The sequence below is a fragment of the Peromyscus eremicus genome, chromosome 4, assembly GCF_949786415.1.
Source record: "Peromyscus eremicus chromosome 4, PerEre_H2_v1, whole genome shotgun sequence".
Lineage (NCBI taxonomy): Eukaryota > Metazoa > Chordata > Mammalia > Rodentia > Cricetidae > Peromyscus > Peromyscus eremicus.
Window position 1 is genome coordinate 26510997 of NC_081419.1, and position 72089 is coordinate 26583085.

A 72089-nucleotide genomic window follows, 5' to 3' on the forward strand; every position below is an offset into this window, starting at 1 on the left:
ACAATATCACCACACTCAATGTTATATATGTGTGTGTGTGTGTGTGTGTGTGTGTGTATGTATTGTTTTCTCATATAGAACTAATTACTTTAATCACCACAAAATGCCCCATTCTCTTCTAACTGCTTTTGATCACAGTATCTCTCATCTATTAATAATTTTACTGTTTACTATAGTTACTTTATGTCATAGTTACTTTCCCACTGCTGTAAAAACAAAAACAAAACAGAACGAAAACCTCTAATCAAGTCAACTTAACGGTGAAAGGGATTACTTGATCTTATGGTACAATCCATTGTGGTGGAGGAGGATGCAGCGTGAGCAGGGAAGGCATGGTGACAGGCACAAGACGCTGGCTGGAAAAAGAGCTCTGACCACACTGACCTGCTTTATCTAGCCAGATTACACTTCCTCGAGGTTCCACAGCCTTTGCAATCAGTACTACCGTCCTAGAACCAAGTGTTCACACATGTGAGCCTACAGAACAAATTTTACATTCAAACCCCACCCCCTGCTTTTGTATTCATTTGTATCTTCCTTTGCTTTAGAAGTTTCCTGATAAAATATTTTTTAAAAAAGTTTTCTAATGTTTTTGGCATTCTCTAATCTTCCTGAATCTCAGAAATACAAATATTTTTTTTTTCAAATCATGTCCCCAGCTTTCCAGTTCATCTTCAAACTGCACTTTTTGGTTTTGTTCTTCGGCTATGTATTTTCAGATGGTACTGGACCTGGTTGTTTCTGTTTAATGTGGCCTGTTTTTGGTGCTCTTATTACACTCTACCCCTTCATTGAGTATCTTCTTTGGGTCAAGATTTCTGTTTGAATTTTTTAAATTGTTCTAACTTTGTTTAATTTCTGCATTAGAGTATTCAATGCTAAACTCTCTGTTGACTTCAAATCATCAAATTCCATACAATAGTTGTCTGAAAGTCTTCCCACACTGATTACTGCTTGGTCATTCTTGGCACATAGTTTTGACTACTACATGAAGTCATAGTTTCCTGAAGGGTCTTAATACTTTTTGGCAGACTGCAATATAATGTGAAGAATGAAATATTTATTCCAGTCTTCCTAATGTGGCTTTTCTATTGCTACCTTTACACGTGTTCTCACCAGTTTGCCCAAATTCTCTGCAACTGTAGTCATCTTCACTGTTTCAGCACTAGATGGCACCCAGGTCCAGTTATATCAGGAATCTGGTGTGACTATATTATCCCTGTTTCAGTATTAGAGGGCAGTATAAACCAAGTTTATTTCAAATCATCTGTTAATGTGTTCCTCAGAATAAACTGAAAACTGTGTAGAGACAAAGAGTAGTCTTTCTATACAGCCTTTCTCTGAGACTTATTTAAGCCCCGAGGCCCATCTACAGTTAATTACTGGCATATGGTAAGATTCTGCTTTGCTATGGTACAAAAGACACCAAGAAGAGACCAGACCCAGGCTTTTTGTTTGTTTGTTTATTTTGGTTTTGGTTTTGGTTTTTCAAGACAGGGTTTCTCCATATAGTTTTAGTACCTGTCCTGGAACTCACTCTGTAGACCAGGCTGGCCTCAAACTCACAGAGATCCACCTGGCTCTGCCTCCCGAGTGCTGGGATTAAAGGTGTGCACCACCTCCGCCAGGCTTCAGCCCCAGACTTTTTGTTTTGTTTTGTTTTTCAAGACAGAGTTTCTCTGTGTAGCTTTGCACCTTTCCTGGAAATCACTCTGTAGCCCAGGCTGGCCTTGAACTCACAGAGATCCACCTACCTCTGCCTCCTGAGCACTGGGATTAAAGGTGTGTGCCATCACTCCCCAGCCAGCCCCCAGGCTTTTATGTCACATCAAATTCTGTTAAGGTTTGACACATTTTGAGTCCATATCCTCTCAAGATCAGCATAACACTGAAATATGGCCAATGCCTACATTTGTGTTGAAAGCCTGGTCCTGAGGTGAACTCATAAACCAGGACTACTGAAAGCAAACTACAAGTAATGCTAGTTCAGTCAGGAGTCCAGGAGGTAGGGCTGTGTCTTTTTCTAGAACTGGAGCTCTTCCAGAGATCATGCCTGTAGGCAGGACAAGGAAGAGGCCCTTTAGATCTGCATAGTATTGTGGTTCACAACCCCACCATTGTTACATGGCAGAGTCTTTCCTTGCTGTAATGTTCTAGCCTAAAAAAAAAAAAAAATGGGTTCATATACCATTCTTTACAACCCAAGATTGTGTGTTGATGAAGATAGATTTTTCTTGTCTACTTTGATGATAAACTGGTCCCACTGAATCTAATAATCCCAGGACCTACACAGACAAAAGATAGCACCAACAATCATCCCACAGATGATAATGATGTAGGCCCAAACATCAGTCTATTCCACTGGGGTACAAGACAAAGTCCATTGCTCAGAGATTCTGGAACTCTGTAACAATAGGTTTGCAATAGTTATGCTACTCTGTGACAGGGAATAAGGGATAAAGAGGTGTTATCTACTCTGCTGTCTAAATCTGAGGAGAAATAAATGAAATGTGTTTGCAACCTGACCTATTACATTTCTGGAGGCTAATTCTGCAGGTATTGGCTTGTATGAGTTTCATTTTTGAATAGTACTGACTTTCATTAATGTTTGTTAATAAGTTTCAAGTACAAAAATTGGTTGTTTTTTCTCTTCAGTGAATAGCTCTTTCTGACTTTACTAATTTCTTTTCTATGTGTGTAGAAATAGACATACCTGTTTAAAAACTAAACTAAATGGCAACATTTTCCTTTCTGCATTCTTCAACGTGTCTTTTTATTGGTCATATTAATAGTGGGTACTGTGGTCTTTCACCTGACTTACTTAGCTCTTTGGAGGATAATTTGGCACAATTCTAGCTATTCAAAATGGTATGTCTGTAAGAAGAATTCACCAGAAGATCTCACGCAGCCACCATCTTGCTCCAGTTCTCCCAGCACATTGTGAAATATTCATCTTTCTCATGTTGTGAAAATTATACCATTTTAATAAGTGCATATTATTTCATTTTGTCATATTACTCTGGGATATTAGGTTTGTATTTTTTATCACCTTAAAGAATATTTTAATGACTAGCTTTTGCCATCTTTACTAATTTTTCTATTTTATGTGTGTAGAGATAGATTTATTAGGTGAAAATGTACATAACTCATGATGTAAAACATCAAATTGTGTGAAAACTACTTATATATGATTTACAATCAAACTATAGAAATCAAAATTTCATAATAATATCACACATACTAATGCATACAGATTTTGCTAGATTAACATGAAGATGTACATTGCTACTTTAATATTATCTCAGGTTTATAAGCAAACATGAAATGTTATTTGATATTAACATATACTTTGACCATGATCACTTAAGTACACAACTGATGTGTATTCTCTAGAATTTCCTTTAGTAAGTTTTTGTATGTACTATCTCATACAAACCTTGAGCAACCCCAGAAAAAATACATTTTAAAGGGAAAATTTGTGAATCTGACCGCTTAAATTAGAGAGCATAAAATGAAACATTTCATACAATTTTCTTCTCTGATCATTCTGGTAATTCATATTTGTCTAGAGTTATCAGAGTTTAAAGAATAGAATGGGAGGGGTGAATGGACAGATGCAAATTGAGCAAGATTGCTTAATTCCCTATGGAGTTCTTTAAGGCTCCTATCTAGAGTTCTATTGTCATTGTCATATTTGACTGGTTAGGTTTTATTTATTTATTTTTTTAATTCTCTACATGCAGTCATATTTTAAAAATAACTATGCCATTTAATTTTTCAAGGACTAAAGATAAAAAGTTCTCCCAACTTCATAAGTAATCCTAAAACAGTATGTAATAATGTTCTATGAGGAAGAAACTATGGATTGCTTAAAATCAATTCAATCAAATTTTTTCATGTTAAGAACTTGAGACCTAGAACAAAAGTGATTGGCTCCAAGTTAAGACAGTAAAAGCATTTTTATTAGCCTACACTTGCTTGTCATATAACTATAAATGTTACTATGTTTTGGTAGCATTACTGACACTTTTCATGGAAGTTAACAGTGATGATAAGTACCTCACCCACTCAAGAATTATCATAAAGTACAACTCATAAAAGTTGTATTATCTATTTCTATAGTAATCTAAATACAATTAAAAACATATGAATACAATTACTTACCATAGAAATATTTTGCTTTGTCTGTTTTATAATTTCTTCTAAGCTAAATGCTAAATTCTTGTTTTTTTAAGGTCATACCTGCACATTGAATTCTTACACAGGGAGCACAATTTGAGAGCAAAACACATGTGACCAAGAAGGATACAATTAACCCCATGCCTATTTGTACTGTTTGTCAAATGGCCACATTAAAAGATTTTATTGTTTTGCTGATAAAGATTGTTTGAGGCACCCAACATTATTCTTCAATTATTCATGAAATATCATTATTTATTCATTAGTTCCTGAGTGGTTTTGCATAGCACAAGTACCTATACTCTTTTGTTTCTTGTATGAAGATGTATTAGGATATTAGACTTATGTGAGGTGTAGCGTATTGGAGGACTGCTTCTATCAAGTAATCTATATGGACACTCAAAGAAGAACATATTTTTAGACAATATATAAGGAAATTGAGATGAAAGAAACAAAGTCAATTTTGTTGCACTGATAGGCAATTGTTGAAACATCTGTGTGTCATGAATAATAGTACATATTGAAAATATAACATGTGAATCTAAAGGACATGAAGACCACAAGAAACTCAAAATAGGCATTAATTTTAGACAATGAGACTGTTTGAAAATCTTAGTTATAGAATGTACATAGCTATAGAATATAACTAAATGCTCACAAAAATGCTTTATGAACCTGTTGAAATAAAAAAAAAACAGGACATTTGCAGGGGAAATATAAAATATTGTTTATGATGGGACATATATTGTCATGGTAAACAAAGAAATTATAGACAGGAATACAGAGAAAATTAGGGAGTAAGGCACTCGTGTTTCTGAGTCAGATGATGTCATCATTTGAAAGAATGAGTTAAAATGAATACACAAAATTAATTGTATGATGTTATACATGAAAAAAGCATTTAATCAATTTTCCAAATTAATCCCCATTACCAAGAATGGAATGGATCAATTACTCATGTGCAATAGACATCAACAAAGAACATATTAGCTCTCATAGAGTATGTCATTATGCAAATATATGGGACTAAAATTAATACTTCTATATGTATATCAGGACATATGGACATGCATTGATTGAACAATTTGTTTTTTTCATAGTTTTATAGGAATAATATTGAATAAAGTACATTTATAGTGAAAAGAAGAGATGTTTAAAACTGCTGAAAATACTAAAAATCTTTGGATTATAAAAGTAACTAAACCATCAGGATAATATATTTGTCTTCTTTTTCATAAAGTTTTATTTAGTTAATAATAATACTACAAATTAATGTGTCTATGTTGATACATATAAGCATATTGGTGAACTGTTTAGAGTTCTGGTAACAGATCTCACAGCTGTCATTTTCAAATAGTTGAAGCCACAGCACTAGCAGTGTTTTAGGTTATTGGAATTTATTATAGTTCAGTTGCATTAATTATATAAATGACTTCTTGGAAACTACTCTCTCCATGTGTCTTTCTTGTCATACCAAAGTTGCATAGGCAGGTTTTGTACTTGTTATCCACTTGCCTCATGGTTTTTGATAGCTGGAATAACAAGCAAGTATCATCAAGCCCAGCTCTGTAGACCAGACTGGCTTCTAACTTACGGAGATCCCCCTGGCTCTGCCTCCCAAGTCCTGGGATTAAAGGTGTGTGCCACCACCGCCCAGCTCATGTTTTATTCTTAAGAGATCTTTTATAATATCCATTCCCTTATTTCTAATTTCAGGGTTTTTTTTTTTCTGATCTAATCTTGAGTCATCTTTGTTGGTTTTGTTAATCTACTTGAACAATCAACATAGTTCTTGGTTTCATTGATTTTCTCTGTGGCATAATTGTTCTTTACTTCATTTACTCTTGTTCTATCTTACTGTTCTGCTTTGTCTAATGTAATCTTTTTATTTGTTTGATCTCCTTTTCAGTTGTGTATTATCCTATGTTTCCATTTGTATGGCTCTCACTTTATTCTCTAAATTTGATTTGTTGTATTTGATTTTCATCTAGTTGTGATTTCTCATTGATTTGTTGAATTTTCAATAGTGTGTTTCTTAATTTCTATGTATGTGCAGATCTTCCAGGTTTCTTAGTATGATTAATGTAAGTTGTATCTTCTAGGGCACCTTAGGTGGTAAATCATACACTATCAACAAAGGGTCTAGGGAAGATTCCAGTCAACTTCCTCAGGGACATATAAACTAATGTCTACAGATTATATTCAGAATGTCAGATTGTTCCATTCTACACAAAAATGATGTACATTACTGAATGTAAACATCTCTAGAGCACAGCTATTCTTGGGGGTGTAATATCAAGTGGAAGTCATGATTTTCCACCCTTCTACTGCAAGAGATAATGTCATTTATGTGTAAAATGAACAAGGGAATGATAATGTACATATTTTACCAAAAAAAGTGATTATACATGTGTTGTTTGAATCTTAGATGGTCTTATAATAAAAAACCCAGAGCCAGATATCAGGGTGAAAACCAAAAGATCAGAGAAGCAGAATATGCAGCCATTAGTTCCTACCTCTATGAAATCTTCAGCCTAAAGGGAGTGAGTTCCTGTTTCCTCATGCCTTATATACATTTCTCTGCCCAGATATCACTTACTGGGATTAAAGGCATGTGCGCTTCCCAGTATTGGGGTTAAAGGTGTATGCCACCACTGTCTGGCTCTGTTTCCAGTGTGGCCTTGAACTCACAGAGATCCAAATGGATCTCAGCCTCCCAAGTGATAGGATTAAGGGTGTGTGACACCACTGCTTGACTTCTATGTCTAATCTAGTGGCTGTTTGTGTCCTCTGATCCTCAGTTTATTAGGGTACACAATATATCACTGCATTTCCCCTTTTTGTCTAAAATAATAAAAGAAGGTTATAACTATTATAAAAAAACACATACAATAAGTACAATAAGTATATGCAATATATACAGTCAAGAATTACAATAACAATGTCCAATCAATTAACATTTGACAGGTTCAGAGAAAATACTCCATTGTTTATCCTATTTTGATGAGTCCAAAATGTATCTTATTCACTTTGAATCCTAACTTGTGTTATCAATCAAAACTATCATTTGATGTCTTTCAATCTTATACATTTTACACATCTTCATTGAGTAGAAACAAAAACTATAACTGTCTAATCTTCAACTCCCTCAGAGACCCAAAAAGAAACTACTAATTGAGTAAGCAGGAAGGGCAAACAAGCAACTTCCAAAAAATATGAGAAATCACAGAAGCAGCTGGCTGACTGTACAGTCACCCAAGATTTCTCTGCAACATTGGGGCATCCATTTCTGGCCTACAGGCCTAGTATATTTGACAGACTCATTTGTGAAGCAGAATTTTCTAAAGAGCTTTCCTACCTTCTCTTGGCAAGGTTCAACTGTCCTTTTGTGTGTGTGTGTATGTGTGTGTCCTGCTTGTCCATTTCAGACACAATACTGTCAACAGTCAAAGCAAGGACATTTTTTTGCCCAGTGGCTAACTTTTGCCAAAAAAGAAAGTAAACACCATACGGAGTTTCTTTGATGCACATCATCTTCTCTGAATTATATTGGTGCTGCAAGGAACAGACATGTCTCGTTGTCATAAGAAAAGAATCTACATTATGAAAACATTTTAAATGCCATATTCTGTGGATCTCTGAAGCATTTGAAGATGACCTGTCTATCTAAAACATATTTTTGTTTGACCCTGAAAACATACCTAATATGACTACAAGTTTGATTGTAATGACTATTAACTTGCATTTCTTATATCCTGATTAGTTGGTAATAATAACTTTCAAGGACTTGAAATTTGCATTACATTGTTAAATATACTGTATTGGTACAATACCTTGAACAAGATTAGAAATATATGTACAGTATTTATTTGTTTGTTTGTTTATATATTGGGGTGAGGGTGAAAGACAGGGTTCTTCTGTGTAGTTTTGGTGCCTGTACTGGATCTCGCTCTGTAGAACAGGCTGGCCTTGAACTCACAGAGTTTGAACTGGCTCTGGCTCCTGAGTGCTGGGATTAAAGGTGTGCAACACCACCACTGCCTGGCTGTACAGTATTTTCTAACAAAATGAATCTCAAATTTGTATCAATATACATAATATGTGTATAATATACAAAAATCAAATCCAATGTAAAATATTTAAAACTAGTAGTTACCTTTTGAAAGTAGATTCAATAATCTACCTTTTTTATCTTGTCATATCTATATCCTCTCTTTTTTCTTTTCAGAGTAGACTCAATAATCTGCACTTTATCCATCATTTCTATCATTTTCTTCAGAGTAGATTCAATAATCTACCTTTTATCTTATCATAGCTAAATCCTCTTTTTCTTTTCCTTTTCAGAGTAGATTTAATAATCTACCTTTTATTTCACACCTATAACATCTTTTTTTTTTTTTTCAAATAAGAACCTTAAATCTAATCTCTTTTGTTTCGCCTTTTCCCTGACCATTATCAACTACAATAAAAACTTGTAACCAACCATCCTAAACAAAGACAATTATCCATAACCCATTGAATGACCAAAAACCACCCATCCCACCTCTTGGGAATATGGGCATTGTCTTCTTAAAATTAATTTCTTCCTGCTATCTGGGGGTGAAGGCATCTTAGGGAACACTGAAAAGAAAATTTTAGGGTTAATTTTCAAGTCCTGGGAGAGTTAGCTGTTTCATTTGTCCAGTCTCTGCAAAATGGGAAAATGCAGGGCTTGTCTCAAATTCTTGTTTTAGTAGTCTGTGAGTCTAGATAATCTCAGCTAGCCACCTTGAAACTGTCCTGAGAAGTTTGAAGTCCAAAGCTGATCTTTGGGTGGTGTTTGCAGCTTGGTGGAATTATCATAGTCCACATGGAGTCATCATTGTGGGGTCCCATCATCTTTTTGGAGACTTCAAAGATTTCATTAGGTCAGATTATTCCTTTTCTTGGTAATTTTTTCCAGGTAGTTCTTCCTTCTTCTTTGGGTGTTTATTTCTCCAAAGATCTTTAAATTCCTCAAGATGGCCATTTTTATTTTCCTGAAAAGACAAAAAGAAATCCCTTCCCCAACCCTAACTTTGAGGAGTTTCCAAATCTAATCTTTATCAATTTTGATTCATGGTTTCTCCTTAAATTTTTGTTTTATTTTCTAAAGCTATTCTTCATCCAGAGCAGTCTGGTTTTCTTTGTTTGTTTGTTTGTTTTGTTTTGTTTTTTCACATAGTCATTGTGTTCTTTAACTGCTCTGGGAATCAGTTTTCTCCCCAATTACAGGAAAGGACTGAACTGAATTTGACATGGGGGCCTGTGACAGGCCCCTCAGAGAGTTTCTCGATGGCAAAGGCAAAAGATTACCTTGTCTGTCCCTTGTTGACATACATTCATTAGTCCAATGTTTGCGTTTGCTACACTTTCTGCATAATCCAGAAGGGAAGGACATTTTGTTGGGATTATTCCTTGAGAAAACTTTGTTTCTAGGAACACCCTGCTTATAGTCCCTTTTTAGGTGACTTTGTTTACCAAATTTGAAACATCTGACATTACTACTTTTTTAAAAAACTTAAGAAATCCTCTCTCATATCCAAGCATCATCATGGTGATGAGATTCAATATTAATTGTATCTCGGATCCATTCCTCCAAGGATGCTGATCTTACCTCTAACTGTCCTAATTACCCATTTGCATTGTAGATTAGCATTGTCAAAAGCCAGAGATTCGATTATTATCTGTCTAGCTTTTGAATTTGGTATCATTCTATTTGCTGCTGAAGACAGCCTTTGTAAGAAATCAGTGACGGATTCTTTTTGGCCCTGTATAACTTTTATAAATAACTCAATTTTTGTCCCTACTTCTTCATTTCTGCCCTAAGCATTCAAGGCTGCCTATTGGCATAAAGCCAGGGTGTAATCATCATATAGAGATTGCCTTTCTATATTAGCATAATCTCCCTCTCCAAGAAGTTGATCTTGGGAGATTTCCATACCTCTAGCCCTACTTCATTGTTCAATGGTCTTAGCCTCATCCTTCTACCAGGTCCTCCATTGTGATTGGGGACCGGCTTCTAAGACAGCTGTAACCAAATCTCTCCAGTCTTGAGGGATTCTATTACAATTTGTCTATTAGTTTAACATCTGCTTCACAAGTGGGGAATGCATACCATATGACACTATAGCTTCTTCGAATCTCCTCAAATCTAACATCTGCATAGGAGTTCGGTCAGCTCTTACACAGCCTTGAGCATTTGGCAGTTCCTGTAAGGTTACTGGATAGATTAAAGTTGGCTATTTGAAGGCCTTGGGCTGTTTCTCTGCAACCATATAATGTAATGCTGAGATTGGTTCACCTTTAAATTCCTCTATCTCTGAATTTCTCTATGATCTGTTTTACCAAGGTTTTCTAAAATTTTTATTTTGGCACTCATATTAACCAACTTTTTTAATGATAAAACAGAAATGATCAAACAAATAATATTTATAATTGACATTACATAAATCCCATCTATATTAATTGTCCTCTCATTTAATTGTTCCATTTTCAGACCATTAATTGTATTATCAAAAAAGACTAAACACTCTCCATTGTAAAAATATTTCCCATATTTTGATGTGAGGAAAAAAAACTTTCTTTTAACTAATTCTCCCCTTTAATAAATCTTAATTGACTCACCAAATCTGCTGATAATTACTGTTCAGATGACGATGTGGCAGCACCCTGAGGAGGGGGCCCAAGGAAAGCCAGAAGCCACCAGGAGAGGAAAGAAGTCAAAAACCCACCTCTCCTTACTAGGAAATGTGCAAAACCAGCTAATTCTTGGATGTTTGGAGCTTGAGCCTAGGGAGTTTGCTGCAGAGAGGCTGCAACAGAAAATTAGCCAGTAGGTTAGGGATACATGGTGTGGAGACTCCAGCTGCATGCAGTTTAGGCCTGGGAAAGGGCCTGCAAGGCCACAGGCAAGTGGCATTTTGTGAATTCATGCCCAAGAAGTTGGATGCCAGATGTTGTTCAAGTCTTAGATGTTTTTATAATAATAATAATAATAATAATAATAATAATAATAATAATAATAAAACAGAGCTAGATATCAGGGGGAAAGCTGAAAGATCAGAGAAGCAGAACAGCCAGCTACTAGCTCAACCTCTTTGAAATTCTCAGCCTAAAGAGAGTGAAATCCTGTCTCCTCATGCCTTACATACTTTTCTCTGCCCAGACATCACTTCCTGAGATTAAAGGCATGTGGATTTCTCAGTTTTGGGGTTAAAAGTGTATGCCACCACTGCCTGACCTCCATGTCTAATCTAATAGCTGGCTCTATCCTCTGATCCTCAGGCAAGTCTATTAAGGTATACAATATATCACCACAGATATGAAAGGAGTTAAGATATTGTATTAATAGAAAAGGTGTCAATAAATACAAAAAAAGTATCTGAATTAAGGAGTAGGAACTTCTTAGAAGTTACAGGTTGACCATTTTTCACTGATGGTATAATTTGGATCTCAAATGCCCATTAATGTCTAATGCTTTGTAGACTTTGTCTCTACAGAAGCAGTATTCAGAGTTCAGGCCTTTAGGAATTCTTAAGACCATGCGTGCTCTAACTGTCAGCCTATTACTTCATTGATTACTTAATAATTTAATGGGCTTTTGGATAAGTGGTAGACATCAAAGAGATGGGATTTCTTCAGTGAGCTATGTCCCAAGGGTGAACTCTTTATTTGTTTTATTTTATAATTAATTTAATTTTACATATCAGCCATGGATTCCCCCTGTCCTCCCTCCTTTCACCCCCCGGGTTTCCCCCCAATCCTCCTCCCATTCCCACCTCCTCCAAGGCAAGGTCTCCACTGGGGATTCAACTTGGCCTGGTAGACTCAGTTGAGGCAGGTCCAGTCTCCTCCTCCCTACACCAAGGCTGAGCAAAATGTCTCAGCATAGGCCCTAGGTTCCAGAAAGCCAGCTCATGCACTAAGGACAGGTCCTGGTCCCCTGCCTGGGGGTCTCCTAAATAGTTCAAGCTAATAAACTGTCTCACTTATCCAGAGGGCCTGATCCAGTTCCATGGGGACTCCTCAGCTATTGGTTCATAGTTCATGTGTTCCCACTAGTTTGGTTGTTTGTCCTGTGCTTTTTCCAATCATGGCCTCAATATCTCTTGCTCATATAATCCCTTCTCTCTCTCGCCAGTTGGACTCCTGGAGCTCCCCCGGGGCTTGGCCATATCTCTGCATTTGCTTCCATCAGTCACTGGATAAGAGTTCTATCATAACAGGGTGTTTGGTCATCAGATCACCAGAGTAGGTCAGCTTGGGCTTTCTCTCAACCATTGTCAGTAGTCAATTGTGGAGGTATCTTTGTGGATTTCTGGGGACCTCTCTAGCACTTTGATTCTTCCAGTTCCCATGCGGTCTTCATTTATCATGATATCTCTTTCCTTATTCTCCCACTCTGTTCCTGATCCAGCTGGGACCTTCCGTTTTGGTAAGCTCTCTATCCCCTGACCCTTGCCCTCCATTACGCCCCACGAATCCATGTACAGGTTGCTCATATAGATCTCATCCATTTCTCTGTCCTTTTGTGATCCGTATGTCTTTCTTAGAGTCCTCTTTACTAGGTAGCCTCCGTGGAGTTGTGAGTTGCAGTCTGGTTATGCTTTGCTTTACATTTAGCATCCACTTATGAGTGAGTACATACCATGTTTGTCTTTCTGAGTCTGGGTTACCTCACTCAGGATGATTTTTTATCCATTTGCCTGCAAACCTAATGATGTCATTATTTTTCTCTGCTGAGTAGTACTCCATTGTGTATATGTACCATATATTATTTATCCATTCTTCAGCTGAAGGGCAACTAGGTTGTTTCCAAGTTCTGGCTATTACAAATAATGCTGCTATGAACATAGTTGAGCATGTGTCCTTGTGGTAAGATTGAGCATTCCTTGGGTATATGCCCAAGAGTGGTATAGCTGGGTCTTGAGGGAGATTGATTCCCAATTTTCTAAGAAAGCGCCATAATGATTTCCAAAGTGGTTGCACAAGTTTGCATTTCCACCAATGTAGGAGTGTTCCCCTTGCTCCAAATCCTCTCCAGCATATGCTGTCTTCAGTGTTTTTGTTCTTAGCCATTCTGACAGGTGTAAGATGGCATCTCAGAGTCATTTTGATTTGCATTTCCCTGATGATTAAAGATGTTGAGCATTCCTTAAATATCTTTCAGCCATTTGAGCTTCTTCTGTTGAGAGTTCTGTGTTTAGCTCTATAGCCCATTTTTAATTGGACTGTTAGTTATTTTGATGTCTAATTTCTTGAGTTCTTTATATATTCTGGATATCAGCCCTCTGTCAGATGTGGGGTTGGTGAAGATCTTTTCCAATTCTGTAGGCTGTCTCTTTGTCTTGTTGACTATTTCCTTTGTTCTATAAAAGCTTCTCAGTTTTAAGAGGTCCCATTGATTGATTGTTTCTCTCATTGTCTGTGCTACTGGTGTTATATCTAGGAAGTGATCTCCAGTGTCAATGGGTTCAAGACTACTTCCTACTTTCTCTTCTATCAGATTCAGAGTAACTGGATTTATGTTGAAATCTTTGATCCACTTGGACTTAAGTTTTATGCATGGTGACAGATATGGATGTATTTGCAGTCTTCTACATGTTGACATCCAGTTATGCCAGCACCATTTGTTGAAGATGCTTTCTTTTTTCCATTGTACAGTTTTGGCTTCTTTGTTGAAAATTATCTGTGCATAGGTGTGTGGATTAATATCAGGGTCTTCAGTTCTGTTCAATTTGTCCACATGTCAGTTTTTATGCCTGTACCAAGCTGTTTTTATTACTGTAGCTCTGTAGTAGAGCTTGAAATCCAGGAACCTGATGCCTCTAGAGGTTGTTTTAATGTACAGGATTCTTTTGGCTATCCTGGGTTTTTTGTTTTTCCATATGAAGTTGAGTATTGTTCTCTCCAGGTCTGTGAAGAATTGTGTTGGTATTTTGATGGGGATTGCATTGAATCTGTAGATTGCTTTTGGTAAGATTGCCATTTTTACTGTGTTAATCCTGCCTATCCATGAGCATGGGAGATCTTTCCATTTTCTGACATCTTCTTCAATTGCTTTTTTCAAGGACTTAAAGTTCTTGTCATACAGGTCCTTCACTTACTTAGTTAGATTTACCCCATGGTATTTATATCATTTGTGGCTATTGTAAAGGGTAATGTATCACTGATTTCCTTCTCAGCCTGTTTGTCATTTGTATTTAGGAGGACTACTGATTTTTTTGAGTTAATTTTGTATCTTGCTACATTGCCGAAGATGTATATAAGCTGTATGAGTTCCTTGGTTGAATTTTTGGGGTCACTTATATATACTATCATATCATCTGCAAATAGGGAAAGCTTGACTTCTTCCTTTCCAATTTGTATCTCCTTGATCTCCTTATGTTGTCTTATTGTTCTGGCTCAAAATTCAAGTACTATATCAAATAAGTATAGAGAGAGTGGACAGCCTTGTCTTGTTCCTGATTTTAGTGGAATCGCTTTGAGTTTTCTCTGCATTAAATTTGATGTTGGTTATTGGCTTGCTGTAAATTGCCTTTATTGTGTTTAGGTATGTTTGCTGTATTCCTGATCTCTCCAAGATCTTTATCATGAAGGGGTGTTAGATTTTTGTCAAAGGCCTTTTCAGCATCTAGTGAGATGATCATGTGTTTTTTTTTTCTTTCAGTTTGTTTATATGGTGTATTATATTGACAGTCTTTTGTATGTTGAACCACCCTTGCATCCCTGGGATAAAACCTACTTGATCATGATGGATAATTGTTTTGATGTGTTCTTGGAGTTTGTTTGCCAGTATTTTATTGAGTATTTTTGCATCAATGTTAATGAGGGAGATTGGTCTGTAGTTCTCTTTCTTTGCATCTTTGTTTGGTTTAGGAATCAGGGTAATTGTAGCCTCATAGAAAGAGTTTGGTAATGTTCCTTCTGTTTCTATTGTGTGGAACAATTTGAAGAGTATTGGTATTATCTCTTCTTTGAAGATCTGGTAGAATTCTGCATTGAATCCATCTGGCCTTGGGCTTTGTTTGTTTGGGAGACTTTTAATAACTGTTTCTATTTCCTTAGGGGTTATTGGTCTATTTGAATAGTTTATCTGGTCTTGATTTAACTTAGGCATGTGGTACCTATCCAGAAAATTATCCATCTCTTTTAGATTTTTCTATTTCCTTCATATCCTCTGTTTGTGTCTTCATCATTTTTTCTATTTCTCTTTTCATGTTTTGAACTGTTTCCCTCACCTGTTTAATTGTTTTTTCATGGTTTTCTTTAAAGGATTTATTGCTTTCTTCCAATTTATTCTTTGTCTTTTCCTCTAGTTCTTTATAGATTACTTCCCATTTTTTGTTTGACTTTTTCTCAATTTCTTTATTGATTTTCTCCACTTTTTTGTTCATCTTTTCCTCAATTTCATTTTTCATTTTTTCTTTAAAGGCCTCTAGCATCTTCATAATTCTATTCTTAAGGTTGCTTTCTTCTGCTTCGTCTACCTTGTGATGTTCAGGTCTTGCTGTTGGAGGAGGGGTAGGTTCTGGTGATGCTGTATTGCACTTTATGTTATTGTATGTGCATCTGCCTTGACATCCGCCCATCTCCTTGTCTAAAAGGTATAAGAGGTGCATGTGTCTGAGGGAGTTGCTTTTGGTCAACTCTGTGCTTATTGTGTCTGTGTCTCAGGGGGTCCTTCTGCCTCTAATCTTAGCTCTTGGTCTAACTGGCGCAGGTAGCTTCTGTGTCTCAGAGAGCTGCTCTTGAGTCAACCCAAGCTAGTTGATTCTGTGACTCATGGATTCATTCTTGGTCTTATCAGGGCTCTTGGTCCAGTCAGAGCTGACAGATTTTGTGTTTCAGGAAGCCTCTCTTGGTCCAATGAGAGGTGGCAGATTCTACTTCTCAGAAAGCCACTTTTGGTCTAATGAGGGCTGGCAGATTCCCTGTCTACTGAGGTTACTCTTGGACCAATGATAGCTCTTTGTCCAATGAGAGCTCTCTCTCTAGGCCAGATGAGAGCTCTCTCTCTGGGCCAGATGAGAGCTGGGGGTTGGTTTCCAAGCCTCAGGAAGTGGTGGGGGTTTCGGGCAGATGGGTGTGGGGACAGGGCATGTAGATTGCAGGGTCCGCTGGGGGGTCTTGAAGGGGAACCTTCCTGCAGGAGTCTTATAAGCTGGCTGGCAACTGGGACTAAGTTGGGTGACTGTTCCCTGGGAAAGGCTGGGGCAGGCCTCCCTGCATATAAACAGAGTCACTCACCTCTGGGCCAGGTGTGCGCTTTAAGCCAGATCTTTTCCTCAGCATCTGTCTGTCTCATCATTGCTGTAGTGTGATAGAAAGCTAACTAACACAGAAAGATTTTTTTTCTGGATATGAGACCATTGCTATGACTTTATCTGATCAAGTACAATAAGAGACTAAGAACTTATTTATGGAAAAACTTTAGAGTAGCAGTCTACAAGACACTGGCAGACAAAGCAGTATGGAACAGATTCAAAGTTCCTTCAAGCAGATCCCCAGAGAGTAATATTTGAAGCAATGAAAGCAAATTAAACCCAAGAATATGGAATATTGGCTGATGGAAGTCAAAACAGGCAATATAGTCTCCTAACAGTGTGATCATGTCAGCTTTAAACAGCAAGGTCATGAGAGGGGACTGCCCAAGATTTTTAAGCTCACATCATAACACCAGACACACCAGATGCCAGATATATATCTGCATATTTTAATGTAGCACACCTAGCTTTTCATTTTGCTTTGTTCTGATCTTTTTTTTTTTTTTTTTGGACCCCTTGTTTATCTATGTAAGAAGGAAATGCTTGTCTTGTGCCTTTTATTGTACTGTAACTTGTTTTTGATTCACATATAAGGTCATGGGTAAGCAGTTGCCTTAAATCTCAAAAGAGACTTTGCAACAATGCCAAAGCTATGAAACCTCTTATAGGTAGAATGAGTGCATTTTGAATTATAAGCTAGACATTAACCTGTTGGAACCTGGAACTGTTGTATGATGCTCCCAATCTGAAAATAAAAATAGCCTCATGTATTGTACATTTTGTTCACAATTCACAACACAGTGTTTCAGGGTGGGATTTTGGAAGTGGTGGCAGCATGAAACCTCTGACATATCAAACAGATTGAACCACTGACAGATTCATGGCTTAACAGGCTTAGGAAAAGTTATAAAAACATAAAAAATATCCCTCCTACCCCTCCTGGCTGCCCTAAGATGATCAATTTTTTCTACTATGCATTTTTTCAATGTTCATCATGATATTCTCCCTCACCACTAACACAGAAACACAGAAGCCAAATGACCAAAGCTAAAAACTTCTGAATCTGTGAATCAAAATAATTTTCTTTCTTTTAAGAATCTTGTAATAATAGAAGAAAGATAATAAGCACAAGTAGTGAAATCAACCAATAGCAATGTGCCTATTAGTATAAAGAAACAGCTGTGGACAAAAAATAATACATAATATATGTAACTCACAAAAGCAAATAAACTTGAATTTCTTTGTTGTGTTGTTTCTTTCTTGGCTTTTATTTTGAATATCATAATATCTTCACTTAAATTACTGCCTGATATACATATAACTTCACAATAAATATAAGCCCAGGATCATTAAAATCATGTTTGTTTCCTGTGGCATGAGTGAGCATCCTTTAGATGTTTACCCAAGAGCGGTATAGCTGAGTCTTGAGGTAGATTAACTCCCAGTTTTCTGAGAAACAGACACACTGACTTCCAAAATGGCTGGAAAAGTTTCCATTACCACCAGCATTGAAGGAGTATTCCCCTTGCTCCACATCCTCTCCAGCATAAACTATGATTTGTGTTTTTGATCTTAGCCATTCGGACAGGTGTAAGATGAAATCTCAGAGTCATTTATATTTGTATTTCCCTGATGGCTAAGGATGCTGGACATCTCCTCAAGAGTTTCTTGTGGTGATATTGTGTTCCCCAAAATATTGTGCACCCTAATAAACTTATCTGGGGTCAGAGAACAGAACATCCATTAGATAAACATAAAGGTCAGAAAATGGTGGCACACACACCTTTAATCCTAGCATTCTGGAGGCAGAGATCCATTCAGACCTCTGTGAGTTCAAAGCCACACTGGAAACAGCCAGGCATAGTCACACATGCCTTTAATCCCAGGAAGGGATGGTAGGAAGCAGAAAGTTATATAAGGTGTGAGGACCAGGAACTAGAGCCTGGTTAAGCTTTTAGGCTTTTGAGTAGCAGTTCAGCTCAGATCCATTTGGATGAAGACTCAGAGGCTTCCAGTCTGAGGAAACAGGATCAACTGAGGAATTGGCAAGGACCTTCTAACAATTCATGCTACAGTTTCTCTGCCATTTGAGATTCTTCTGTTGAGAATTCTGTTTAGATCTGTACCAATTTTTTTAAATTGGATTATTTGGTTTATTGCTGTCCAGTTTCTTGAGTTCCTTGTATATTTTGGAAATCAGCCCTCTGTCAGTTGTGAGGTTGGTGAAGATTTTTCCCCATTCTGTAGGCTGCCATTTTGTCCTATTGACAGTGTCATTTGCCTTATAGAAGCTTTTCAGTTTCTATGTGATCCCATTTATTATTTTTTCCCATTATTATCCACATTTCTATGTGGTCCCATTTATTAATTTTTGACCTTAATGTCTATGTTCTACTGGTATTCTATTCAGGAAGTTATCTCCTGTGCCAGTGCATTTAAAGTTATTCCCCATTTTTTCTTCTATCAGGATTGGTGTAACTGGATTTATGTTGAGTTCTTTGATCCACTCTAACTTGGGCTCATAGGAGCTCATAGAGTCTGAACCAACAACCAGGGAGTTTACCTGGGACCAACCTAGGCCATCTACCTATATGTGACAATTGTATAACTTGGTCTACTTGTGGGACTACTAACAATGGGAGCAGGGTTTATCCCTAAGCTTTGGCTGGCTCTTGGGAGCCTATTCCTCATACTGGATTATACTGTCCACCTTAGTATAAAGGGAGGTGCTTAGTCTTACTGCAACATGCCATTTTTTATTGATACCCATGGGAAGCCTGCCCCTTTCTGAACAGAAACAGAAGAGGAGTTGATGGGAGGGCATAGATGGAAGAGAGGAGGGAGAGGAGACTCTGGTCTGGATATAAAATAAACAAACAAATAAAATTTAAAAAATCAAGTATGTGGAAGTTTGATATGCAATAAAGATACTTATATAGCACAGACATTTTGTTCAGTCCCAACAGTATGTAGAGTTTGTCCTTTGAGAATTCTGTGTGTGGGAATGAGTATGTGTTTGCTTCCATACACTTAGAATTACTAAAATTATTCTTTGAAATTAAATTTAGTGTATATAGATGGACCATATTTTTGTTCAATTTTAATATTAGTCAATCTACTGCCTTATCTCCATTCCATTGAGTCCCAGGCTTTCTTGATAGTACTGATTTAAGAGGTACATTAAGAAAATTACATTTTTTTTGAGATAAGAACTATATACTTGAGCTTTTATAGGACTATAGTATTGTTTACAACATGGATTAATACTTTTTCCTAAGCTCAAATAGTACATACAATGACTGACTTGAATCTCATTTCTTAAAATAAGATATAGCATCTGACCAAACTTTATATTAAATTTCAAACCTCAGACCTATCCTATTTCAGGGGCAAAATGTGATTCTTATGGGGAAATGTCTTTAGTGTAATTATCAATCACTTATATCAGAAAAATCATTATGAAAAATTCAAACCATTTCTATAGTTCACCACAAAGGTCCAGTTGTATCAGGAAGAAAGTTAGTAACTTGAACTTGATTTAGTTAATGTTCACTGTGGTGGTAATAGGTGCAGAGAGTTAAGGCATTTGTTACACTTTCAACAAAATAACTGACGTGCTGGCTTTTTGACCCTATTTGGGCACCATGGATGGAAAAGTAAAGAAAAATGATTTTGAATTAGAGTCATAACATGTGAATGTGCTTTTCTACTTTCCCTGTTTGCTGAATGACCTGCAGGCATCAAAAAGCACTTGATATCTAGGCATCATCTTGTTTGCACACTATGAAGCCATTGTTTAACAGCTTTTTGTCCCTCTCTTTCTCTGTCTCTCTCTCTTTCTCTCTGTGTGTATGTGTGTCTCCATCTCTCTGTCTCTCTCTGTGTCTCTCTGTCTCTCTCTCTGTCTCCCTCTGTGTGTGTTATGTGTATGTGAAGGTAACTAAAATTTCCCTCCAAATCACAAAACAATCATTAAAATCAGATTAGATAAGAACTGAGGTGAGCCTAGCTGTTAATAAAGAGCCAGCAATGAAAGGGAGTTGTGTATATACATCCTGAAGTAATGGTAACCTGTTCCACAGTTATTAGAATTTAAGACAACTAAACCTACTCTATGCATATGTATGTGCATAAGAAATACATAAAATGAGCTAAGAAATAATTTGATTTTCACATACATTCTAAAGTCCTCTTTGACAAAGGATGGAATTTCAAAGCACTTTTTTCCAAGGTGAATAAACCTTTAAAATTAAATTTTTATAGTACTGCATAGTACTTCTTTACTTGCCTTAGAACTTGACTAACAATGATGATTTAAAATATATTTAGCTTTACTAAATAGCTGAATTTTTAATGAAATAAACATTCACTTGCTTACTTTTAATGTTCTCATACACAAATTGAAATTTGAGGACTAAGATAGACAAAGCATGTCAGTTTTCTCCAGTTTCTTTAAAGACAATTTCTTGTTTAATAAATCTAAGTTGTTGTTGTTGTTGTTGCCTCCTGTATTTGTATTTGTGTGTATAGAAAATTCACAATTCGACTCTGCTCATACCCAGAGAGTCCTGACCCTAAGACTTGGGACAAAACCAGTCCCCGGGAATTCCCACCCAACTCTGTCCCATTTGCCGGCCAGCAGGCAAAACTCTTGCCAGAGGCCACCACCACCAACCCCCCACCCCACTGGACCCTGCAGTCTACACGCCCTGCCCCCATACCCATCTACCTGAGACCCCAGCAACTTCCTGAGGGTCAGAACCCAAACCACCAGCTCAAGAGCTCTCACTGGACCAAGAGTTACAGGCCAATAGGGAAAACTCCTGGGGGAAGCCCCAACCCACCAAAACTATCCATCAGACCTGGTAATCTACACGCCCTGTCCCAATATCCATCTGCCTGAGACCCCAGCAACTTCCTGCGTCAAGGAAACCAAACTGCCAGCTCTCATTGAACCAAGAGTAACTTTCTGAGGCATGGAAAACAAACCACCAGCTCTCATTGGATAAAGAGCTCTCATTGGACTAAGAGTAACCTCCTGAGAAAGGGAATCTGCCAGCCTTCATTAGACCAAGAGTGGCTTTCTGAGATATAAAATCTGCCACCTCTCATTGGACCAAGAGAGGCTTCCTGAAACACAGAATCTGTCAGCTCTGACTGGACCAAGAGCCCTGATAACACCAAGATGGTTCTGTGAGTCACAGAACCAACTAGCAGCTCCCTGAGACACAGAATTTGCCTGCTCCAATTAGACCAAGAGCTAAGATTACACCCAGAGGGGCCCCCTGAGACACAGACACAGCAAGCACAGAGGAGACCATTAGCAACTTGCTTAGACACAGGCACCTCTTATTCCTATTAGAGGAGGAGATAGGTAGATGTCCATGAAAAAAAAAAAAAACATACAACAACATAAAGAGCAACACAGCATCACCAGAACCTATCCGTCTTACAACAGCAAGACCTGAACATCACAAGGTAGAAGAAGCAGAAGAAAGCAACCTTAAGAATAGCATCATGAAGATGCTAGATGCCTTTCAAGAAAAAAAAATGAAAAGAGAAATTGAGGAAAGAAGAAACAAAAAATGGGAAGAAATCAATAAATCCCTTAAAGAAAGCCAAGAAAACCATGAAAAGACAATTAAACATGTGAGGAAAACAGTTCAAGACCTGAAAAGGGAAATAGAAACAATAAAGAAGACACAAACAGAGGGAATACTGGAAATAGAAAATCTGAGTAAATGAACAGGAAACACAGATGCAAGCATAACCAATAGAATACAAGAGATGGAAGAGAGGATCTCTGGTGTAGAGGAAATAGATTCATCAGTCAAAGAAAGTACCAAAGCCAAAAAACTCATAACACAAAATGTCCAAAAAATCTGGGACACCATGAGAAAGCCAAGCCTAAGAATAACAGGGATAGAGGAAGGAGAAGAATACCAACTCAAAGGCACAGAAAATATATTCAACAAAACCATAGAAGAAAACTTTCCCAACTTAATGAAGGAAATACCTATGAAGATGCAAGAAGCCTATAGAACACCAAACAGACTAGACCCCACAAAAAAGTCTCCTCACCACATAAGAATTAAAAAACTAAACCTACAGAATAAAGAAAGAATATTAAGAGCAGCAAAAGAAAAAGGCCAAGTGACTTATAAAGGCAAACCCATCAGAATAACACCCAATTTCTCAATGGAGACTTTGAAAGCCAGAAGGACCTGGACAGATGTAGTGCAGACAGTAAGAGACCATGGATGCCAGCCTAGACTAATATACCCAGCAAAACTTTCAATCACCATAGACACAGTGAACAAGACATTCAAAGACAAAACCAGATTTAAATAATACTTATCCACAAATCCAGCCCAACAGAAAGCACTAGAAGGAAAATTTCAACCTAAGGAAGTCAGATATACCCACAAAAGCACAGGCAATATATAACCCAACAGCAGTAAATCCCAAAGAAGAGAAATACACACACCACCACCACCACAAGATAACAGGAATGAACAATCACTGGTCATTAATATCCCTTAATATCAATGGACTTAATTCACCTATAAAAAGACACAGGCTAACAGAATGGATATGAAAGTAGGACCCATCTTTCGGCTACATACAAGAAGCACACCTCAATTTCAAAGATAGCCTCACAATAAAGGGCTGGGAAAAGTCTTTCTAATCAAATGGTATTAAGAAGCAAGGTGGTGTAACCCAGACTCAGAAAGACAAACATGGTATTTACTCACTCATAGGAGGATACTACATGTAAAACAAAGATGAGTAGACTGCTACTCACAACTCCAGGGAGGCTACCTAGAAAACAGGACCCTAAGAAAGACAAAGGAATTGCCCAATGACAGAGAAATGGATGATATCTAAATGGACTATTATGAAAGTGGTATGTAGACAATTAAGGTACTTTAGTACTGTATGCCTTTTTAGATATTTTACATGGTTATAAAGCAATGTGGTCAAATTTATCCCCATAGGAATAATAAATTGGGATAATGGGTTAGAATGGATATGAAAGTAGTTACAGGAAGGACTAAAGGGAGTATATGATTAAAATACATTTTATAAAAATTTCAAAGAATAAAATATTAAAATAATCAACTAATACTAAATGAGGTACTATTAAGTTAGTAACCAAATGCTTGTCAATGAATTAAATTTGAGTTTGTAAAGAGCCACATTCTATAATCTTATTTTTCAATACCATAGCTCACTATTAGCCATTGTGTACCAATATAAAATAATTTTTCAGTACCATTTTCATATTTTTGTTAAATGTCAAGATTAATTTTTTGAATTATTTATGTCCTCTGGAATTCCTAACCCTTGAGTCTATACATGTATTAATGCAGATATATTACCTTTGAAAGTTTATTTATTTTCAGAGCAAGGGGTCCAGACACCAATAAAAACAGATGGCCATTGTGATCCAACATTTCACAGCACCTCTGTTGCAGTTTCCTCAGAGTCCTCCATCCAGAACAGCTACAAGGCTGAGATGGACCAGCCTCACAGACTACTAGCCAAGACTTAACCATTTTCCTGATTTTCTCAAGGTTACCCCAAAGTTGCCAGCACTCCTTGACAACAGGAAGCAGTCTAGAAAAAAAATCAATGCCCACATTCCAAGATATGGAGTGGTTTTTTGATCATTTGATCAGTTATGGATATTTGTCATCATTTACCAGGGTTGGTTATAAGTTGTTTTGGGTCATGGTCCTAAAGAAAGCAAAAAAAAAAAAAAAAAAGGAGTTAAATTCAAACATTTCTTTTTAAAGGAAAAAAGGGGGGTGTAATATAGACATGATGAGATAAAATTGCAGATTATTGAATCTATTTTATCCTGAAAGCAGCTATTAACCTCAAAATATTTTATAATTGTGTGGATTTTTACATATTCATACAAATTTAAAGTTATTTTTGTTATACTATATGTATGTTTCTACTCATTGGGGGTATTGTATTTATGCTACTCATTTGAAAATGTCAAATAATTAAGAAGTACAAGTTAGTAGTTAATTATCTATAATAACCAAACTTAGAATCATATTACATGTGTTTTCAAGGTTGAACAGATATATTTATATAGGGAGATGGTCTTCAAACACTTCAAAGACCAATAGAATATGGCATTTAAAATGTTTTAATAAGGCTTTTCTTGACAGTGAGACACATCTGCTCCTGGCAGTACCAATTTACTTTAGAAAAGATGATGGGTGTCATCTTTGTGGCAAAAGCTAACCATTGGGGGAAAAAATGACCTTGCCTCAATTGCTGACAGTATGTTATTCAAACTGCACCAGCAGGACACATAAGAAGGTGGCTGACAAACTTTGCCAAGGCGAGGTAGAACAATTCTTCAAAATTCCTGTTTCTCAGAAACGTCTGTCAAATATATTAGGCCTGTAGGCCAAAGATGGATGTAACAACATTACAGAGGAACTTTGTGTGACTGTCCCAGCATCAAGTGTCCTTGTCATTAGATAATATTATATCCTTCATGGTCTTTGATGGAATTAAAGACTAAATAGTTAAACTTACAATTTTCCTTAGTTATGATAAAAAGTAAATTAGGTATAAAATTTTAAACTCATATAAGTAAGATAGATAACAGAGTATTTTCTCTAAATTTGTCACATATGAATGGACTGAATATAGTAACTGTAACTCTTACTTGATAACTAGTTTTGTTGTATATAATTTTACTATGTTAAAGTTAAAACCTTCCTTTTTAATTAGACAAAAAGGAGAAAATGCTATAGAACAATCCTTTTGTACATTGTGAAATGTGTTGCTTTCATGGTTAATAAAGAGTTTACTGGATAATAGTTTGGCAGGAAGAGGTTAGGTGGGAGAGTCAAGCTGAGAGAATGCTGGGAAAAAGGAGGGTGGAGTAACCAGCCAGATGCAGAGGAAGCAAGAGATGAATATGCTGTTCTAAAAAAAGGTATTGCCATATGGTAGAGCATAGATAAGAAATATGGGTTAATTTAAGTTGAAAGAGCTAGTTAGTAACAACGCTAAGCTATCAGCTGAGCATTTATAATTAATAATAAGTCTCTGAGTGATTATTTGGGAGCCAGCTGGCAAGACAAAAAAAGCCTGCCAACACTCATATGCATATGTGTTTAGAGATGACCCCTTATAATTTGATAAACTATTAGGAGACTTACCCCTAAAGGATAATGATTGTCTCTCAGCAGCACTGTTTGCCTATAGCAAACCCCTATAGGGGTTTGGTCTTATGCAATTCCCCCAATTCACACTGTTATTGCCATAGTACAGGTCTTGTTTAGGCAACCATATTGTTGAGATTTCAAGGGCGTAACTACTGTATCATGTCTAGAAAACACTACATAGCGTCAGGTGTCCTGGTCCTATGTACCTTACAAACATCCTCTCCTAACTTATGTGATAGTCTCTTAACATAAACCATCACAATTCACAACTGCACTCTAAATGTGTATTTTTGTATCCACAGATAAGTGGAGCTCTCACCCCTCATGAAAGAAACTCCTTTTTACAGTAGATAGGGATCATCACAGAAATCATACCTAGTCAAAATGCGGAGAACAACTGTCTATGGTGTGATATTTGGGTGATATGAAAGAATGAAAATTATTTGCAATATAACCTCTTTGTTGAAAATAACCTAAAAAATGATCACACTCTAAGATTTTCATACTCTTGGCTAAAATATTTACTCTTTGTTTGTTATCTTAGGGCTCAGTTCTTAAGAGTGTATAAACTGTGCAATTGTCAAAAAAAGGAAAAATTTTTGATGTGTTGGCACATTTGTTATTAACTGCTTTCTCATTTAAAAAGTATGTTTAAGCCTGTTATGAAATTTAATTGAATACATATAAATATTTCTTCATTGATATCACTTCATTATGTGAAATGATCATAGATTATAGAATATGTTGACATATTGAAACTGATACTTGATAATGAAATAAATGTAGAAAGTCAAACTGTTGAAAACAAAGCCATGTCTGCAGAGCAGATTTTATCATGCTTACTTTCAGTAGAAAGTAGAAAAAATGTAAACTATCCTCTGTTATTTGTATGGCCATGTAAAAAGCCTATGGAGCATGGCAATTCTGAGGACATGTACTCACTGAGAAGATGAACTAAAAATTTTCAAAAAGAAAAGAAAATGAAAGGTCTGTAACAGGCTTTATTTTGGACCACCAAACAGCTCCCAAATCATGACACAGGAACTGATTAGTTATGAATGCTTGGTCTTAGTTTAGGCTCATTTATGGCTAGCTCTTATAACTTTAACCTTTTTCTCTTCATCTATGTTTTGCCCCGGGGCTTTTTACCTTTTTTTTATTTCTGTATATATTACTTTCACTGCTTCTCATGTCTAGCTGGTGGCTAGCTGGCTTCTGGCCCCAGGCATGTCCCTCTCTGTCTCTCTTGTTCTCCTCTTGTGCCTAGATTTCTCTTTTTACTTACTCTCTCTTTTCCTGCCAGCCCTATCTATCCCTCTCCTGCCTAGCTATTAGCCGTTCAGCTTTTTGTTAGACTAATCATGTGCCTTAGGCAGGCAAGGTGAAACAAATGCAGCACATCTTTACATAATTAAATACAGCATGAACAAAGTAACACATCTTTACATCCTTAACAAAGGCAACAGAAACAAATGTATCACACCTTCACATAGTTAAAGCAATATTCATCAGCATAGACAAATATAACAATCTTTCCCTGGTTAAAATAATATTCTACAACAAAGGTCATCTAACATTTTTCAAGTCAAGAATAAAAGAACAGAACTTTTAGGATGAACTTAGCCCAACAATGGCTATCTGCACAAGGGAGAACTTTCAAGCCTTAGAATGTCTCAGTTCACTATATTTTATAGCTCAAGAGTCTTACCCTGAACTGGAGACCCGGAGGATTTCTGCAGAATATGATCTTGAGTCCACATTGAAGGGCTGTTGACACTGGGTTCTGCTGTCAGCCAAGAACAGTAGCAGCTGTAGCAAAACCAGAGTAGATGAACTCACCAGCTAGGCACAAAGATGGGCAGGTGGAAAGCAGCAGTGCTTTTTCTTCAAATGTTTTTTATCTGGGCCATAACCAAAAGATAGTGCCATTCTGGAAGAGGGTGACCCTCATTGTATTATTCCAGGGAATACCATAATAGATTTACCCAGAAAGCATTCTTCCTGATTGTTGCCATCACCACTCAAATTGACAACCAAGACTGGCCATCACTTGTCTATCTTTATTAAAATTAGCATTTAATTAAATCACTTTATTTCATGCATAGTTTCCAAATGAAGAGAATAAAAAAGCCATAGTTATATCTAGCATGATATGCCATGTACAAATGGAAATATACTACACTTTCCCAAGTCATATGAAAAAGTAATACTGATGTAACAACACTTAACTCAATCAATATTACACAATATGGTTAAAAAACATAAAAAAAAAAAACAGAGGAATAGAAATACCAGTATCTGCTCAATGAATATGTATGCATGTAAAAACATGGTCTTTAAAAATAGTACACAAATACTCATGGCACACTACTTCTGTAACCAGTCAAGTGGTGTTATCTATTCTTTATAGCTTCCTTCTGTGATCCATTCTGTATTTTCTCCACCAACATCAAGAAACTGGGCATTTCTTGGTTTTTTACCTGGAAGGGTTATACATAACTCTATTTTTGAAGAGTCTGAGCCATTTATCATCCTGTTGTGGTGGGATTTTATAATTTTTCATTAACCATAATCACATGATGAAGTAACACCAAGAGAACTGGAAAGCCTCTCTATCCCTCCAGACAGATTTCCTTAATGCACTGTGGAAAAGCAGAACACTGTCCCCCTGACTGTGTCAAACGACTCTGCTAACACTGTAATTCCTTTGTTAGCCTGTTGACTCAATAGTATTAAGAATGCAGAATGGCGAGGAAAAGATTACAGATCAATGGAGTGTTTGTTATACTTCCTGGCAGAAGTACTCCTACTTCCACACCCCCCCCCCCCATGGAATCCAAGTTTGTAGATCAGCAGAGCGGAAGGTCACAGGAACAGGAAGCAAAATTTGACTAGTGACTCATTAGGGATGATGGTGAATAATGCCATTCCTCTTTTCATCTTTAATTCGTGAACGCATAAATTCTAGCCCTAGAAGGAATACTATCATATAGTGGATGCTGATTCAGAGCAGGAACTGCCTTCTGGAGAACCTGAAACAACCCTCTAGCATATTGTCTCCTAATTGGTGATTCACCTGTACTTTTAAAAAGAGAATTATTGAGCAACCAATAAGGTGGCTCATCCATACGAGAGGCTAATTTTTCTTCTTGTAGCAGCCATTGCTTGCTTCCAGATCTTTGTGTACAGGTGGGACCCCGTGAAATTTCTCCTCCTTCCACATTAACATAGCTATTGATCTTGTTATTGTTTTCTCTTCATTATTCAGCTATTTCTAGGAAAGACTGTTTCACATCAGACTTCCTGGTATTCTAGCTCTTACAATCTTCCAGCCTGCTTTTCTCCTGTATTCCCTGAGCCAATACAGAGCACTCATTACTGAAAACCATATCCACACAAATAATGAAGCTGGAACCAGCAGGTTGTATCCCTTGAGAGTTGGGAGGATGGTAAGGTTTTAAGTGAGGATACCTGGGAGGAGCTGCAGGAAGAAAAGGGAAGAGAGATTGATGTAAATCTATTTTAATTAAAACATTTTAAAATATTTATTTAATTTTATGTATATGTGTGAAGGCCTCAATTTAAATATGTGTACCACATGTTTACCTAGTGCTCACAGAGGGCAGAAGAAGGCATTGAATCCTCTAGAACTGGATCCATAGACAGTTGTGAGCTGTAATGTGGGTGTTTTCCTATGCAAACACAGATTATTATTAAACACTGAGCCATAATCTGGGCCCTGTAACTATGGCATTCCATCCTTCTATCAAGCCATTTGTTTTGAGGTTGTAGGAAACATGGTTCAGGAAGTCCAAGAGCAAGTGCCTATTGCTGCATTTCTATGGCTGTGGAGAGACTTCTTTGGTCAGAAGTAATGTTGTGTGGAATATCATGAGGATGAATAAGGCATTCTCTAAGTCCCCAGATAGTTTTGGCAGAGGATTATGTGCAGGAAAGACAAATCCATTCACAGAATAAGAATCTATCCTAATAAAGACAGAATGTTTGCCCTTTCCACAAAGGAATTGGTGCAGTGTAGACAACTGGTCACCAGATCATCAGATGGTTTTCCTTAGAAATGATGCTACATTATGAGTTAATTACTAATCTCTACTGACAGATTTATCACTAAGCATCAATAATAGCGATATTAGCTTTAGTGAGTGGGCATGCATGCTGTTGGGCCCATGAATTACCTCCACCTTTGTGACCATGGCTACGTTGTTCATGGGCCCAGTGTATTATGAAAGGGATAACTAGGGAAAGAGGTTGACTGTATTGACAGAATGAGCCATCCTGTCTAGTGGCTATTGAACTACTCCTCTCCTGAAGTCACCTACTGATATGCATTTACATGGAACACAAATATCTTCATACCCTTTGTAAATTTAATGTGATTTATCCATACACCTTTTCCCCAAATGTCTTTCTCACAAATTTTCAAGTTATTATTCTCACTGGATGTTAACATATAGGTTCATATCTGTCACCATGCACAAAACTTAAGTCCAAGTGGATCAAAGACCTCAACATAAATCCAGTTACTCTGAACCTGATAGAAGAAAAAGTAGGAAGTAGTCTTGAACCCATTGACACTGGAGATCACTTCCTAAATATAGCACCAGTAGCACAGACAATGAGAGAAACAATCAATCAATGGGATCTCTTAAAACTGAGAAGCTTTTGTAGGGCAAGGACATGCTCAACAAAACAAAATGACAGCCTACAGAATGGGAAAAGATCTTCACCAACCCCACATCTGACAGAGGGCTGATATCCAAAATATATAAAGAACTCAAGAAATTAGACATCAAAATACCTAACAGTCCAATTAAAAATGGGCTATAGAGCTAAACAGAGAATTTTCAACAGAAGAAGCTCAAATGGCTGAAAGACATTTAAGAAATTGCTCAACATCCCTAATCATCAGGGAAATGCAAATCAAAACAACTCTGTGATGCCACCTTAAGCCCGTCAGAATGGCTAAGATCAAAAACGCTGAAAACAGTTTATGCTGGAGAAGATGTGGAGCAAGGGAACACTTCTACACTGTTGGTGGGAATGCAAACTTGTACAGCCACTTTGGAAATCAATATGGTTCTTTCTTAGAAAATTGGGAATCAATTTCCCCCAAGACCCAGCTCTACCACTCTTGGGCATATACCCAAGGTATGCTCAATCATACCACAAGGGCACATGCTCTCAGCTATGTTCATATCAGCAGTGTTTGTCATAGCCAGAACCTGGAAACAACCTAGATTGTTTCAACTGAAGAATGGGTAAATAAAATATGGTACATATACACAATGGAGTACTACTCAGTAGAGAAAAAACAATGACATCATGAGGTTTGCAGGCAAATGGACGGAACTAGAAAAAAATCATCCTGAGTGAGGTAACCCAGACTCAGAAAGACAAACATGGTATGTACTCACTCATAAGTGGATGCTAAATGTAAAGCAAACTATAACCAGACTGCAACTCACAACTCCACGGAGGCTACCTAGTAAAGAGGACCCTAAGAAAGACACAGGGATCACCCAATGACAGAGAAATAGATGAGATCTACATGAGCAACCTGGACATGAAGGAGGTGCAATGGAGAGCAAGAGTCGGGGGAAAGAGAGTTTAGTATGGTGATATTTTATTTGTACTGAAATGTGATTTTATTTGTATGTTAATAAATAAAGTTGCCTGGGGTTCAGAGCTAATAGCAAGCCATAGCCGAGCTGGGCGTTCGTGGCACACGCCTTTAATCCCAGCACTTGGTAGGCAGAGCTAGGTAGATCTCTGTGTGTTCAAGGATATAGCCAACAGACAGTGACGAGGCAGTCATGTGGTTGGTTTTACAACCAATGAGAAGGCAGAACAGAAAGTCTATATAAAGACAAACAGACAGGAAGTAGGTCTCTTTCGGAGAAGTCTCTTGGCTAAAGAGGCTAGCTGCAGCAGGCAGGTAAGGCTCTTAGCTCTGATCTCTTGACTTTCATCTTTGTATTGGTTCTGTATTTCTTATTTAATAAGACGGTTGGTTGGTTGGTTACATCTACAGTTTAGGGGAGCGGGAGGTCCCAGCTGGATCAGGAACATAGTGGGAGAACAAGGAAAGATGCCATGATAAATGAAGACCCCATTGGAATAGGAAGAAGCAGAGTGCTAGAGAGGTCCCCAGAAATCCACAAAGATACCTCCACAATAGACTGACTACTGGCAATGGTCGAGAGAAAGCTTGAGCTGACCTACTCTGGTGATCTGATGGCCAAACATCCTAACTGTCATGATAGAACTCTCACCAGTGACTGATGGAAGCAGAAGCAGAGATACATGGCCAAGCCCCAGGTGGAGCTCTAGGAGTCCAATCAACAAGAGAGAGGAGGGATTATATGATCAAGAGTTATTGAGACCATGATTGGAAAAAGCATAGGGACAAACAGCCAAACTAGTGGAAACACATGAATTATGAACCAGTAGCTGAGGAGCCCCCATTGAACTGGATCAGGACCTCTGCATAAGTGAGACAGTTGATTAGCTTGAACTATTTAGGAGGCCCCCAGCCAGTGGGACTGGGACCTGTCCTTAGTGCATGAGCTGGCTTTCTGGAACCTAGGACCTATGCTGAGACATTTTGCTCAGCCTTGGTGTAGGGAGGAGGGAACTTGACCTTCCTTAACTGAATCTACCAGGTAGAACTGAATCCCCAAGGGAGACCTTGCCTTGGAGGAGGTGGGAATGGGGGGAGGGTTGGGAGGAAGGCTGGGTGGTGGGAGGAGGGAGGACGGGGGGATCCGTGGCTGATATGTAAAATTAAATTAGTTATAAAATTAAAAAAAAAGTTTCCAGCTATCCAATTTAATTAATGGCTACAGCCCCCAAATCATTAGATATTCCCACATCTATTTTTTTTTGTCTTCCACAAAAAGTGTACAGTCATGTGCAGTGCCCAGTGTTCTGCCAACTGTGATGTTTTCCTTTACCACTGCCTCTTATCATTTCCTCGAAAGGGGCTCTGATACTCCAGCTCTCTGTCCTAGGTGGTGCCTCAATCCTATGCAGAAATATATTCATAAACCAAACCCTATTCCTCTTTTCTTCCAGTCACTGATCTTATAACATTACTATTAGAATACAAGTAAATATATGGAGGCAATAATTACTGTGTCAGGAATAGGAGTTATAAGCAATTATACAAAAACTTCATGTAATTTTATTTTGCCTTCAGTACCTGCCGTGTTTTGACTAGGTATGTATCACTTCCATTTAATGATAAGTTGGTGTTATGCAAATTCAACTTCCTGGAATTTAAAGTCACATATCACTCAGTGCATGACAATCAGTTCAAGTTGCATTGTAACTTACTACCAAGAATTCAGTTTGCACTGAAAGCTCAGTAGCAAGATAAGCACTCTGAAAGGGAGAGTAGTTGCCTGCAAATAACTTGCTCTAAAATCCCACATGCCTTCACTCACTAACCTGTGTAATCCCTTCAGTGATGTGATTTGTTTTGGTTCACTATTTTGTGTGGTAGAGGCAGTTCTTATAACTTCCATTTGACCTTTCCAACCATAATAGCTCTCATGTCATAGGTCAAGGAACCAATGTGGGGATGCTGCCAATTTCTAAGTATATATTCCAATTATTCATTCTGACACTGGAGAAATAACCACAGGGTGAGTTCAAAGATCTGTTGTACCCAACATGAATCAGACTTTGCCTAAAATGCCATTGATCAGCTGACTTTCACAAGTCCCTACCTCAGCTTGAGGTCAACAGTGCTGTGTAGGGGCTATAGGAATCAATGTAATTCAGAGCCAAGCCACTGTCGAATAGCCTCCAGAAGTTCTAACTATTTATTTTTCCCAAAGCATTGTGTTTTGTGTAGAGTGCTGTAAGTTCTTGTAGTGTTTTAAATAAAAAAAATATATTCCCATAGGCTTGTGTATTTGAACACTTGGTTCCCAATAGTGGTATTGTTTGATGGAGTTTTGGAATACTACTGGATAATATAGCACCTGGACTAGATTTGAGAATTTATACCCTACTCAACTTCCATCCTTTTTGTTTACTCTTTTCTTTTGAGATGTGATTGCCCAACTTTCTTTTCTGGCCACCTGTAACCGTTCCCCCTTCCTGATCTTATGGATTCTTCCTGTGGGACTGCAAATCAAAAAAGACTTTTTCTATAAGTTGCTTTTATCCATGGTGTTTTATGACAGCACCCAGAAGTAAGGAAACAGTTAATTTTCTTGGGTGGGGAGATAAGGATGAACAAAAGAAATATTAAAAGTGAGTATTTTCATTATGACAGTGAGATCTTTCTTCTAGAAGACCATCCTCCCCTTTTTTAGAGAGATGTGAGTCTATAGAATTACTGATAAAAATTGGTTGTTGTGGCCATTTAGGATATTCTTTCATTTATTTGTTATGTAATATTTCTGCTTATTCAACTTGAGATAAATCTTAGTACGTATCTTACTGCCATTTTTATTGCTCTTTCTGGCAAGCAAATCAAAGAAAAACAGGTTTATTTTGTCTCACAAATGCAGTTTACAATCAATCATAGCAAGGAAGGCACAGTGGTAGGAGCTTGAGGACATGGGCTATATTCCATCTATTATCAGGAGCAGAGAGTAGTGGACGCTTATGTTCTTGTATTCAATTCACTTTCTCCACTCTTCTACAGTCCAGAACCCAAGTCCAGGAAAAGGTGCTTCTCATAATGTGTGAGTCTTCCAGCCTTAATCAATGCAGCCAAGATAATCCTCTACAGACATACACAGAGGACTACCTAATATGGAAAATCTTGCATTGAGACTGTCTTCTCAGATAATTATAGATTGTGTCAAGTTGGCAATTAAAACTAGCCACCACAGTAGTCTTCATGTTTATTTCACTTCTAGAAAAACTATGATTAATGAGTCAGTATCAAAGGTCTGCATGAGTAAGACGATTTTGAGTATTTTTTCACTGTAATGTCTATTAAAATAAATGCCTTCACCTTGCCTTTGCTGAGTCAATACTGCCTTTGGCTCACAGTACTGTGAGGTCCAATTATATCCAGTGCATTTAAGCCATCACATTAAGCTGTATCATATACTATAACATTTAGCACACAGTAAAGATCAATGACACAGTGCATCTCTCAGAAATCTCTTTATTATAGGGTTAATGCGGGGCATGTCTTCCAGTCCTCCTCTATTGAGGACACAGTTGTAATTATATTTAATATTTATATAGCATATAACATTTATGTTATATTATATTATATTATATTATATTATATTATATTATATTATATTATATTATATTATATACCCGCCATAACATTAAACTCACAATTTCTGCTCCATGGACATATCTTGACACACTAAACCTAATTTAGTTTTATATTATTTCTATCATTATCCCACAAACTTAATATCCATTTGGACACATATTCTCCAGATCTCTACCTGCACTAATTAGAAAACTCATTAAGTTCTCTAGGGGTGTAGCATAACTCATCTTGTTTCTCACATTGTACCTGACTTGCAGGAGTTGCTCAGCTTTGCATCTGGTTGTTGGTGTAGAGGTAAAGTTGAATGTGTACTGAAAGGCATCATCATTGTTTTGTTGCTCATCTCCTTCAGGTAAGCCATTGTCTGATTCATAGACAGTAAATAATTAATTTCCTCAAGAAAAAGGTTGATAGAGAATATTGCATGAGGTTGAGGAGAGGGTGCATCATCCACTAGGGTGATTAGTGATTCTCATATATTATATTTCAGGAAGCTAAAAAATATAAAGCAAATTTCAAGAGTTCACTTCCTAAAATGAAGTGACTTAAATGACATTAAAGCAAGTACTGAAAAAACTCTTGGAGAGGATTCATGCACACACAAGCATGGCGGTTATGTTTAACAATATGTTCAGAATGCAGAGTTTCAGCTCAGAACTAAGTAATTCCAAGATACTCTGGAAACTAGAAAACCTAAATATGCCTCATGTGATCCAAAAACTGTTGATGTTTCTACAACTAGATCAATAAGTACATGAAAAATTTCTATTTAGTTGTAGAATATTTGGAGTACATAAATTGAACATGTTATGAGATATTGTATTTAGAAGGAAGGTAGTAGAAATATCTTGATTTAAACATTCATTTTACTATTTGAAGTCCAAACTGAAGAAACTCAATACACATGTGCCTAGAGATTACTGTGATTGCCTGTGAAGCTTTTCCTCTATATCAGAGGTGATCTTCTTTCAATTCTGTAAATAACTAGTAAGTTGATTTTACTAAGAAAATAAGTCTCACTGCAGATATCACAGAAGTTCTTCTGCTTCTGTAACTGCACTGAAAGAAAAAGAGTCAATAACTGATTATCCAATATCAAGTGAAAACATATATATGAGTAACATTGCATAGGCTGAGCAGACTATATTTGGAAAAATATAAGTACATACATATATGTGTGTAGCAGCAATTAATGAAAAAAAAAAAGGACTTGGATTTGAAAGAGAGCCATATCTAGGATTTGAGAGTGTTTAGAGAGGGAAGGGAAAGGAATATGATGTAATTATATTATAGTCTCAAAAATAAAAGAAAGAAATTTAAAGAAAGGAGATTATGTACCAGCAAGTCCAAGAGTAGCCTAGAGTCCATCCTGTGATTATGAAGTGAAAATTTTTCATAATTCTTAGATGCAAGGAAGGCAAGCCTCTAACACGAGTCCACTGTAGTGTCTTCATGAATGAAGCAGACAATGTTCAGAAGGGTCCAATGTGAGAGGAATGTTCACAGAAGGGGGCGGGGTTTACAACATTCCCCAGAGTGTTCAAGTCTTCATACCCATCTTCGGTCTCATAGTATACCTCTCTAGAGATACCTGACTGTTTCAGATGCTAAGTAATGTAGACATTTTGGCTTTTTCCATCTTCCTTTTAATTTTTTTTTATGGTGTTTAGTTTACTTAGTGAAGCCACACTGAGATCTCTGAAAAGAACTAGAGAAATATTTCATTTCATAAAATATCTATTAATCTATTATAGTTGTGAGTTAAATTTCATGTCAAGTTGGATTAAAAAAGCATGTCACCATGTCAACATAGCTGAAATATCCTATTATTTATAATTATTTTTCTAAATATGTATAACGAAAATGTGGTAATGGAAAGAATAAACTTTATAATATTCATAGAAAAAGCAGTGAAATTTTTCCAGAATTATTGGAATAGGTTATTAGAGTGGATATTATTATTGGAATAGGTTATTAGAGTGGATACATGTGTATATATATATATATATATATATATATATATATATATATACACTTATTTATATATATATATTAAAATGAAAATGTTTGCAATTTGAAAATGAGGATGTTACTCATTGGTAGATCATATTAATTGACAGATTCTCCTGAATACTTTCCTACAAATTACCATTACCAATGATTGAATTTCCAAAATGTTGATTGATATCAGATTTTCAATTCAACTGGTATTTAGGAGTAAATTTAAAAATGGAAAGAATGGCATAGACATTCAGTTGAAGACATTAGAAATCCAACACACTGATTTGTACATAGAAATTCACATTACTTTAGTGACCGATTCATTCATGACACATGTTATCAGTGAATTTAAAGAATACATTTGAGCATAGAGCAAAGACTAGAAAGCCCTTACATGTGACTTTAAATAGATGGCATTTCTTCTAGTCACAGTTTACATTTAAGCCCCCTGTTCCTGATGTATCCAGAAACTATTAGAAATTTTAAAGATCTAAAAAACCATAGTCAATTCAAATTCAATGAAGTAAGCTGAACACTGAGGGTAGGGGAGTCCACAACTTCAAATATCATTGCAAATCCAGTTAATCATGGTGTCAAAGTAACTAAAGCATTTATACAGAGTTTATTGAAGATAAATCACCTTATCATACACCCGAATGTAAGGATGATTTTTCTCCCTGAGAAATTGTCTTCATCTTCTGCCGTTTGGATATAGAGTATCTTCTGCCCTCTTAAGTCCAGATTTTATAACTACATTTAGGAAAGAGATTTAGTCCACTGCCTGTTTCTCATCTTAGCTTCTTTCACTCAGTGAAAATAGGTCATGATTAGCCATTTCTGGCAGGAACAGTTGACAGGAAATGGGACAGGAAATGATATAATGATTCCTGAATTGTGTATTTCTGTATGCTCTGCTGTTTGGAGAATGACCTTACAGTTAACCAGGAAATTAGGAAGTGGTATTGAACCTCAGATATTCATGCGATCAAACTGTGTTTCTGCTTTGTTCCTATCTCATGTTCACATAAAGAAAGAGGCAAAATTCCAGGTTTAAAAGATACAGATGAACTTAACAAAGAAGATGTTTATTCCTCTACAAAGTACACAGTTCTTGATTTTTGAGCCAACTATTTAAATTACACATGAATATCCAGTGAGCTAACATAAACATTGTATGTAAAGCACCTAAATATTAACATAACAAATGTCTAGTGCTTTAATATTTATGTAGTTTATTTACTCATGGAAACATAGCTTCAATATTATTTATTAAATAGTTAGGGTTTTATTTACATTTAAATCATTTTGCTTTAAAACCGCTTTTAAAGATTTTTATATGCCACAAAATGATAAATTGCATTAATATGTGGTCTGTTCATTTTTGCTCTAAGATAGGCAATATCTCCTATATGAAAAATATTCAATAAAAGTGGCATGCCTAAAACCTCACCAAACACATAGACACAAAGACTTAAAACATCATAAACAAGATTTGCCATTTAAAATTTTTACTTGAATATGGTGTTACCAACTTCCCTGCACACATTTCTGTTGTTGTTGTTCCATGAAGTTACTTTAAATTGTTAAGAATAGATTACTATTTGGGGCCTCATATAAGATAGTTAATTACTTCACAAACAAAATGAGAAAAATCTGTCACACGTGGTCTGAATCTCATAGTGTGATCTAAACTTAGTTTTATTTTATTTTTTGTTACTGTGTCATGGTATTAAACCCCTGAAAATATTTAAAAATGTTATTGTTTTATTTACATTCTTCTAGTCATTAAGCTCAACCTGTTTTAAATTTATGTCCCTAGATTAATGAGAATAACAAAGCTATACAAATTAACAATGAGCAATACTATGTAATTGCTTAGAATAAACACCCTGATTAGTCAAATCACTATTAAATTTTAATCAATGTGAGTGAGTGTTTCTATTTTTGACTAGGGATTTCAGATGGATTTTTCTAAGTGATTCCTTCTTGTACATGAGGTTGATATGTTTTCTCCTCATATTATGCTTTATGGATTGTATCTCAGTCTTATATAATGTATTGTTAATGAAGTCAAGATATTTTTCTTTAATATGATCTCTCTTTTTATGATGCTTATTACATTTTTCTTTTCTAAATTTATTTCCTCCTACTGTCTAAACAAAAAAAGTATGTTTATGTATTAAATGCCATAGTTCATTACAATATTTTATGTGCTATTAAATATGGGTTAATATCATACAAATGTTTTTACCATTATTTTTAAAAAGTAATGCTAATTATTTGTAATATACAAACCACAAAAAGAGACATACCATATCTGAACAAAGATGATACCATATTAAAATCCTAAGTATCAGTTAGCAAATTTAGATGAATTTAGTTCAATAAGCATGGGTCTTTTGGTTTGTTAACAAATCTTGTATCAGAAACATCCAATGCATATAAAATAATGTTCTCCATTCTCAGTATCTCCAGATATCATTCTTGTGGATTTCTGTAGTGAGTAAATTTTAAGTCTTCAGTTATCTTCAGATAAACAACCATTCTCTATACATTTTCTAATGCTACTGTGTGACAGTATCCCTGCAATCAAATATTCAGAATAATTGGATCTGTTTTAGCATCCTCTGCTAATCCAATATAATCTACCCAGGGATAGGTAGAATGGCTTCTGAAATACCAGGCTCTATTATAAATACAATCAGTTCTTTGTAGCTCCAGGTTTCTTTTGTTCAGTTATTTTTTTTTGAAGACTTAAAAATGTATGCATAAGAATTGAATTTCTGGAAATGAATAAAATATTTTTCTCCCCATCATGAGAATCATACTTTCTAATGTAGGCTTTGTATTTTCCTTGTCTGATATAGTCCAGTTCATTCTGAATATGTCATTACTTTGAAACTTATCAGAATAATGAATTGTTTAAATGGCATACTGATCCATTGCTATTCAATATATAATTTTTGCTCAACCATTTCCTGTTATTCTATTTTATTAAGTTAACCTGTCTTTGAGGAATTACAACTTTAATTCACGACTTTGTTCATCTTCAAATAACTAAATTCACTTCCATCATTTACCCTTTGTAGTGTCATTTGCAAGGAAGCAATAGAGGCCTTATTTTAAAAAATGTTAACAAAATAGTAAGATTATATTAGTTAGTAAAGCTAAATATACATTTAATTGTGTCTTTTGCTTTTCATCTGGGTTTTTTAATGGTTAATCCTAACAAGCATGGGGGGAGAAAAGAAATTAACTAACATAAGGCCCTTGTGATACAGTGGCACTTGCTCTATGCTCTTACAGAGAAAAAACAGGATGATAAAACAGCACAAAGTGGAGTGTTATGAATTTTATTAATGACTAGGAGACAGTGTGCAAAACATCAAAGGTCTGTGGAAAAGATTAATGACCCCGTGTGAGACTGTTTAATTACCTCCAGCTAATTAGATTCTTGACCAAATTTTTAATATCTGCATTCCTTCTACAGCCTAATTGAGATTCCACATTATTTATCAATCTTTCAAAAAGCCCTTAGTGGGCTGCTTTTTTAGTTTTTCCCTTTGCACTTTGACTCCATTTATGGTCAATTATTAAATAAATAGCAAAGTAACTATTCCCCACAAATTGTGTATGCAGAACACTTTATGCCTGTTTATTTTGACTAGGAGACTATCATTGGCATCTTTTATACATAATGAAGCACTCTAACTAATAAACTGACTAACTCCACTGTAAACAACATGGATAGTATTTTTATAATCTGGCATGTGCTCAGGAACTCCTCATGTGGTTACTGTAAATTAGACTTTGCAGTACTCAACTCAATCCTTATTTTTGTTTACCCTGGTTATGTCCTGGAGACTCATGGAAGATGACTAACATACAAACTGGAAAAATAACTCAATAAATTCTTCTGTTCCCTTCCATTTCCTCTACTTTCCATCCCGTTCTTTCTCTGCCATCCTCTTCTTCCTTGAGTCTTTTCTTTACATAACTGATAACAGTTGAGAGAGGAGACCAGCCTCTGAAGGGCTGAGCCCTTAGATTGATTTTCCAATTGGTTGGCCAACCCTGAAACCATATCAAGACAAACAAAAAAAAAAAAACAGATTTAATAAGTAATATTTACAAATGTGTTCATATATATACTAAGCATAATAATAATTGGAGAAGGATATATCAATTTGAGAGTGGGGGGACATGAAAGGAGTTTGAGGGAAGGGAGTTGAGAGGGGCACAGGGAAGAAAAGGAAGAAGCAAAGTGATGTATTTATATTTTAATTAAAATATGTAAAGTATATATAATGAAATTGAATTATTTTTTAATATATAGTCTTAACTATATACCTATTTGTATTAATATCTAACATGACCATGTTAGCTACCACCAACCACTTTCTTTTGAAATGCAGAAAATCTAAATTCAATTTGTTTATGTATTTTCATATTTATACACATAATATTATGCATGGTAGTATATACATCTATCTATATACCTATATATATATTTGTACTCATATATATAAATCTCCATATAAGCACTAATGGCACACAATATTTGTACTCTGAAGTATTTATTAAATATTTATTATTAAATCAGTACTCTGAATACTCAGTGTATTTATTTTGCTTATACTCTTCCATATGCTGAATGATGCATAAACTGTCCTCCTTAAAATTTATATATTTTGTAGAAAAAATATACTAGTACAGCAGAATATATATTATTCTAGAACCTATGTATTTGCACATAAATGAAAGAAAAGATAAAACTATTGTGAGTAGAAATGGATTCACCATTCTCTTCATGACCAATGATCTCAAATCATCACTCTGTTCATGATCAATGACTGCATGATGTGAATCTATTAGAAACTGCAGATGTTTCATCTGCAACTATAAATCTGAACATATATGTTACACATTCTGTACTGTTAATAATAATTGTATACTATGTGTTTTACAATATTATTGTTATATTCAAAACCAAAGAAAAACTATCAACTCACTAAGATTTTTTAATAATATATGAAGTTTTCATGAATTACTTCATACGAATCCACTATAATAAGATGTTTAAACATGTCCAGAAGTATCAATCAACATTTCTTTTCTTCCTCAGGTATCTGGTTTAGTTTACTTTACCCAATGTTTATTCATATTGATAATAATTTCCTAGAGAAAAAAATAATGAAAATGTAACTTCGGAGATCATCATGAGTTTTAAGGTCCTATAATTACAAAAAAAAAAAAAAAAAAAAAACACTAAACAAATTCCTACTCTTTATATCTCAGATAACTGAAAATTGCAAGGTTCATGTCAGTGTGAAAGTATAGGAACCCCATAATAATGTCACCTCTGACTTGCCTTACACTCATGTCAAAGATCCCTCTACAGGTTAAGTTTATTTTAATGACAGTAAGTGGAGCACTCACCCCCTGAAATCTCACAGTATTAGAAACCAACCCTAGAAGCCTGTTATGGTTTTCTTGAGAGATGGAGCCTATACCCATGACTGGTTTAGAGAATCTAAATGGGATAGAATGCCTGTCTAAAACAATATGGGATAAGGCTGATCTCCCCACTGGTACTTACAGAGGAAGAGTATCTGAGGCTAGATGTAAGAATCAACAAACAAGAAATCAACATTTTATAACAATTGACTATCTGTCACTCCCCACACACACATGTCCCCACTTTCATGTCATGGATATCTAGATCTTTATAAGGAACTTTATTCCTCTAGTAAAAAGCAGCAGAAAAAAAAAAAACAACAGAAAAACAGAGATGTTGTTATTATGTTGATAAAAGTACATCTAGAACAGTGGCTAGGCATACCAGTCATTCATAACTTTATAAAACTAAGATTTCCAGACACTTTGTCTGGAATTGGAATTAGAGCAAATTGGAATCAGAAGGAAGCAACATGAAAACCTTCAACACCTAGATTCAAATATAGATGTATAGAGTACACAGAAATCAAAGTACATTGTTTTATTGGTATGTTTTCCAAAACATGTCAAATGGAGTTTTGAATTGAAATCTAAGTTCAAGTAAAATTAAAAAGAACTTCAAATAATGGGCTGCATACCTTTAATCTCTCAATTAATACAAGGTAAGCGAAGAAAATCCTTCTATGCTGCCATTATTTATTACCGTTATGATGTCATGTCATTAAGTTTGACACTATTAAAAAGCCATTCATTCATATGTGAAAGGATGTACCTATGGGTGCAAGTTGCAGGAGAGTTTCAATCTTTTTCAGGACTTGCTAAATCTGAGATTTCACTAATTGTAAAGTCCTTCTAAAAAACAAGACCTGTCTATCAATTTTACACTGCTCTAGATCTTGGAAGTTATCAAGTTTTCCTGTTTCCCTCAAATGCAGGTAAGCGTACACTTAGGACAAAGCAGTGGTTCCATTCGGATCAGGGGCTGGTACTGTTCCTAACTAAAGGATTGAGTACAGAGAAACATGTCAGGTGGGAATGGTGAAACTCTCAGGTTTTCACTGAGTTGAATCATCATGCAAATTTTCCATTATTTAAACAAAAACAAGAACCCCACAAATTACTAATCAATAAATTCGATAAAATAAATGCACTTCCAATTTTCAAATATTATTTGCCTTCCAGCTTAGGAAATTGCTGCTGCAAATAGCCTTCACCTGAAACTCTGAAACTCAGTAAATTGGAATTTGATAGCCAAATACACCCCACACTATCCAAAGGAAGCCACATTTCCAAGAGGACGGAGCTAGTGCAGCTTGTTAATGAGGAGACACACACTCTGTTTGTGAGAGCTCAAGAAAAACTGGAGGTCTTTTGCATTTTCTTTCAAAATCAGCTTCTTACAAGCTCCTAAATGCATCCCCTTCTCCAGAGCTATGAAAAACAGCAGTGTTTCTAACTTTTCACCTTTCAACCAACTTGTCCCTGCAGTATTCACAGTACTAATGAAAGAGATTCTTGACAATGTCACTACAGACCACCCCAGAAGTGGAGTTCTGCCAATGTAAACCATTATTACAGTTCTGACTGCTGGTCCCCTGCTGTGAGGTCATTCAGATACTTCCTCTGCTTCCCTGTTGCTCACTGTGTCTCTGAAGAGTGACATCCCTGTTGAACCTCATACACTGAGGCAAGCCCCCTGCTACTGATTCCCATCCAGATCGCCATGGACAGCATCCACTTTGATGCTACTGAATGAACTTTCCTTTCAGGAAGAACCAAAGAACATTAAAAGGAAAAACAACTTAGTGATGGCACAGAAAAACCTGTCAACTAAGGCAGCGCTCACTTTCAAGTTTCCTCACATCCCAAGCTTTTAAAAAGCAGCAATGTTCTTGAGAGCTAGCTAATAATAATAAGCCTGCTAATAATACAAGATGTATGCTTTTTGTCAGATTCATATTTTAACTTCTGGAGAAGAAAACTATTTAGATACAATCTCAGTCCTAGTTTCTGACATTAGAAGACCAGAAAAATAGGTTGTAAGAGTGTTATTCCATACTAAATAATTCTGACATGCCCCACACAATTTTGTGGAATACCCAGTATTTAATTTATTCTAAGACATTTCAGCACACAGTTAGAGACTGGGAATAAGTGTTCAGCATTGATAAAATACAATCTGTCTAATTATTTATTCCTTAAAATTACTGAGAAGCATCAGACACACATAGTTTTCCAGACCATTTCTCTTTGCCTTTATGAAGACAGGAGCATGCTCATCTTCAATCTTTAATAAAGATGTCGTCCCCCTTTGCTGAGTTAGAGAACCTGGTCCTTGAAGTTTTTATTTTATTCATTGCATTTTCATCTCCTAGCACTATTAGGTGAGAGTATATCCAAGTTGAAGGATGTTCACTTTAGCCATACATTGCATGGACAAAAGATAGCAGCATCCATGCCTACAATACCATAGGAAAGAAATAAATGTCATTTGCTTGGAAATGGGCAAGGATTTATTGTTAAAATTTTAATAGGCAGCTTGTTAATAATAATAAAGCAACAAAATTGCCTGAATGGGTATACAGTTTAGAAAAACACACAGCACTATATGTCAGGAACCAACAGTGTGAGTTTAACACATAGATGTCAACTTGTTCTAGTTTCAGCTCTGTGTGTGTGTGTGTGTGTGTGTGTGTGTGTGTGTGTGTATCTCCAACTACCAGTGTGCTTGATCAGTTATCATTTACTACTGTCCATGCATTTAGCAATATCTTTGATCTTAGCTAATGCAAACATAACCAAGATTATTAGAGTAAAAGGTCAAGTTGGAGCTATTAAGACAAAGTTTGTGAAACTCTATGGAAATAATTTACTTTTTTTTTTCATTTGATTTGAAGGATTGAGTCATACCAAGTATTACCTCACACGTGACATTACAGTTCATGCAGAAAAATATTTTAAGGAAATCTATTATTTTTTTCTGAAAAAGAAAAAAATAAAAGCAACAATAATAGAAAAAATATCTTCATTTTAAAAGTAAGGCAATGATTATGAATAGTGATAACTCACTAAGGCAACACTCTTGAGCACAAGTGGAAAGTAATGAAAGTAATACAAATAAAATGAAATGGTAGGACATTTGTAGCGAGTAGGGAGTGAGTAGCCAGTACTCTTATAGAATGGCTTTACTCTTATAGAATGAGGTTCTCTTAAGAACTTGGGTTTTGTGTCAAAGTTTCTGATTCTCAGAGTTTGGCAAAGAATTCACACTTTTTTAAACATTCCACGTAGTCCAAAAACTTTTGTTGGCGGACAAGATCTTTCCTATTAGTCATTGATTCAAGACCTTTCCTTTCATTCATTTTAAATAGTGTAATGTAGTTTGTATTGTGTTGTATTGGCAGGCAGGTATTATGAGTGGCAAACATACCCAGATCTGTTTTACTTATTAATTATTGTACATCTTGCCTTGTTCCAGCATGTATTTGAGATGGTTTATTAAAATATGACAATATGATACAATACTTCTTTGAAAGAGAAGAGCAAATGTTTAAGAAGAATATTGGAAAGAAGTAATAAAAAGAAGAAAGCGACACAAAACACAGTAAAATTACTTAAGAAAAAATGAAAACATTCTCTAAGTTTAGTGACCACCAAAGCAAAGAATGAAAAAAAAAAATCACTTGCAAGGTTTATCTACACTTGTATGTCAAATCATTATAGGTACTTATGAAAAGAAGGAAATTGGATAATATGTCTGCATAGGGTCTATATGGTTTTCAGCAATGGGATAAGTAACTGAGAGCCAGGACTCAATATCAAGGCACAATATTCACACACTATTTCAAGATACAATTATCAACCAGTACTATCTCTTCCCTGTGGCTAGATACTTAAAGGAAGGAAACTGCTCATTATCCGCTGATACTTCTACCTCTGTCTATCATGAGTAAAGATTATGGCCAGAATTTACTGCCAAAATAGATCTATTGGAAATAAATCTCACTTTATATTTCTTAAATACTTATGACATGTCATGTATTGTGAAGTACTTAGCAATGTGTGAATTGTAATTTTAAAAAAAAACGGTAGGAAGTCTTCAATGAACTTCTCTTAGAATAAAAGAAATAATCACTGAAAATCTTGTAAGATAGAGGTAAGTACTAAATCTTATTGAAAATACATTCAAAAGCCAAAGATAACCCAGAGAAGTGGTAAAGATATATTTAAAAATATGAGGGAAAATACTTGTATGTGTTGGGTGGGGGTAGGGGGGCCCAAGGGAGAGAAGGAGAGAGAGAGAGAGAGAGAGAGACAGATATAGAAAGAAGAGAAAGAGAATCCCCATTACTGTGTAAAAAGATGTATCTTCTTCACACCCCTGTGTTAAACAATTGATTGCTGTCTTTTTGTTTTATTAATCCAAATAATCCACATGACTCACTCCCTGTTTCAGAATTCTGTTCTCTCAACTACTTTTCACTGCTTTTATATACATTTATTTACAAGAGACCCGGCATTTTCTCTTCTGATGTTTAAGTCTTGATAGCTTCCATTTATACAGCATATATGGAAGGCATTCATAGTGTGGCCCAAAGAAAACTGCTTAGGAACTTACACCAAATGAAACTTTCAACTTACTGTTCTGCTGCTGTCTCCCTGGTTGCTTTAATCAGACTCACTGACTTTTTTTTCCATCTTTGGATATTACTAGTCTTTGAGAATTTTTTTCACTACCTATAATGGCATCCTTTCTATATAGCTAAGCAAAAGCTCTTGATTCATTTTCAAAGGTCATAACTTTGAAATATCTCATGACTTCTTTGAATTCCCCCTCGTTTGCCTATTGAGATGAACTTTACTCATCTTCATGAAATATTTAGTTTTCTACTCATGAATTTGACAGATGTTTCTCAAAAGGGCTCCGCCTTTCCCCAATATTACTGGCTCCAGACAACCTATCTGTTATTTTTGTTGTTTTTTGTTTTGTTTTGTTTTGGTTTTTTTTTTGTTTGTTTTGTTTTTCAAGACAGGGTTTCTCTGTGTAGCTTTGCACCTTTCCTGGAACTCACTCTGTAGCCTGGGCTGGCCTTGAACTCACAGAGATCCGCCTGGCTCTGCTCCCGAGTGCTGGGATTAAAGGCGTGCGCCACTACTGCCCGGCCCTATCTGTTATTTTTAATACTTCCCATTAATTCCTTTATTGTATAAACTTTTCTAATGGAGGAGAACAGTTTGGTCAGAAAGAACCAGTATTTTAAGTACAATATCCAATGAACTGAACTTCATACCACAAGACAAGGAAGAGTAGAGAAAACAAACGTTTGTCAATGACCAGCAAGTTATCTACCTGTGGTGGCTTCTCTCTCAAATGCTTTGAAATTGAAAGATAGGCCAAAGAAACTGAAGGGGATTTCAAATTAGTATACGTGGACTAGATAAATATATATATATATATTTATATAAATAAATACAAATGTAATATATTTAATATAAATATAATATAAAATGTAATAAATATAATATGTAATATAAATATAGATATTTATTTATATAAATATAAATTAATGTAAATAAATATACAATGTAATAAAGTTCATAATGTTTAATAGACAACTCAAAAAGCCACCTTCAAAGAACACATCATTTTTATTAGCTCCTTTTGGAAATTTTAGGCATGAACATAGCTTGCATTTTGAACTTTGGTTCTGGCCTATGTTTTTAAGCAGGTGTACAAAGTCCTAGGTTTAATAGTAAGTAAAATGTATCCTTTTTAGAAAGAGCATGAAGCTGTTAAGAACATGGAACACTTTAATTTAGAGAAAATAATGTCATAGTTTCACACAGATATCTATCCTCCTTTCTTCCAACCCAAATTTTACTATGAAGCACATTATTACATGAATACATCTAATTAAGTTATAAAATTCAATATTTTTTCAGGTATGATGGTACACATCTGGAGTTCTAGAACTTGGAGATACAGGCAGAATATCTACAAATTCACAAATTTGAGGCCACCTTGAACTATTGAGTTCCTACCCATCAAAACCTATATAGTAAAACTCTTGCCTCAGAAAAATAAAAAATGAAATGAACCAACAAACCAAAGATAAGCAAATATCAAATAACAACCTTAAGCCCTACAAAATTCAGTATGCTTTGGTTTAAATTTGTATCATGTATACATGGTCTCCAGTAACACATTAAAGCAGTCACTTCTTCCTAGAACAGGTTTCTGGAGAGAAACAAAGTTGTCAAAAGCATCTAGAGATCCTCAAAGGAGGTTCAATAAAGCAGAATGTGAGGGCACAGCAATAGACAATGTATTGCTTTTGTAGTTTGTAGTTTGACTAGGCAATAGTTTAATTTCTACTCCCACATCATTCCTTCACACCAAGATCAATGTCAATCATTTCACTGGAGAGAAAGCCCCTGAGAAGAACTATGGTCTCTTAGATCACAGATAGTGGAGAGTTGCTCCCCAGTTATCGAGTGGGTCTTAGTTCTCAGATCTACAGGCTTCAGGAAGGTTTGATGTTCCACCAGCTTTAAGGAATCAAGGGCAAAGCTTTCTGAATCAAGAGAGACATAGAAGAGGCTTTCGTTGACCTGAAATTAGCTTTTATTGAAACAAACAAAAATAAATTTTAAAAATAAACCCATTAATTAAGGCCTATCAGAACGCTCTAAGAACATCTTGGGTCTTTCCTTAATAATAGAGTTTGCGAAGCAGCCATGAAAGAAACCAAAGGAAATGATCTTAGTTTTTCTTTTAGCATACAATTATCATCCTGTTAAATGTAAATTTAATCCCTATTTGAGACATGTCATTTTAATTGCGACCAAAAATATTATAGGCACGCTTAAGCCTTCTAATTAAATCAGGTGGCCTTATTTTAATGAAGAGAGAATTTGGAGGCAATACTGATTGTAATAACAAGCTGATGGCTTCTTTTTAAAAGTCAACATGTCATTAGCTTTTGGAACTCAGAGTAATTATTTTTTAAGTAAACTTTAAAATTAAAGAGTAACTACACATAACATACTCTCCCCGTTCTAAAAATCCATGGTTTTTTAAAGTGCTATTTGTAGGAGACATAGACTAAACAAATTAAAATATGTGAGAGCACACCTGGTCCTTATCTGACCAACAGCTAAACGTTGGGATAAGAGCTTCATAAATGTATCGGCTAATTCCCTGGGGCAGTTAGTATTGTCTTCTGGTTTATTTTTTAAGCATCAGGTTATTCGTGGTAACCACTTAAATGTTTGAGGCTTTGCTCTGTGGTTATAGAATGAAGTATAAATTGTTTACTGCATCAGAATATGAAGAAAAGAGCTAAATTATCTCATTTGTAATATTTCTATTTGAAATCTGCCCTTCTGGACAGAAATTTCAAGCAACAGTTCCCAGTAAGCATATGGGAAGGCCCACTGGAAACACTGTAAGGTAAATTAATAATGGCAGATGCTCCATGTCTGGATGGTGTTTATGCTGAGGAGTTCTGCATTCTTTGTGTTTTAAAATTATTCTGTTGTAACCATTTTCAGATTCGTTTACTTTGGCAATGTATTCTGCTCTCCAAAGGTGTCTGCATTTATTTGACTACAGCAAATATTTACTTTAGTAAAGGGCAGCTTAACCTTTGTTTAAATTTGAGGTGAGTTAAAGGTCATTGTAATTATTTGCTGTATTATTTGTGTCAGATTTGAATTACTATGAATACAGCACATGCATTGCCCTTTATTATGAAATAAGCTAAAAGAAACTCAACTTCTACATCCAGCCAGCATATTTATGGAACCAATCAGTGTTGCAGAACATTGTCAAGGTTCTCTCTTGGACTGTGATTGACTGAAAGTGCTTGAGGTTAAGGTCCTTTCCCAGAGGGAGGGAAGGAGGCGATTTAACATGGCAGCCCACTCCTGCACCCCACCTCCAGCTATGTTTTTGATGGCTAGCAGCCAGCATCCGGACAGGGTTCAAGGCTATTAGTGAAACATTGCAAGCAGTTACATTAGAAAAATAATATGTACTCAGAAAGGATAAGAGAGGTGGGCTGCAGAACACAGGGTACATCTAGCTGCGACGCATAGGAATCCTCAGATGCACACTGGAGATACTGAAAACTAAATCAAGAGTAGTGAAACATGGAAAGTAAAATAATATTGGAAAAATTTTGAACCAAAGTGGGTTAGTGCATAAAAGTGAGTGAACCTTCATTCTTGGTCTTTAGTCTTCAATTATGGAGAGAAAATGATGTATCATAACACGTTGTACCCACTTTTAAACACACACGCACACACACACACACACACACACACACACACACACACACACACACATGATAACCATAGATATTTATACATTGTTCTCATGATATGAAAACATCTATGTCCAGTTAGCTACTGATCTACACTAAAAATTCAGGGTTTGTTTACCTGGAAGATGCTACTAAGGTGAAGCACAGCCTGATGTTGCTCATGTAAACAGAGAATCATCCTTTCTGGTTTGTTGTGTATATAAACAGGAATGCTGTCCTTGTAATGCTTAAAAAGTAACTGATATGGGTCAGCATTCATTAAGTAATAGCAATAAAGTGTCAATATTCTACTATTCAAAAGATTAAAAGTATATTAAATATAAATGTCCGCTGCAAAGGAAGACATAGATGAAATTGAATTTCTTTTTACAGTTTAGAAATTGAGGAGGAACAAGATTTGGTGGTTTTATCCTGTTGTGGAATGTCATCCTGTTATGATTAATGGGACTGAAAAGCTAGATATCCCCACTCAGGAAAGAAAAATCAAAACCATCTGGAAACATTGGTGCTAATGATGATTACTGTGATCCAACAGCTAACAAGCATTTTGGTGCAACTGAAGATAGATTTTTCTACATTTGTGTATAGCCTCAATATTCTTTTCAAAGGTTCTTCATCTAACATTCTTTACCCCAATAATTAAATTACTTGATGGGTACGAACTATTATTAATAGTTAATGTAGTATTAAAATCATGGTTTTGAGATTTTATATATGTAATAATTTATATGCCAATGTACCTAGCCATTCTAAATATCTAGCAATTTGTCTTCTAAATCCCAGCATGACTTTGGTTATATATATATACTCTACCTACTATATAGTCCCTCCTATAAAGTCTGGTATTCAGTGGATTTACTTTCTTTGCACAGCTGTACAGACATCACAATGTAACCCTAAGCATCTTCATCACTCCCAAAGGAATCTTTTACTCAGTAGCCATCCTATTTTCCAAACAGCCACGCTCTCAGGACTGTGAATCTACTTTTTACCCATAGATTTACCATAAGGAACAATGTATTCATAACATTAATAAATAACTATGTTATGTAATTCTGATATGTAGCTTTGACTTTTCCATTCAATATATGTCCATTGCACCTATCAGTTCCATGTTCCTTTATGTTGCTAGCCAATAATTTATTCATATATATATATATGAATATATATGTGAATAAATAAACATATATATATGTGTGTGTGTGTGTGTGTGTGTGTGTGTGTGTGTGTGTTTCGAGACAGGGTTTCTCTGTGTAGCTTTGTGCCTTTCCTGGAACTCAATCTGTAGCCCACACTGGCCTTGAACTAAGAGAGATCCGCCTGCCTCTGCCTCCCAAGTGCTGGGATTAAAGGCGTGCACCACCACCGCCCGGCTATATATTTAATATATTGAATATAATTCTTTATAAATTAATGGTCATTTGAGGGTATTGTTTCTTCAGTCTGTGAATTGCTTCAAATATTTAATGAGAGTCAGTCTTGCAGGATCAGAATAAAATCTATTTAGTGCTATTGACTTTTTCTAGTATAGATCCTGGATATATAATATATAAGATGATGGCAAGAATTTAAGAAGGCATGGGGTACACGGTTAGGAAGAACTGGAGGGGGAGATGCTAGAAGTATAAATGACATAAATACAGCATTCATAGTATGTATGCGTTAAATTCTCAAAATAAAACAAAATAAATGTTAAAAATGAAAAAACTGGTCATTGAAGCCAGGCTCTGAGAAGATTAGAAAAGCTGGTCTTTTGGTTTTTTTCAAGGGTATACTCTAATAAGCTTTAACTGGTATCTTGCAAGAGAAGAAACCTCATGTTCTCAGATGCATCGGCTCGGAGTACAGTTTCCATTATGCTCTGGGATAAGAGAGAAGAACTACTGTCACTTAAATTCCACCAAATCTTGTTATTCTTTTAGAGATAGTAAGTTTCCCTGAATAAATGTTTTTCAATTGTTTTTTGTCCTTATTAAACCCCAAGTGATCTGAATTCTACCATATATGTCTACATTGATGCCATAACAATTCTGGGCCATGGAATAATATTTGTGTGATTTTACTAGATGGCAAATTGTGGTTTCCATCTGCACTGTTGTGTACAGACTCATGGAAGAGATAGGGTTGGATGAGGGTGTCACTGGCTTCACTTCTCCATCATCCTGAGCATCAGCACCCTAAGGTTTATGTAACATCTGATGCTCTAGGTAGCTGTAGCAGAATTCTACAGAATTCTGTCTTTTAGAAGAATGAAAATAAACAATAATCAAAAATAATCTCTTTAACAAAAAGAACTGGTATATGCAGTATATGAGCACGTCACAATAAGTTGCTGTAACTTTATGAAAATGTAAGCTGTGTCTGACCTCTATATATAATTTTAGGGTTATCTGATTATTAGATTTCAAAACACTTAGGGTAAATCGTCAAGTGGCTAACAATGTTATCTTTTAATTTATTTGAATGTCTTAACAACATATGTGTACTAGCTAGTTCTATGACAACTTGACACAAGCTAGAGTCATTGGAGAAGAGGGAACTTCAATTGAGAAAATGCCTTCATAAAATAGGGCTATAGGCAAACATATATGTCATTTTCTTCATTAGTGATTGGTGGAGGAGGGCCAAGACATTGTGAGTGGTGCCACCACTGGAATGGTGGTAATGGGTTCTATAAGACAGCAGGCTGACAAAGACATGAGGAGAAACCCTGTCAGAAGCACTCTTGGGAGTCAGAGGCAGACAAATCTAGAAAGTGAGTTTCAGGACAGCCAGGGCTCTATTACTCAGAGAAATGCTGTCTCACAAAAGGAAGAAGGAGGAGGAGGAGGAGGAGGAGGAGGAGGAGGAGGAGGAGGAGGAGGAGGAGAAGAAGAAGAAGAAGAAGAAGAAGAAGAAGAAGAAGAAGAAGAAGAAGAAGAAGAAGAAGAAGAAGAAGAAGAAGAAGAAGAAGCACTCCTCCATGGACCTTTCATCAGCTTCAGCTCTTGGCTTATGGCTCCTCCTGTGCTTGAGTTCCTGTCTTGACTTCCTTCAATGATGAACAGTGATATGGAAGCATAAAACAAATAAATTCTTTGCTCCTCAGGTTGCCTTTGATCATGTTATTTCATCACAACAAAACTAACTCTAACTAAGACAATATGAAAATAAAAAGATCTATCTGTTTTCTATCCTGGTAGCTATTATAATCTATGAAGACTATCAGTCTCTAGACTGTCTGTGTAGTTTATTAAGCCATACTTATGTTTTTTTTTCTCTGTTTGCATAAACTGGAAACTTGAGCATCTAAGTAAGAATAAAATAATTTCAGTTTCCTTAACAGTCAGAAACTTTACATCTGCACCTACCTACATTAGGAGATTGGATTCAGTACTACTGGGTCTTAACTGAAACTGCATTAAAAACACATCCTCTAACTTAGTCCTTTACAGATGCATCACCCCTCACCACTAGCAGGAATGGATTTTATTCTTAGAGAGAGTTTAGTCAATTTTGTCAGAGGGTACCTGGATGACTCCATCAACAGCAGTCCTGGGGTAGAGTGGAATGTGATACCAAATAAGAAAATGTCTGCTTCCTAATAGAGATGGTCTATGTAACTAATATGATTGAAAACAATGTTTGTTTTAATACAAATCATACAATGTATTTGTTTCTTGTTCTGTCATTACCAAAGGAAGTGTATCACAATAAAAGGAATGAAAAGGAAAAGTAGGGAAAATGTATTAGAATGAGCTAATGGCTTTCTATGAGCATATCAGATTCATGTGATTTCTTCTGTTTAATCCCAATTAAACTGTACTTGTAATGTGAAGATTCATATGATGTTTCACTCAGTTAATATACAGGATAAAAAGCAAGAATAAATTCTCAAACAGGCCTTGCTCTCTCTGAATCAGAGATTCAGACAACTGAAAAGTTCTCCCTTCTTTCTGAACAAGGTCATGGCCTGACTGAGAAGGGTATACTGCTTCTGCAGTGCATCGGAGAATATGTGTAACTACAGTGTGGGTTCTCATACTGTATATCAGTTTTGTTAAAACAACAACTGTGAAAATTCAAAGGGGCATTAAGGACTGGATCTCAAGGTAGAGAATACCAAATAAATCCAATGAAAAGCTTTCAGCAGATGGAAGCCCATTTTGAATTTATACGGATGCCCAAATGGTATTAAAGGAGCAAAAATGATAAACTCAAGAGCCCCAGATGTTGTTTTATTGCTAATCTAGTGGAAAGCAAACAGCCCAGCTTACATTGTTATGGTAAAATGCAAGTAATATGAGTTGCTATTATAGAACTCTTTCAAATTATTTCTGTGTCAAATGGATATGTTCATAACAACATAAAACATAGAAATTTATTGAATAAGCAAATAATTAACTACTGAAATAATCTCACTTTGGAAGGTCTTGTAAATCAAGAGGGGTCAAAAGTTAAACCAAACTATGCCTTCAAGCCAATATCAAATATTTACAATGTTATTGGACTACACTATTTTTTTCTCTTGTCAACAAAAGAAGCCCACTTGCCAGTGCTTAAATCACTTAGATCAGCCCTTAATATTTGGGACAAGATAAAACACAAAACAAATCAGATAATGCAAAATATGTCTTTCTATCCTTTAGTGATGAAGTTGGCCATTATTATATTATATATATTGCATTTTATTGTTCAGGCATGGAGGTCCTCATAGTAATGGAAGCCTTTGACGGAACATGCCTAAAACAATGATTATAATCTGGAAAATGGGAACACATTTTCAGTCCTGGTAAATGATGAAGCTGATCATAGTATTGGCTGTCCAACTCTGTTGCCCATTATCAGACTTCTCATTTTTCTTTTCTCAAACAGTGAAGAGAAAGAACCACCAATCCAAAGACATGACCATTGCATATCACGATTTGTCTTGGACAGAAGAAAGATTGTGTTCTTTGTTTGAAGTCCTCTCTGCTCCTAAACTATTTTATCTTCTTTGATCCAAACAACTCTTTAACTATTAATTAATCAGGTGAGGTTATAAAGGAGAGCTCAGTCAGTTTGCCTTGCAATCATAAGGGCTGGAGTTTAATTCACAGAATTCATAAGAAAGTTGGTCATAATGCTACAAGCTTTTAATCCTGGTATTAGGAAAGCAGACAAGAGGATCTCTGGACTTACTTGCTAATTGATGACGCCTACTTGGTAAATTCTAGGCCAGTGAGAAAACCTTTCTCAAAAGGTAGATAGAACCTGAGAAATGACACCCAAGGTTGTCTTGTTGGATGTGCACAGGCATGTGCATTGATTTGCCCCTTGAAAGCACACACAGACACACAAAAAACCCCATACACACACACACACATATATACACACATACATATACACACACAGAGCTATAAATCTATAAATATTGGCCACTCTAAATTTAAAGAAATAAAGTGATAGGAATGCTGAATTAAGTATGCATGCATGAGTCAACATTTTTAAATCAGCTGAAAGTACTTCACTGGCCAAGGGATGATTAATTTGGATGCCACTTATTTTATTGAAAGAAAATAATTTATAGTAATGATGCAGTTGTGTTAGGAATCCAATCAATTTGCATATGTCTTTAATTTAAAATATGTGGAAATATTTTCAAACATGTACTTGCTGTGACTAGACTGCTATGTTGGACCATCCACCTGTAGTTATAGTTACTTGGAAACAAACAGAAGCCAGAGTGCCACTTTGCTTAAAGCCAGCCTGAAAAGAATAGTAAGACCTTATACCAGAACGGGAAGCAAAGGGAAGGGAAGATAAGGGATTGGAAGGGAAGTTGGTTTAATTGAAAGTATACATTACCTTGTCTTTACAACATATTCAAAGATCAACTTTAACTATTAACATAAAGAATTTCCATTGAAAGTGGCTATTACAGCATCCTAGACATATTTTGTGACAGTGATAGTAGTCACTTTTTTGAAACAGGATTTCTTTTAACAGGATGTTATAAGGCCAGGTGACTGGAATGGCATGATACACTCGCATTTCAGTACAATATGAAGCAGAGGTATCTATCAATAACAAGCTTGATTATAAGTTTATTTTGTCTTAATTAATCATGATGACAAGCTCCTATCTGTCTGTTTTTGGAAGACATAACATTAATGAATTTATATCCTGTTTCATTCACAAATGAATTGAGATCTAGAATTTTAACACGCTCTTCTTAAAACTATTAGCTGTGTTTCTGCTTTATGGGATGCTCTACACGAGCTGGCTCTTCATCAATTTGGTGTCCATACATTTCTTTGAAAGCTATATTATAATTAGAGTTTAGGTTAATACTATTCAGTAACCATAAAACAGACATAAAATAATTATAACTCATTTAGTGAAATTAGAAAAAAAGCAATTATTAGACTCCCATTGTGAAGCTTTGCTGTAAGGGATAGATAATCTATCTGCAAGATGTACTTTAAGAACACCATTTTCAAAGAAATAAACGAGATAGATTACCACTTTGTTTTTTTGTGCACTTGAGGCAGAAGGGGTGGGACAGAAAACTTGTGTTGTATTTATGAGTTGCCTGAACTTTCATGGGTTTTTTTTAGACAAAGAAAAGAAATAGCATAGTCTTCTAAAGTACTGTTGCTCATTCTGATATTTGTGAAGGTAAGATACTGTGTATCTGAATTTGTAATGTAACACAAATTGATTGCTATTTATAAAGTATATTTTATGCTACAAATTAGAAGAAATTTAAGGATTTCTCACAGTCTTTCTCAACTGCAAGGAATTCAAACTTTTGGGAATCCTGAGGACCAGTCTTTCATTTCCATGCACTCCAAAGGTACTGATTTGCTTGAGCATCACTAGGATTTAGTATTGTTGTCATTATGCAAGCATCCTCCCCAGGGCATTCTCCCCTACCAGAGGCAAATAAGAGATAACGTAGCACTCAGAAATGTAAAGTGAAGAAAAAGCTTTTCCTGCATTCCCTTTTGTGATACCTTGTTTTATACCAAATTTTATTGTGATAAGAAACCTCTAATGTTAAGGGAAGAAACTAAAACTAAAACAATAAAAAAAACTTTTCTGTCTACATATTTATACATTCATTGATCAATCTCAGTGTGTATATAGGTATCTATCATTCACCTATCTGTGTTACAGAAAATGTGATGGACCCCTTCTATTTACACATTCTGTAACTGTTGTTGAGAAGCAGGTCTGGTGTGAAGGTTTCATATTTCAAGGCTGAGAAGGTGGCATAAAAATAAAACAGATTAGGAGCTGGAGACACACTTCCACCAATTTCATGTGGCACAAAGAAGAAAAATAAAACCCCTTCCCGTCGACATCAAGAAAGGCACGAAGTGACTAGAGAGAAGGTGGCTAAAAGATCGTATTTCCCTCCCACAGGACCCAAGTTCAGTTCAGTTCACAGCATCCATGTTGGGAAGCTCACGATTCCAAGCTCCAGATGCCGTCTTCTGGCCTCTGTGGGCCCTGCACTCACCTGTCATGTTCAAAGACACTCATACACATACATAAAAATAAATATTTTAAAAATATAAGCATGACCATGCTCCATTCGTCTTCGTTACTCTCAATTATCTGCTAATATTTGCTTTATGCTACATAATTGTCAAATCTACACAAGATTTGACAATCCTGTGTAGGATTGTCAGGAAAAGAATGGGGTGGGGAGAAAAGACAGACATTGCAGCTGGGAAATTACGGGTAGGAAAACAAAAATAAAAACCAAATGGAAAATATGATGAGAAACTACATAAAAGTTAATCACTAATTTTATTTTAGGATGATATGTAATGTTTGTTGTATTTTTTGTTTGTTTTTTGTACAACGAAAGCAGCAGTGCATTCAGAGGATTATCTCTGCCTACTCTAAGCAAAAAAAGGGCAAAGTTTCCCTTCAGAGAGCACTTTTATGTTCCTAGAGCTACTTGCATAGTTCCACGTTTTTCCTTTCATTCTCATGTTTTCTGACCCTGAGGGATCCTACATTAACAGAGTCACAGGAGCCCTAGACAGACTTTGCTACAGTCAGGGTGTTATGACAAAAGATTTCCAAAAACTACTGGTGAATTCTGCAACAACGGTTAAGTGCGTCCTTTGGAGGGAATGTGAAGTAAGCCCCTGGTTCCTTTCAGCGTTCACTACCTTGGCTCTGAGGGTCTGAGCTTTCCGCCGCTTTTGTTTCTGCCCCTCAACCCAGCCCCAGCACCAGGCCATGTTATTCATCCTGGGAGAGAATTTCAGGCGTCATTATTTATTCTGAGCCAAAAGAAATTAAGGCTTTTAAGATGAGTTCAGTCTTGCCAGACAAGTGAGGGGAATTAATTGCATGAAAATGCAAAATTAAAAGAAAATGATGAATTTGGCTAATTTCCTCGCTTTCCGATGTTCCAATATATCCCCCTGACCACTCTCCAGGAGCACTGCTGAACTAACAGCTCTGAAGCATAGATTCCAGAAAACCAGAGAGGCTTTATTTTAATTCTTTTAGAAAAAAAAAATCTACTGATGAGCAGTTGTCCCAAAGATTTAGAGGACTCATTTGGGTTTTTAATAATCCCATGTGGCTTTAAAATATTTTAATAGTTTCTCTCAACATGTTTCCAAGTTTGCAGCTGTGAAATTAGTAGACAAGTGACACAGGAGTGCTCTTATTTATTTATTTATTGTACCACAAGTATTTTTAGCAAACAGGTAAGAATTTAATAACAGATTTATCCTAGTAGGAAATGTTTGTTATTTGTTAAATCAATCAAGTTGATCAATTATTTACTAAAAATACCTAATCTTTTTGATTTGTTTGATTTTAAAAATTGAAATAACTGGATATCTTTAAAATGTCAAGTCAATTACTCAAAAAATCATCAAATAAATATAAAATATATTTTATTAGGTATAAAAGACACAACATAGAATAGCAAACTAACTCATCATAGTAAACCCTTCCATATATTCTGTGAGTGGCCTTTCCTGCCTCAATTCTCTTAAATAAATAACATTTTAATATTCATGAAAATATTATTGTATACTAGTGAATTGTTCAAAATAAAGGTATGGGAGAAGTGCTAAAAATCTTAATATACTAAAATTACAATAGTCACAATTGCACAAATGGGTGGTAAGTACTGCATTATGAAAAGCAAATTTTTTTTTAAACGTTATATAGTAAGAAGAACAAACCATCCTAGAAATATCTAAATAATTTTTCCTACTGTTAGAATTTCTTATGTATGGAATCTTGGTATTACCAGAGAAGTCATCTTAATAACAGTGAACAAATGGTTACTTTTGTTTTGAAATTGAAAGATTTATTTAAAGAATGCTATATTTTAGGTAGCTGGATTTTGAAATTTAATAAAAGCTTATTTCTCCAGTTTATGTATTACCAATTTTTAGTTAGCACCATGAAAAAAAAACTATGTAAAAAGTCAAATCTAAAAGTTTTTAGATAGGTGACTATATTTCATTTTCATATTTATTTTCTTTAACCTCTAATATATAGATGCCCTTCTTTTCAGCTTAGAAAATACCTAAAAATATGTTATACATTTTATGGAACACTTACTTGTAAAATTTATAATATACATAATTTATTTGTATATAAATAGGTTTTAGCACTTAAATGCCTTTGTCAACCACGCATAAAATGTATATAAAAATTAATTTTACATGCACAATAAATTTCTAACCTGTAAGAATAAAAATAGCAACTTAATATTTCTTAAAATATTTGAAATGTTGGTATCTATCTCAAGCTATGCCTGAGGCTTTACTATAAAATGACACTAGTTTTCATTCTGAATGTGTGAGATGTGTGGTCTGTACATTTAACAAACATCCTAACATGGCAAATACTATGATCTCACATTTCTCTCTATTTTATATATAATTAAGGACCTTACCTTTGAAATAAATAACACATCGTATTTTCAAATTCCGATTATTTTTTCTTTCTATAATAACTCAGTTAAATACTTTGAGATGAAAAAAGAACAGGCTCACTAGGGACTCTACAACAGCAAACAGATTTCATGAATGTCTTATAAACAGCTAAGCTAAGACATTTTAGAACACTATATAAAACTTGCATCATTCTTGAAAACACATAGCATACCGATTTCTTTGATGCAGGGAAAAGCTTCACTCTGAAAACAATCTTGTCTTCTCAATTTACTTTATCAGAACAAATTACAAGATTTAAGCCAAAGCAAATCAAGATATATCTTCAGTCATCAGATGCAAACAAATGTCAAATGCCATGCCTTTATGTTCACAGTTTAGAAGGCCAAAACTTTCTGTTTTAGAATAAATTTCAGCTATAACATGGATATCAACATGACAATTTAAAATTGGCTAAGCTAATTAACATTTAAAACTCCAAATAAATATTGAGATACATCTAGAAAAATTTACTCAATTAGCCATTTGAATAATATTTGGAAACTATAGTTTGCAAATTTGTAATGACACTAAGTTATGTTTTCGTCAAGATACAGTATAATCTTACTTGTTTACATTTATATCAGATCCAAAGAAAATGAAATAAAGAATACTATGTGAAAATATATAAGAAGAAAGAAAAGAAAATTGGAAACATGAAACAAAAACCAGAAAATTAAATAAAACAAGTACTTCTGTTATATATCTAGGTTTCTACATAAATATGTAGATACATATAATACACACACACACACACATATATAGTGTGTATATATATATATATATATATATATATATATATATATATATATATAATCAAAAATATTTCATTTATATTTTTGGTGCAGTGGGAAGGGGCTTGCACCTGCCTAGGTTCAGTGTGCTGGGCTCTGCTGACTTCCTGTGGGAGACCTTGATTTGAGGGAAGTGGGGATGTGGTGTGGCTTGGGAGAGAGGGCTGGGGTGTGGGGGGAGGGAAGAGGTAGACTCTGTGGGTGGTATGTATAGTGAGGAGAAAATTCCTTAATAAAGAAAAATGAAAAAAAAATTACATCTACAAAAAAAATGAGTCTTTGTTCTAAAAACAAAGATAAGTACTCTGAAACTCTAAAAAAAAATACTTGATTTATGTTTGAAGTAAAACCAACTCAAGTTAAAAATTTGTGTAGTCTAAATTCACCTCAAATCTCAACCTCAAGATTCTCCTTGTTCAGCCTGTCCGGCACTGGGATTACTCCTGTGAGTCACCATGCCTGCCTCCATCTATGCATTGAAGTAAATATTTGACCTCACATGCTGCCAAAAACAAATTTTGTCATTAATTCACAACATTAAGGTCTCCTTTATAAGCATGGGGCAGAAGATGAAAGTCTTGGAATTCATCAATGCCACCTGACAAGAAATAGACACTGGCACACAGACACTGACTGACAGACAGACAGACACATACATTTTCACATCTCTAAATCTCCTCAAAATATAAACATTAATTCATGGTGTGTTTTACAGTCAGGAGTTGATATATTTGAAGCAATAGACAGATTTTCTGTGTGAGAAATATATCCTTGGGTTTTTGGTGATAGGGCTGAATCCCTGTTCTAACAGTATTCACATTTCACTTGAAAGGCTTGGTGCAATCTATATTATCTCTTACCTTTGCCTATTAACATCAATAGCCCTTAATTTTATTAGTCTCTCAGCACTTGCTGATGTCTCATACATAATGATGCTTACATTTAATTGAGCTGTAAGTTTCAGTTTAATTATGAGGCTCCGCCGTGTACCTTCAGCACTTTTTCCCTCTGTGATCACTGCAATATTTTCTCCATAACATTCTCAAAATTTTTAATCTCCTAAACCCTTAGTAGACAGGCTATTTTAGGAGGAAAAGCCTAGTAGAATATTGTGAATATTCTAATGTATTTTAATAATATTTTCTTAATTCTCTGAGAATTTCATACAATGTATTTTGATCATATTCATGTTCCATTTCTCCCACTCTTTCCAAATCCACCCTGCCTATCTATCAACCACATAACTTTTTGATTTCTCTTTCTATTTTAAGCCCAATCAGTTCAACTTGTGCTATTGCCTAAATACTCTTAAGGTGGGGCCAACTCTAGAATATGACTGACCTCCTAGTGTCTAAATCCTTAAAGGAAACTGTCCCCTACCCCCAGCAAATATCAGTTGCAGATATCTCATCAGCTGGGTGTGGAATACCTGTCCACCCTGCCATTACCCTATTGGGTTTTGTCTAGTTTGACCTTGTACAGATCTTGGGCATGCTGTCACAATTGCTGGGAATTCATATATGCAACTGCCCTGCTATGACTGGAAAACACTATATGATATTGCTTTTAAAGGATTTCTTGTAGAATAATTTAAGCATTAGCAAAGTGATGATCTACCTTTTACTAAAATGCAAAGCATTAGATTTGAAAATCACAGTATAGCCAGGTGGTGGTGAAACATGCCTTTAATCCCAGTACTCGGGAAGCAGAGGCAGGTGGATCTCTGTGAGTTTGAGACCCACCTGGGCTACAGAGTGAGGAAAGTCGCAAAGATACACAGAGAAACCCTGGCTCGAAAAACCAAAAAAAAAAAAAAAAAAAAAAAAAAAAAAGGAAAATCACAGTATATGAATAAACAAAAAGTTTCCAAAGGATGCTGAGAACTTTCATAATTTGTAGTTCAGCATGAAAGAACTAATGTGACATCTTAAAGGGTTGTGGTTTGCAACTGTGACAGATGTCTAATAACCACATATAAATCTGTGGCATCTCCCTGTAAATTTCTACCAGGATTGCTGAATTATATAGACAGTGTCATCATTTGAACCCTGAACAACCAACTTCGCATTTACTGCACTTTCTACTCTTGTTGATACCTTGAAAATAGAACTTCAGAGGGAATGATGTTTTCAATCTTCTTTCATTCTAGGATGCTATTAAAATTTTATTCATGCCAGGTGGTGGTGGCGCACCCCTTTAATCCCAGCACTTGGGAGGCAGAGCCAGGCGGATCTCTGTGAGTTCAAGGCCAGCCTGGACTACCAAGTGAGTTCCAGGAAAGGCGCAAGGCTACACAGAGAAACCCTGTCTCAAAAAACCAAAAAAAAAAAAAACCCAAAATTTTATTCATGTATATGCATTCTATAATTAGATACTTTTGTCCAATGGTGAGGTGATTATAAAATGAGCAATCTCATCAGGAAAATGGATAATTATATCCAGAACCTATTGTATTAGATCTAATTAACTATAAATTATGTCTTCAGGTAAAACATTTCACAAACTTAAAAAGTCCTAGAGTCTCACAAATGCAAAAATTTTAAAATTCACTCTCTTTAAAAGTCCAAAGTCTCTTTTAAAATCCAAAATATCTTTAAAAATTTAAAGTCTCTCAACAGTGGATCCTGTAAATCAAAACAAAATACTTCCTTACTTCAAGAGGGAAGAACCAAGGCACAGTCATATTTTGAACAAAGAAAAACCAAGTTTCAATAGTAAAAATAACTCAATGTCCAACATATGGGGTTCTTTCACAATCTTCTGGCTCCTCCAGAGGGCTTGAGTCACTTCTGTGGCTCTGTCACCTACAGTACACACAGTATGATAGCTATTCTTATTTGTCAACTTTACTACATCTGGAATTAACTAAAACTCAGAAAAATGGAGGGCACACCTGTGAGGGATTTTTACTTAATTTGAAGTAGGAAGATCTATTTCTAATTTGGATCTATGAGGTAAGAAACACTCCATTAATTTAGACTTTATGATCTAAGAAAATCCACCTCTAATTGGAGCCAAACCTTCTGCTAGAAACCTACATAAGGATATGGAAGAAGGAAGCTTTTGCTCTTTTGCTCCTTGTTCTCATCTTGCTACTTAGTCAATTCCTTCATTGGTATTAGAGCATATTTCTTTGGGATTAAAACATATACTGAAGATCAGATGAGTCATCCAGCCTCATGGACTGAGCAACTACTGGATTCTTGGACTTTCTATTTATAGCCAGACATTTTTGGATTAGCAGGACCACAGTCTCTAAGTCATTCTAATAAACCCCTATGGTGATATTTTATTTGTACTGAAATGTGATTTTATTTGTATGTTAATAAATAAACTTGCCTGGAGATCAGAGGTCAAATCGAGGCATAAGCATAGTCAGGTGGTGGTAGCCTACACCCTTAATCCAATCACATGGCAGGCAGAGTCTCTGTGTGGTCAAGGACACAGCCAAGCATGGTGATGTGAACCTTTAATCCCAGTACCAACCATAGAGACCTGGAGGTCTGTATAGACAGGCAGTGATGAGGAAGTCATGTGGTTGGGTTTAGAGCCAATGAGAAGACAGAACAGAAAGGCAATAAAAAGACAAGTCAGACAGGAAGAAGCTCTCTCTCTGGGGAAGCTACTGCTGGTGGTAAGCTAAAGCTAGTCGTGGCTATTGCTCTGATCTCTTTGGCTATTTCCTCTGTATTTGTCCCTGTGTTTTTTATTTACTAAGACTGTTTAGAATTTCATCTACAAAGCCCCTCCACATTTATTCTGTAAGTTCTGTTACTTTAGCGACCCATGACTAATAAGAACAGCTTTTCTTACCAGTCCAACTGCCTCCACTCCACAGCTGTTACAATTCTTAGTGTTCATCTGATGGTACTAGCATCCCCAAAATGCTAAGATCTCTTGCTTCCACTGAACTACACTTTCACCAATAACCTCTCCTGGGCTCTCTTCATGGTTTCAAGCCTCAGATTATCTTCATGACCTCTTTAACCCTCGGCCTTGAACTGTGATTGAGGCTGCAACTTCACCAATGACATTTTCTGGCCTCTGACAGTGACAAGCTTCAGCTGTTCTCCATGACCCCTCCATGCCTTTAAAACCAGTACCACCTGAATGACTCTTATGTTATCATAGTTATCATAGTTCAGTTGCCTACATGAGGTACGATCTTGGCAACCTCTGGAACAGAGCATTTGTATGCTTGCTCTGACAAAACACTTTCCAGAAAATATAATCTCAATGATTCTGGTTTCTTCTTAATCACTATTAACTTATCTCAGGTTGACCAGTGTCCATTGTCCCAGCAAATTAAAATTTCAACTTCAACACTTCTGGTCTCTTTTAGCTGATTTAGCTCCAGTTAACCAGAACCACAGATTCTCAAGTCATAAGAGAAAACAGCACTGGTAGAGGATTTAAGAGATTCTCAATCTTTCCTCTACAAATTCACAAGTCAGGCCTTCATTGTCTGCACTGCTCTTAATATTTTCTTCAAAGCTCCCACAGAAAATATCACCAAGTTTTAATAAGTCAATGGATATTTTTAGCCCAAAGTTCCAAAGTTCTTCCACAATGTTCCCGCAAACCACATGGTCAGTTCTGTCACAGAAATACCCCTTAATCCTGGTATAAATTTCTGTCTTAGTTAGGGTCACTGTTGCTATGATGAAACACTATGACCAAACGTGAGTTGAGGTGGAAAGGGTTTATTTTGCTTACACTTCCACATCTTAGTCCATCACTGAAGAAAATTAGAACAAGAACTCAAACACAGCAGGAGCCTGGAGGCCCAAATTGATGCAGAGTTGACAAAAGGTTGCTGTTCACTGGCTTACTCCTTAGCTTGCTGAGCTTGCTTTCTTGTAGAACACTTGAGTACCAGACAAAGAATCACATCACCTACAACTAGCTGGACCCTCCCCAATCAATTACTAATTAAGAAAATATCCTACAGTCTTGCTTTTAGCCCCATGTTATGAAGTTATTTTCTTAATTGAGCTTTCCTCCTCTTAGATGACTTTAGCTTGTGCCAATTTGCCATAAAACTACCCAGTACAGAAATGATCTCCATCTGTGAAAAACTGTCTTCTTTGGTGATGGGTGTGAATTACACTTATGTTCATAAATAAGGATAAGTATTTAGAATACTTCTTAGCATTGTTATATTAGAGAAAGGCAAATTCAAACAATTGCCTAATATCCACAATGACTAGAATGAAAGATTGAAAATGTGAACTCTTAGTAAAGATACAAAACAAGTGGCGCCCAAAATAATTTAGCCACACTGGAAAATAGTTCCATAAGAATCATAGGAAGTCAAGCGTACAATTCACTCCTTCCAATTCAATGAATGAAGCTGAGGAACACTAATTTTTAGTTGATACAGTCTTAGCCTTAGCCCATGAAAATGTATGCCCTTCTTCCCCACATGCAAATGTACTCATTCCTTCTCTAAATACTCAAAGCCCTGACTAATCCCAGCACCAACTTTCATTTGTGCTGTTCAAAATGACAGGTAGATATCATCTATGTCAATTACAGGGAGCTTTCAGGTCCATCCTACAGCAAAATTTCTCTCTGTGTATCACTTCGGTTAATCAGGTTATACTTTCAAAAATGCAATGTTGGGACATTATTAAGGTAGATACCCTCATTCCAAAAGGTAGAAATAGCAATGAAAGGAATATCAATAGGTCCCAGGCATGTATGCAAAGCAAAACTAAACTTTTGTGCTTGAGAATCATCCTGATTGTTTAGTGGACTTTCTTCCAGAGCTATTTGTTGGCCACTCTGACCATAGTGTTCTCTGTAAATGTGATAAAATGTCACTTTCATAATTTGCCTTATTATGTGACAACAGTGGAGGAATTTTTCATGCAATGAAGGTCGATAAGCAATTTAAACTAATGAAAAGTGAGGTAATTTTGTTAACCAGAAGACTTAACCAAATGAGCCCTTTAAAATAAGGTATAATGATGCCATGGTCTAGACATCTTTGCTGTCTTCAAAATCATCAGCTAAATTTCTAACCCCAAATTTTGCTCCCAATAAAATGGCATCAGGAGTTGGGGAGACAAGAGTCTTTCAGGTTATGGAGTCATGAGGGTTTATGATTGGATTTTTTGTTTTTATGAGACAGACTCTGGGGGCCTCACTCTACCTTTTGTCTTATTAAATTAGACTACAAAGATGGCCATCTATGACTCAGGATATGTGCCTTGCACAATACTGAATATTATGAATTCTTGATCTTGGAATTCCTGGCTCTGTCTACTGAAAAATAAATCTTCATTTAAAAGTCACTTGGTTTGTATGTATTAACACAAAGGCCCAAAGGACCTATGACAAATAGTCTAAAGCATAAGGAAGCCACAGAGATTCCCAGCTAGAGAGAGGCTCCATTAGTCTTGAAGGGCAAAGAGCCATACTTTCAAGAATTCACATAGCAGAAAAAGAGAAAAGATTCTTAGGACAGAGGACTTCAGTCCTGGACTACAAGACTACAAAGCCCACTAAAGGCCAATGGAAATGAGTTCAGACCTCAGATGAGGTCACAGACCAAATGAGACACCATTGCAATCTAAGAAAATAAAAGGGGACCCAATTAAACTGTGGTAGAAATTATAGCCACAGAAACTGTTTCTCAGCTTATTGAACTATAGGTCAATAGATCTATGTTGATTTAAGACCTTAAACTTATGATACTTAGTTACACAACACAAAACCAATACAATATTACTTCCTACATTTAAATTAGTCAATTTAAAGATAAATGCATAAACTTCCAGTTCCAAACAATGTAAGTAATATATATATGTATATGGTTCCTCTGGAAGAGAAGCCAGTGTGCTTAACCAATGAGTCATCTCTCCAGCTCTATCTATCTATTTATTTGTTTATTTATTTATTTAGAGACAGAGTCTCTCTGTATAGACCTGGCTATCTTGGAACTAACTTTCTATGTAGGTCAGGCTGGCCTCAAACTCACAGAGATCCACCTGCCTCTTCATCCCTATTGCTAAAATTAAAGGCGTGCGCCACTACATCTGGCTCTGATGCTACATGATTAAACCCTAGTATATTCCTACAACTTAATCTTTTAGACTGAAGTCCTAAATCATAACCCAAGACACTAACTTCTGCCCTAGTTTGACAAGTTTCCTCAGATTCCCTTTATTTGTCTGTCAGGAACAAACGTTATCATGAAATTAGCTGTTTTTTGTTTGCCTAGATTCTGCCAACATCATGTACTTATTCTCATTACCAATAAATTTAATGAAAAAGATGAAATCTGGTCTCTTGCATTTTTCTGACCTTTTGAGACAGACCCTCCTTTACTAGTTTAGACCTCTATCCAAGGGCTAGAGAATGACATTTACTGCACTTCTCAGCATTTTTTATGTGCTCTTTTATTGTTGTTGTTAACACTTTTCTTAAGTTTCTGATAACTGGTTGTTTTACTGATAATACCAGTGTTAATTGACTTATATACATTTATCCCTTTGTTAATTTCTGTAGCAAAAGTCTATTCATTGTTGGTCCCAAATTGATCATAATCTAATCACAATAATTGATGATCCTCCTTGTTGATCAGTGAAATTCTCATATTATGCTATAAAAATAATCTACATAAATTTTTCTAAAGTTATGTACATATTTTTTTAAAGATTTATGTATTATGTATACAGTGTTTGCCAGAAGAGGGCACCGGATCTCATTCTAGATGGCTGTGAGCCACCATTGACTGGCTGGAAATTGAACTCAGGTTCTCTGGAAGAGCAACCAGTGCTCTTAACCCCTGAGCTATCTCTCCAGCCACTAAAGTTATGTTTAAATAGTCATCATTTACAAAGAAGGAAAAGCATATGCTCCACAAAACTGTATATTTTATTTCAAAACAAGTTGGTCAATGTGTGGTGAGAATGTTAATTAATAATGGAAGCACTTTCATACTCATGAATACCTAAAATATAATGCTTACATCCATGCAGTTAACTTGATAAACAATTTTCATTTGTCATAAAATCTTGTAGCATATCTAACTGTATAACACTCAGATGAGTTTAGATAAGTACATTTTACCATGGAATAATTTTCATTGGACAATTCAAGTCAATATCACAAACATCTTCTGAATGAATTTTGCATGTCTGAACCAACTGCATTTCTATATGCAAAGAATTTTGTGACCTTTTCAGCTTTCAGCAATCTTAAGGCAGGAGAATTCTTGTGTGGAAGATAAAAGAATAGAGCTGACACTGTAGAATATAAGAAAAAAATCTGGAGAAATGATACAGGAAAATACAATTTAGGGAATATTAATCTTTGTACAGTGCTGACATTTGAAACTTCAGCTTGGGTCTGAATAGATAATAACTAAATTTCATTTGAACAGTTAATTATTTTGATAATTTTAGACAAAGCTCCCCTGCGACACTAAACAAGTGCATTGTGGGACAATATTATTGAACTCTTCATAAAAAAATAAATAAATAAAACAAAAAAATACAAAGAAACATACCAGAGCATGCCAGAGGCTAAGGCAGATTCAGAAACCAAAGGAATATAAATCCATATAAACAATATTCCTCTTTCCTTTACTTGAAAGAGGACATAACAGTAGACTGATGATGTAGAGTCAGTAATATAAATAAATCACTATCTCTGCCTTTTAGTTTTTCCTGACATAGAGGTTAAGTCCCACAAATAAAACATGGAGCAGCTTAAGGCAAAAACCAAAGCTATGCACAGAGTAAACACAAATTCTGGTACAGATTTTTACCAAATTAATAAAATCTGGATAAGTATTTGGATGCCAAATTCAGCTTATGGTATTTTCCTATATAAATAAAAATCATAAGGTTTCATACAATTGCCAAAACTAAACCTAAATAATGATAACACCACTTGACTTGCCTAAATAGTTGGGGGGACACTTATAGGGTGCCAGCCCTAGCTGAAGAGATCTAGCCAATCAATGGCTGCTGAGAGGGAGAATCAGTCTTTTCTAAGGACAAAACTTGATAACTAGTCCAGAGCCAAGCAGTCAGCCTTAAACACATACAGAGATGACTGACACTAACCGTAACAATAGGATTTTTTTTTAAAGAGGTCATTTGACAAGATTAGACATGCAGAAGGAGTTGAGAGAGGATGGCGTGAATGCAGTACGCATTAGGAAATCCTCAGAAATTTAAAAATAAAATGAAATTCTCAAATATTGTCCCATAGAGTTAGAAGATTGAGAATATGGGAGGAATGATTAGATTATTAATCTTGACATTTTTAGTCTATTATACTTTAAAAGAATTTGGGTTTGATCAATAAAGTACATTTTCTGTGTGTGTATAGGTGTGTTTCTTATTGTACCTGTGTCTATTGTTTTGTACATAAATATACATAATAATAGTAGAACTTAGTTTTTAATGCTTAAATGAAATGCCATATGTAAAGCCCTTTGAATTATTTCTGGCATACAAGAAGAAGGGCTACAAAATAAGTTAGTGTTATTAAAAATAAATTGATAAATTATACATTGACATTACCAGCTTAATTCATTACTCTTCCCTACAAATCCTAACCTTTTGGTAATATATTGAAAATTACTTTATGAGCATTTAAAAGCAAATTTCATCATAATGATATTTTAATATCAAAATCCAATTTAAGTGAAATATCATGAATACACATGATAAATAATTAATCAAATAGAGGGTGCTATAAAACCAGACACTTGCCATGGAAAGCTGAATGAGTTGAGATATAGTCACAGACACAACTGATAGGAGCTAAAATAAGCCTAATATAAAACAGAGTCATACTTTATAAGGTATTAGGGGTTCTTGTTTTAAATGCTTCACCCAAACAGCACAGATACATCCATGGTAATATAGTTTGGCAGATCTTCTTTTTAAAAAAAAATCAAATAAAAAGATAGAAAAGAAAAAGGAAACCCTCGTAATTTATCTATGCAGATCCTGCCCTTTCTGACAACTTAAAAGCTTCTGGCAATTTTTTCTAAAGTACATTCCTTGGTGATGTTGCAATAGAACAATTTGGATTCGTAGCTTTGACGATCAATATTTTACCCTAGTTCTCTTTGGGGTCAAGGGTAGTTTGGAGGATGAGCTAACCTCATTCAAGCACATCATCAAAACATGAAAAGAGTAAGAAGGCACCTTACAAATTGTGCTTGCTATTAAAATGCCCAAGAAAACTCATAAAACAAGGGTATTTTGACATCAGCTGGGAATGGTTTGAAGACAGCAGATGAAAAGAAAAGGAACCCCTCCTATGCACTAGAAGAGTGGTTGTGTTCCCGTGTTGAAATAGCTGTGCTCCTCATACCAGTGGCAGGAAGCTCTATGGTAACTACATGAAGGTCATAGGACCAATCTTCACTTTCTGTTTATACAAATAACCCTGCATATGCTTGAACCATAGGACACATCTTGATCTTATTTTTTTCCTCATAAATTGCCCTGACACAAATGAAATTACTTTTAATAATGCTGACCCATTTGATTTTGCACATCAGTGGAAATACTTTGATTGTCCCCATATATTTCCTACACATTTTAAGAAGTGGGAAAGAAGAGGGTTTAGACAGAATTCTAATAGTGGAAAGAC